Raw genomic sequence first — 66435 nt, forward strand, 5'->3', positions numbered from 1 at the left:
TCAACTCAGGATTTTGCCTGCCAATATGAGTTCTGTTAATCTCACAGACATAATTCAAACAGTTTTAGAAACTTTAGAATGTTTTCTATCCAATACTAATAATAATATGCAAATATTAGCAACTATGAATGAGGAGCAGGCCGTTTGATATGGGCACCTTTCATCCAAGCTACTCAATACTGCCCTGCAGCCATAAGAAGTTAATATAGCTTGAAGGTGCCTGGTGTGCCGTAATGTCAGTATTAGTGGTATCAATAGTAGAATCTACTGTCAGGTTCAAATCTTTCCCAAGAATAGTCACTGAGTATGGGAAGTGTAGCAATTTAAGCTTCCAAAACATTTGGCGCATAGATGGAAGACAGACATAATTTAGTATCATAGATAATAACACCGGGATAACAATGCTTCCATCAGTATACCCCAACCTTCGCATTAAGCTTCCTCTTAATTACAGCCTTATGTTTAATAACTAAGGATATGTGGTGTTTGCTTATGCCAATTAATTAGATGAACTAGACCAACAAATGTAGGATACTTTATCTTATGTTAAATCCTAAAAATTAAATATGTTGAATCCCGCCTACAGATCTCTGAGCAAAATAAAAAATAAATGACGTACCATGCAGACAGAGTGGACCTGGCTTAGGGCAAAGAATATGACCACAATGCCCATTAAAATAAATTACATTGTTCATGATAAACACTAAGTAGTTGATACATGCCATTCAAATAACTAAATTCCGGGGGAAACATTATGGGAGGGCTAAACCCCAACTAAGACATTTGTGTCCCTAAGGTTGTGAGCATAATTCATATTGTAATGTAAGAGGATATGTATTGTTACAGTACAATTGAATGTATATTGAAATGCATAGGGCATAAGAGTATATAACACATGTTCCTTTATTTCACATTTTAGGGACACATCATCAAAAATACAAGACACCATTGCAATAAGTACCCGTATCAATCCAGGACCTCCTGCAAGTTATCAGCTGGTAACAAAGAAAGAGAATCTAGATGATGAAGGCCTGCTCAGAAGATGTACATTTGGAGAGAGAGATCACAGTAAGCTCAACAAAACCTTTCTGATAGTGGGAGAGACAGGAACAGGGAAGTCAACTCTGATCAATGCCATGGTCAATCATGTTCTAGGAGTAGAGTGGAAAGATAAAGTCTGGTTTGAGATCATTGAAGGGGAAAAACGAAGTCAAAGTGAAAGTCAAACTACAGCTATCACTATATATGAAGTCTTCGGGTGTGAGGGCCTGAGAGTCCCCTTCTCTCTCACCATCATTGACACTCCTGGGTACGGAGACACCAGAGGGATCCAAGAAGACCAACTGATCTCTGGAAAACTGTTGGAGATGTTTAGGTCTACAGATGGAATTCATCAACTTGATGCTGTGGGTTTAGTGGTGAAGGCAACTGAGAATCGACTCAATGACAGACAGAAGTACATCTTCGATGCAGTTTTGTCTTTATTTGGCAAAGACATGGAGAAGAACATTGTGACCCTTATCACACACTCAGATGGGAGGCCCCCAAATAATGCCCTCGAAGCTATTACAAGAGCAAACGTTCCCTGTGCCAAGAATGACAGGAATCAACCTGTTCATTTTGCGTTCAACAACTGTCAATGTGAAGTCTTTGATGAGGATGATGAGTATTATAAAGATTATGTGTCTAGTCAGAAGACATCCTGGGACAAGGGAGCAAAGTCCATGGACAAGTTTTTCAACTATGAAATAGAACCAAAAAGTGTGAAGATGACTGAAGGAGTTCTGAAAGAACGCAAACAACTGGAGGCGTGTGTCAGCAACCTACACGAGCGGATCCACATGATTGATCTGAAGCAGGATGAAATCAAGCAGACTCAAGAAGCACTCTGTAAACACAAGAACGACATAAAGGAAAACAAGGACTTTACATATGCTGTTAAAGAGGCGTACAAAGAAAAGGTTCCTACAAAAGAGGGGAATGCAACTACCTGCACAGTGTGTGAGGAGAACTGTCACTATCCAGGCTGCTTTTGGGTCAGTGATCTCTCATGGTGCAGTGTGATGAAGAAGAACTACTGCACTGTGTGTACTGGCAAATGTCACTACACCGATCATGTCAAAGGATATAAAATGTATGTTTCAAAGACTAGGATGGTTACAAGGACATATGAGGATCTGAAAAAGAAGTATGAATTAGTTGAGCAAGAGAAAGGGAATGTGATCATCAGACTTCAGGCTGAGTTGGAGCAATTCACTCTCCAGAATGCCACACTGGTGGAGGAATCATACCAGCACCTCATCAAACTGGATGAGATCGCTTTGAAGTCCCTTTCTCTGTCCGTTGCTCTGCATCTTGGCTTCCTGATTGACAAGATGAAGGAGACAGGAGAAACAAAGAAGGTTCAGAAACTGGAGGAGATGAAGAAGAGAGCTGAGGAACACAAGGGAGCTTTAGATTACTTTAAAGCTGGTGTGAGTAAAGGGTGGAAGGATTTCTGGGGAAAATAAAACTGAGACATAGTAAAGCAAAGAAGATGTTGAAAAGAAAAAAAGGAGTGCTGATGTTATTCATGATTTTTCTATTCAATAAATATTTGACAGGAGTAGTAGGTTAAGGCCAAATTCTCTGTGACATTTTAGAGACACTCTCTTACACACCCCTACACACACATATGAAGAAGTTCCACTTCCACACACACACACACAGAGAACAAAGAAGAATGAACATTGAGAGAGAATTGATATTGAAAGAAAGTAAGAAAAAGTGAAACTGAGCTGAAAGTATGAGGAAACATACAGTGGGGGGATATTAAAGGGGGATTGAAGTAATGCAGTAAAATAGTTAATGTGACACTGTTGTTTAAGGTATGACGCATATAGACTATGTTTGTTATGCTTAGAGGAACAAGATCTTAGGAGGAGGTTGCTAATGAAAGGCTATAATGTTAAGATGTTGTAATGATGAAATGTTTGTGTTGTTGGACATTTAAGATGTAATGGGAGTAATACATTGAGTTGGAGTAAGATTATAATTGGGTGAAGTAGGGAATGTTAATGTTTAAAAATTTCTGTTTAGAAATGAATGGTTTAAAAGTTAATGATAATGGAGTGTACTAAGGGTGCTAGCTTGCATTGGAAATGACCTGGTCAGAGCGGCTAGGAGGAGACATCCTGTCAAGGCGGGCATCCTGTGTAAGCGAACGTCCTGCCTAGGCGGGGAAAGGAGCGATGTCCACATTAGGTGTTAACCACTGAATGTGTCATCGGGGGTTAGCAGAAAGGAAGATGGAGGGAATAAAGGAGGCATGATTTGGAGAAGGGGAGAACTCTATTTGAGCTTGCTGGAAGAACCTGTCGACTGCTGGAAGAAGATTTTTGCTCTAKCTTTTAATCAAAAAATATATTTCAATTTTTATTATACTCATATTTTGATTTTGATTATACTCAGTTAAGGTAAACTTCTATGGGGAACCCTTAAGGTTAGCCCATTGATATAAGTGTGTTAAAGTAGTGGTTAGTTTTTAGACTCCATCTGAGGGACTGATCATCCTGAGGGGGAGCCAAAACACTTTTGATAGAGTTGTAGAAGGTAAGAAACAGTTTTTCTTGTTATTAAATATTGTGCTTCTCATAAAATTGTAATATACCCAAAATATTTTATTTGCACACCCCAATAAGGGTTTATCAAYTTAATTTGATGTTTGACTATCATTGATTGGTGATATTGATTTGTGATTGTTCGATTGTTTTGGGAGTTTTTATGCCTGTAATTTTGAATAAACCTGCTTTACTGTTCTGAAACCCTGTGTCATCAAAGATTCATACAAGTGCGTGTCGTTTTACTTTCTGTCTCTGGAATAGACTTGACTAATTGAGGATTTTTTTCAGCATCTGGTTAGTTAGTCTATCAGGGACCCTAGTGGCTGGTATAAAGGAACCTAACCTGAGACCCAACTACAGGTACTGAGTGCATTGGTAGGAGTCATAGGGAGGGGTGTCTCTGGGCTAAAGCCAACACGGGGGAGGGCGACCCACTCATAGTGTGCTGAGGTTGAAATTATGGCCCGGACAATCTTGAGAAGGCGCTGGGTTTATAAGGTTCAGGGTGAGAGAGCATAGGCACTCGACTTCGGAGATAGCCCACTTTACTGTAAGGCCTTTACAGTTCAGTTTGAGGAACTAGTCCCTAGCTGTAGACTAGCTCAGTGGTAAGGCAGAATGGCATCTATTAGATATGTAGGGATTAATGAGGACTGACGACTGACCTGCCTTTGAGTAGCAGGGGCGAGTTGAATTGTTAAATTGTACATTTTATGTTACCAKATAATATGTTGTATGAGACTATATACAGTCTAAGGAGGACCATATTTTTGTTTCTGTAATGTTTTGTTTATTAATCTGAAAAGTGCTATTACATTATCATTGAGCTATATCCTTAGGTATTCTTTATCTGTCTAGTTATCTACTCTGGAAAGTTTTAAGTTCCTCAGCGTACACATCACGGACAAACTGAAATGGTCCACTCACACAGCATGGTGAAGAAGGCGCAGCAGCGCCTCTTCAACCTCAGGAGGCTGAAGAAATTTGGCTTGTCACCAAAAACACTCAAACTTTTACAGATGCACAATCGAGAGCATCATGTCGGGCTGTATCACCAACTGGTACGGCAGCTGCTCCACCCATAACTGTAAGGCTCTCCAGAGGGTAGTGAGGTCTGCACAACGCATCACCGTGTGCAAACTACCTGCCCTCCAGGACACCTACACCACCCAATGTCACAGGAAGGCCAAAAAGATCATCAAGGACAACAACCACCCGAGCCACTGCCTGTTCACCCCGCTATCATCCAGAAGGCGAGGTCAGTACAGGTGCATCAAAGCGGGGACAGAGAGACTGAAAAACAGCTTCTATCTCAAGGCCATCAGACTGTTAAACAGCCATCACTAACATTGAGTGGCTGCTGCCAACATACTGACTCAACTCAAACCACTTTAATAATGGAAAAATTGATGCCACTTTATATAATGCTTGCATACCCGACATTACTCATCTCATATGTATATACTGTACGCTATACCATCTACTGCATCTTGCCATCTTGATGTAATTAAATGTATCACTAGCCACTTTAAACAATGCCACTTCATATAATGTTTTCATACCCTACATTACTCATCTCATATGTATATACTGTACTCTATACCATCTACTGCATCTTGCCTATGCCGTTCAGGTATCACTCATTCATATATTTTTATGTACGTATTCATATTCATTCCTTTACACTTGTGTGTATAAGGTAGTTGTTGTGAAATTCTTAGGTTATATTACTTAGATATTACTGCATAGTCGGAAGTAGAAGCAAAAGCATTTCGCTACACTCACATTAACATCTGCTAACCAGATGTATGTGACAAATACATTTGATTTGCAAGTATATAAATGCCTACAATAATATCAAACTTTTGCCAATGTTGTTCATATGCATGTATACCCTTCTTTGTAAATTCATTTTTGGGGGGGAGGGGGGGGGGGTAGATATGCTTTAATAGTACAGATACAGTTGAAGTCGGACGTTTACATACACCTTAGCCAAAGTCATTTAAACACAGTTTTTCACACAATTCCTGACATTTAATCCTAGTAAAAATTCCCTGTTTTAGGATCACCACTTTATTTTAAGAATGTGAAATGTCAGAATAATAGTAGAGAGAATTATTTATTTCAGCTTTTATTTCTTTCATCACATTCCCAGTGGGTCAGAAGTTTACATACACTCAATTAGAATTGGGTGGCATTGCTTTTAAACTGTTTAATGTGGGTCAAACGTTTCAGGAAGCCTTCCACAAGCTTCCCACAATAATTTGGGTGAATTTTGGCCCATTCCTCCTGACAGAGCTAGTGTAACTGAGTCAGGTTTGTAAGCTCCCTTGCTCGCACACGCTTTTTCAGTTCTGCCCACAAATGTTCTATGGGATTGAGGTCAGGGCTTTGTGATGGCCACTCCAATACATTGACTTTGTTGTCTTAACTTCTTATGGCTGCAGGGGCAGTATTGAGTAGCTTGGATGAAAGGTGCACAGAGGTGCCCATATTAAACGGCCTGCTCCTTAGTTCCAGTTGCTAATATATGCATATTATTATTCATATTGGATAGAAAACACTCTGACGTTTCTAGAACTGTTTGAATTATGTCTGTGAGTATAACAGAACACATATGGCAGGCAAAAACCTGAGAAGTTCCACTTCCTGTTTGAATTGTTTCTGAGGTGTCAGATTTTCAACCAAGCTCTCAATTGAAATTACAGCGAGATATAGATGAGTTTTCAATTCCTACCGCTTCCACTAGATGTGTCAACATAACTTTGTCTGATGACCCTAATGTGAAGGGGGGGGGGCCGAAGGAGACAGGAATGAGTAATCACTTCCACAAGCTGATCACGCATTCACCATGCGCCTTCACATGAGTAGGACGTCCCGTTCCACCGCTCTTCTGAAGTCAATCTAATTTGGAACGTTGGAACGTTATTCAAGATGTATGTTAACAACATTCTAAAGATTGATTCAGTACATCGTTTGACATGTTTCTACTGACTGTCACGGAACTTTTGGATATTTCGTCACGTTATAGTGGAGGTGCTTTCTGACTTTGGAATCGTTTACCGAAGGCGCTAACCAAAGTAGCTAATTKGACATAAATAAGGGACATTATCGAACAAATCAAGCATTTATTGTGGACCTGGGATTCCTAGGACTGCATTCTGATGAAGTTCATCAAAGGTAAGGAAACATTTATCATGTATTTTCTGGTTTGTGTTGACCCCAACATGGCGGCTAATTTGGCTCCGTCTCAGATTATTGCATGATTTGCTTTTTCCGTAAAGTTTTTTTTAAATCTGACACAGCGGTTGCATTAAGGAGAGGTACAGTGGGACAAAAAAGTATTTAGTCAGCCACCAATTGTGCAAGTTCTCCCACTTAAAAAGATGAGAGAGGCCTGTAATTTTCATCATAGGTACACTTCAACTATGAACTTTATCAAACAAAACATGCAYGTATTGTGTAACATGAAGTCCTATGAGTGTCATCTGATGAAGATAATCAAAGGTTAGTGATTCATTTTATCTCTATTTCTGCTTTTTCTGACTGCTATCTTTCGCTGGAAAAATGGCTGTGCTTATTGTGGTTTGATGGTGACCTAACATAATCGTTTGTAGTGCTTTCGCTGAAAAGCRTATTTGCAATCGGACACTTTGGTGGGATTAACAACAGGAATACCTTTAAAATGATATAAGACACATGTATGTTTGAGGAATTTTAATTATGAGATTTCTGTTTTTTTAATTTGGCGCCCTGCACTTTATCTGGCTGCTTTCATATCGATCCCAGTAGCGGGATGCAGCCATAAGAAGTTAACCCTTTCATGCGTGAGTTCCAAATATCTCTAACGGTCGCCCCAGTGTGAGTTTTTTTATGCACGTGATGTTAGAATGTTCTCTCCATTCCAGAATGTTATTGATACGTAACAGTACATTTTATCCGCGCTGCCCTCAAACCAAAGCACGCAGCCTGTTTATATTTATAGGCTGTTTCAACTTCAATTTCAAATGATTTTCTAACAAGTTTTTATTTTCTAAAAACAGTTTGAATTTAGGTGTGTTCCGCCTCCTCATTCATTCACATAAAAATAGTCATTTTTACTTTTGCGGACAATTACATTTTTGGGACATTTCTGACACGGACAAAATTCCCCCAAGCACTTCCCAATTGTTTGTGCAGTTCACGTCTGCAGACATTTGCTCATCTCCCGTCAGAACATGATTTGCACACGTGTTCACATTTTCCATCTGTTGCCCTCATTGCAGTCATTGTTTTCGTTAATAATAATAACTTTGGAAATGTGTGCGTTTCTATCAAAGTAAGTGCATTATTACGTTGTAATAGTTTCTGTATGTCGTTTCTATTGTAGCATACTGTATGTATGGAGCATAATATATTTGTGTATATTCTTTATAACCGCGGACACGTGAGGTAACGTTACTCATTTTATAACCTTTATGGTGTTATAGTCAATCGTGCTTACATTCTTCTATTAGCTCTGTAAAACAATGCTAGTTGCGTCAGAGAAGTATTATCTTGTGTTGTATTTTGAAGCTACATGGCCTTATGACTCCCAAGTGGCGCAGCGGTCAAAGGCACAGCACATCAGTGCTAGAGGCGTCACTACAGACTCCCTGGTTCAAATCCAGGCTGCGTTTCTATCAAAGTAAGTGCTTTATTACGTTATAATAGTATGCCATTTCTGCTGTAGTTCACTGTATGTATGGATCATAATATAGTCCTTATAACCGCGGACACGTGAGGTAACGTTACACATTTTATAACCTTTATGGTGTTATAGTCAAGCTACCCTGGCTCTCTCTTCTCCTGTAGCTCCAAGGCATAGCGATTGGTCTCCTCTACTATGTTTCCCACCAGCTCCTCTGTCAGAAAGGCAAAACGAACTTGTAGCACTCTGCTCAGTTGGAAATGGCAAGGGGCGTTGCACTCCAGACTGGGACTCGTCAAAGCAAACAGCAGGGCCAGGGGGTGAAATGACTGGTGGCCTTCCAGCTACCACAGAACTCCTGTACTTCATCCACTGTCGGTCTGCCTCCATCACACCAGCATCTTCAAAGGGAACTGGTACTTTCGTCAGTGGACAAGGGAAATTCAGATTCAGGGTTCTCAATGGCTACAAGGTTGGGGGGCAGCTCCTCACTGTCACTGTCAGAATTTGATTCCTGACTTTCATACTCCACTCATTGTCAGAATTTAAAAAAATCTCCAGAATTTCCACATTTGTGAGTTGTCTCCTTTTGAAAGACATTGCTAATGCTACAGCTTAGCTCACTAGCTACATACATAAATAACAACACTGACTCAGAGTGAGAGGATACGTGGTTGACCGCCGCACGCGCCACTTGTATCAATAAATCAATATCAGAAAATGTTTTCGTGTGGCAATTATTTGTGTATTACGGTTTTATTCACATGTTTTCAATTCTAGGTGACAATCATGCATTCCGATTCTTGCACAGATTGTAATGGGCACATATTATGTGGTGTAAATACATAATTTTTACACCATAATACACAATTTTTGAAGGTTGTACTGATTATGATGAGCTAAGCTAATTCCAGCTGTGTAGCCAAGTTTGTTGACATACATGCATTCTGGGTTTCACGTAATCGTCTGTTTGACCAAAGATGTTATAACAAAATTAGGTGAGTAAGAGTTCACACATTTTTTGGAGGACTTCCGGAAATGAATGGTGGGATGTGAACGACGGTAGACGACACTCCCCTTCAACATGCATACTATAAAACAGACCAAACTCATCTCGTCTTCTCTGATTATCTTCGGTTTCTGTGAGGAAAAAATGCCATGGCTGCGCGCTGAAACTAATCATCGGATTACTTTCGATTTCTATAGTGTTTTTACCTAATTATTTAGATCAATGGTGAGCTCACCCGTGATGTGATTAATTATACATAGTAATTGCTATTAGCTAATTCATATTGTAGTTTATGTCAGCCGAGAGTTAGAAAATATGACTGCTTGTGTTAGGTCAATCTTTCCTCAGTTAGCGCTAGGACAAATTTAGCCTACATTTTTCCGGTTAGGATGATTGGGTTGTGCTATATATACTTCTGTGATACATTGAACATTGAATCCAAAAATAAACTGCTCACATTCTGGACATAACTTTGTAAGGACTGTGTTTGTGTAAAATAGTTTCTGAAAAAAGTGTGGACAGCTCAAACGCTGATTGTTGCATCATTCGAAACTGGCCGTTCTAAATGAGCGTTCTAAATGAGTGTTCTAATCACACGGGTGTGATCGTACGCTTCAGGGACCACTGTAGAATGATCACACCCGTGTGATGGTACGTGTGAAAGGGTTAATCCACCTATCGTGTCAGATTTTGAAAAGATGCCTTTACAGCGAAAGCAATCCAAGCTTTTGTGAGTGTATCAATCAATGCTAGAACAGCTAGCCCCAAATTAGCATGGTCACGAAAAGTCAGAAAAGCAATAAAATTAATCGCCACTTTGATAATCTTCGATGTTTGCACTCACAGGACTCCCAGTTAACAATATTTTTGTTCGATAAATATTACTTTTATAACAAAAAAACGCCATTTGGGTTGCGCGTTATGTTTAGAAACTACAGCCTCGTTCCGTTCGACGAAAATTCCAAAAAGTATTCGTAAYGTTCGTAGAAACATGTCAAATGTTTTTTATAATCAATCCTCAGGTTGTTTTTAACATAAATAATCGATAATATTTCAACCGGACCGTAACCTATTTAATAAAAGAGAGAAAGAAAATGGAGAGCTATCCCTCTCGCGCGCAGAAACTAATCAAAGGACACCTGACTAGTTTTGAAAAATCTCGCTCATTTTTCAAAATAAAGCCTGAAACTATGTCTAAAGCCTGGTCACAGCCTGAGGAAGCCATTGGAAAAGGAATCTGGTTGATACCCCTTTAAATGGAAGAAAGACGGGAAATGAAACAGATTTATTTTTTTTTTATAAAAAAATCACTTCCGGGTTAGATTTCCTCAGGTTTTCGCCTGCAAAATCTGTTTTGTTATACTCACAGACAAAACTTTGGAGTGTTTTCTATCCTAATCTGTAAATTATATGCATATTCTACGATCTGGACCTGAGAAATTATCCGTTTTCCTTAGGAACGTTATTTTAATTWAAAAAATGATAATCTGACCCCTAGCGTCAAGAAGTTAACTCTCTAACGAAGATTCCCTAACCCGCCCTATTCTCCCTGTGTGCATTCATTGAAGTGAAAGTATGGGTTGGCCTCTAACTGATGATATGTTCTCCGGGAAGGGGTGGGGCTTTACAGGAGTGCTGGTTGGTCTGAGCTGTTTGATTGTGGGAGCCATATTCCTAATACACCATGACCCACCCGAGAAGGCAGAAGGGGGTAACTTGACCCATAGTGTAGAAGATTAGGATTTTGTAATACCCAAGAATAAAAGGTCACTTGAACTGGATAGAAAGGAAGTGAGAGTGGAATCAGGGAAGGATGTCTCAGTTGAGTTATATGTAACCAAATGGGGTCCCTAACCTCTTGGCAGTCCAGAACTATGGGCCTTTATGGAAGATATCTGTGCAGATCCCCGTGTAATTCATGGAAGCAGGTCATAGCTCACACAGAGAGGGAGGGCTATGTAAACCAACACTCCCAATATGGAAGCAGATGGAGTATAGTAAAGGTGAGGGTTTTTGACTGTAATCCGGAACAAGGGAAGTATTGCATAAAGGTACGAATTACCATTAAAAACGAAAAGAAAGAGGATCTCGGGTTATGGTATGTTGGTTTTGACCAGGTTTTGGTTGACACTACGGTACCATTCCGGGTAGTGGAGATTAGAGCCGGTGATAGTTCTATGGCCAGTCAGAGTCCAAGCAGTTCCCCTGATAAAACGGATATTACCAGTGCAGTCATCCAGAGCCAACGACCGGTGCGGATAGTTCAGACAAAAGATCTTAAGGAAGTGATTGAGGTGGAGACTGGGTTTGGGGATTCCAACCTATGGTTGGAATGAATTCAGTATACAGCCAGATCAGTAGCTAAAGAAGAATGTTATGCCTGCGCCACAGCCAAACCTCAGTTGACAACCATCCCCTTTCGACTCGATGGAATTAATTCACCCAAGGGAATGGCCTGTATGGTAAAGCTGTTCATGAAGGGAGGGAAGCCAGACAATGACAGTTGCACTGATCTGCATTATCTGTATCCCTATGTGCTCATTACATACATGAAGGGAACATTTTGACATTTGCTGTATGGTTGATGARAAACTCCATATTGCAAATTTACGATCCCTTAAAACCTCTTATGGCTGAAGTCCCGGTAACGGGACCGTTATGACAACAGCCAATCGAAGTGCAGGGCGCCAAATAAAATAAAAAACAGAAATCTTATAATTAAAATTCCTCAGACATTCATGTGTCTTATATCATTTTAAAGGTAATCTTGTTGTTAATCCCACCAAAGTGTCCGATTTCAAATAGGCTTTTCAGCGAAAGCACTACAAACGATTATGTTAGGTCACGACAAAACCACAATAAGCATAGCCATTTTTTCCAGCTAAATATAGCTTCACAAAAAMCAGAATAGAGATAAAATTAATCACTAACCTTCGATTATTTTCATCAGATGACACTCATAGGACTTCATGTTACACAATACATGCATGTTTTGTTTGATTAAATTAATATTTATATCAAAAAATCTGAGTTTACATTGAGGCCCGGAAACTAGATTCACTAGTTGCAAAAACATCAAGTGACTGCATAGCACCATCGTATCAACAGAAATACTCATCAAAAATATACATGATAATACATATATACACATGGAATTATAGATAAACCTCTCCTTAATGCATCCGCTGTGTCAGATTTCAAAAAAACTTACGGAAATACACTGCTCAAAAAAATAAGGGAAACACTTAAAAAACACAATGTAACTCCAAGTCAATCACACTTCTGTGAATCAAACTGTCCACTTAGGAAGCAACACTGATTGACAATAAATTTCACATGCTGTTGTGCAAATGGAATAGACAACAGGTGGAAATTATAGGCAATAGCAAGACACCCCCAATAAAGGAGTGGTTCTGCAGGTGTGACCACAGACCACTTCTCAGTTCCTATGCTTCCTGGCTGATGTTTTGGTCACTTTTGAATGCTGGCGGGCTTTCACTCTAGTGGTAGCATGAGACGGAGTCTACAACCACACAAGTGGCTCAGGTAGTGCAGCTCATCCAGGATGGCACTCAATGCGAGCTGTGCAAAAGGTTTGCTGTGTCTGTCGACGTAGGTGTGCAGAGCATGAGGCGTACATGAGAACAGGCCAGTACATCAGGAGACATGAGGAGCCGTAGGAGGGCAACACCACAGCAGACCGCTACCTCCGCTTTGAGCAGGAGGAGCACTGCCAGAGCCCTGCAAAAATGACCTCCAGCAGGCCACAAATGTGCATGTGTCTGCTCAAACGGTCAGAAACAGACTCCATGAGGGTGGTATGAGGGCCCGACGTCCACAGGTAGGCGTTGTGCTTACAGCCCAACACCGTGCAGGATGTTTCGATTTGCTAGAGAACACCAAGATTGGCAAATTTGCCACTGGCGCCCTGTGCTCTTCACAGATGAAAGCAGGTTCACACTGAGCACGTGACAGACGGACAGAGTCTGGAGACGCCGTGGAGAATGTTCTGCTGCCTGAAACATCCTCCAGCATGACCGTTGTGGTGTGGGTCAGGCATTGGTGTGGGGGTGGCATTTCTTTGGGGGGCCGCACACCCTCCATGTGCTCTCCAGAGGTAGCCTGACTGCCAATAGGTACCGAGATGAGATCCTCAGACCCTTGTGAGACCATATATGCTGGTGCGGTTGGCCTGGGTTCCTCCCTAATGCAAACAATGCTAGACCGCATGTGGCTGGGAGTGTGTCAGCAGTTCCTGCAAGAGGAAGGCATTGATGCTATGGACTGGCCCGTCTTCCTCAGGAGACCATCCGCACCCTCATCAGGGCATGCCACGCGTTGTAGGGGGTCATACAGGCATGTGGAGCCACACACACTACTGAGCCTCATTTGACTTGTTTTAAGGACATTACATCAAAGTTGGATCAGCCTGTAGGGTGGTTCTCCACTTTAATTTTTAGTGTGACTCCAAATCCAAGACCTCCATGGGTTGATAAATTTGATTTCCATTGATAATTTTTGTGTGATTTTGTTGTCATCACATTCAACTATGTAAAGAAAAAAGTATTTAATAAGAATATTTCATTCATTCAGATCTAGGATGTGTATTTTAGTGTTCCCTTTATTTTTTGAGCAGTGTATAAACCATGCAATAATCTGAGAGGGAGCTCAGGTAATTAGCCACCATGTTGGACTCAACAGAAACCAGAAAATACATGATAAATGTTTCATTACCTTTGATGAACTTCATCAGAATGTAGTCCTATGAATCCCAGGTCCACAATAAATGCTTGATTTGTTCGTTCATGTCCGTTATTTATGTCAAATTAGCTACTTTCGAATTGTTTACCAAAACCCTAACCAAAGTCTCAAAGCGCGACCACTATACGTAACGAAATGTCCAAACATTCCGTTATAGTCAGTAGAAACATGGCAAACGATGTACTGAATCAATCTTTAGAATGTAGTTAACATACATCTTGAATAACGTTCCAACCGGAGAACTATAACGACTTCAATTGAGAGATGGAACACAGCTGCCTATCACGTGAACGCGCGTGGTGAATGCATGGTCACCTCATGGGACCTGATACTAAATTCTGTCTAATTCGACCCCCCTTCACATTTGTCATCAGACTTAGTTGTGTTGATTGCTGACATCTAGTGGAAGCCGTAGGAAGTGCAAACCCATCCACAAGTCTCTGTATTTTGAATCAGCCCTTGATTGAAAATATGGCACCCCTAGAAGAAATACAAACAGGAAGTGGAACTTCTCAGGTTTTTGCCTACCATATGAGTTCTGTTAATCTCACAGACTTAATTCAAACAGTTTTAGATACTTTAGAGTGTTTTCTAATAATAATATGCATATATTAGCAACTGAGACTGAGGAGCTGGCCGTTTACAATGGGCACCTTTCATCCAAGCTACTCAATACTGCCCCTTCAGCCATAAGAAGTTAATAGACGTCCGCGCCTGGCGGCGGGCCGTGCAGCAGGGCCAGATCTTCCAGGAAGTCATCGAACTAAGTCTCTCGGCCATTCGGTGTCCTTTTTGTAAAATTTTCAAATTTTGGTACATTTTCCGCTGTCCCGGTAAATCCCACCAGAGGGCGAATGGAATCATATTGCAAATGTACAAAACATCATCAATCACGACGTGGCCTTTTCTCCTAAACGGGAAAGTTTTCGAAGATGAAACTTGGTGAGCATAGGTTTGGCATAATGGGCAGTTGGCCCCGAACAAGATGGTGTCGAGGCCTCAACGCTTTTTGAGTTATGGCMATTTTTCTGGGATTAAAGGTCAAAAACGAAAATAGAGCGCTAATTTGACCGCTTCATGTCAAAGTACATGAACCTACGGTGTCAGGAAAAAAGAACCAGACATTTATCTATCAAAATTTAAGAGAAATCGTACAATGTACAATTGGTGATGTTCAAAAAGATGAGTTTCTATTTTAAAAAAATTACAGATCCAGTGACAGCGTGTTCAGACGAATCTTTTTTAAGTACGTCTCGGAGCTCTGCGAGATTTCTGTGATTTTCTGAAATAACACTCACTCCTTCAACCCTCTGTAAATACAGTGGGGAGAACAAGTATTTGATACACTGCCGATTTTGCAGGTTTTCCTACTTACAAAGCATGTAGAGGTCTGTAATTTTTATCATAGGTACACTTCAACTGTGAGAGACGGAATCTAAAACAAAAATACAGAAAATCACATTGTATGATTTTTAAGTAATTAATTTGCATTTTATTGCATGACATAAGTATTTGATACATCAGAAAAGCAGAACTTAATATTTGGTAGCAGAACACACCGCCAATTACGCAATAATCAGCTTTCCGATAGTTCTGTTAGCACCAGGCTGTTGCAAACACAATCTCAGCTTATGGGATTATATGCGGCGTTGAATCCACGAGCCGTCGCATAGCGAGGGACCTCTCTCCAGAATCCTTCAGGTTGTTCGGGCATGTCGCCGTGGGCAATAAGGACTTTTCAAGCTTCCCTCAAGAAGATGTTGTCTAATTGGGTTCAGGTCTGGAGACGGCTTAGGCCACTCCAGGACTTGAGATGCTTCGTTACGGAGCCACTGCCTAGTTTGCGCCTGGCTGAGTGATTGAGCGTTGTCAGGCTATGAGATAGGAGCCAGCCACGACCCATGCTGTACCGAATGCTCTTACTGACGGAAGGAGGTTATTTGTTGGCCAAGATCTCAGCGATCCATTGGCCCCATCCATCCTCCCTCAATACGGTGCACGTCGTCCTGTCCCCTTTGCCAAGAAAGCATCCCCAAAGAATGATGTTTCCACCTCCAGTGCTCACGGTTGGGATGGTGTTTCTTGGGGTCTGTACTCATCCTTCTTCTTCCTCCAAACACGGCGAAGTGGAGGTTTAGACCAAAAAGCTCTATTTTGTCTATCAGACCACAATGACGCCTTCTTCCATTCCTCTCTGGATCATCCCAGATGGTCATTGCAAACTTTCAGACGGGCCTGGACATGCGCTGGCTTGAGCAGGGGACCTTGCGTTGCGTCTGCAGGATTTTAATCCATGACGGCGTAGTGTGGTTACTAATTGGTTTTCCTTTGAGACTATCGGTCCCCAGCTCTCTTCAGGTCATGACCAGGTCCTGCGTGTAGTTCTGGGCTGATCCCTCACCTTCCCCATGATCATTGATGCCCCCGAGGTGAGATCTTGCATGGAGCCCCAGACCGAGGGTGATGACCGTCATCTTCAACTTCTTCCATTTTCTAATAATTGCCGCCAACAGTTGTTGCCTTTCTCACCAAGCTGCTTGCCCTATTGTCCTGTAGCCCAATCCCAGCCTTGTGCCAGGTCCTATACAACATTTACCCTGATGTCCTTACCAGCATCTCTGGTCTTGCCATTCGGGTGGGCACGATTGTGAGGCTGTGAGGTGTGAGAGTGTAGTGTGACGGGAGGGTAGTGGAGTCGAGAGCACGAATTTCAAACAAGGTGTCAAGTGTAATTACAAGAACCGGTAGAGGGTGGGCTATGAGTAGGTTATTTTGGGGTTGGGGGGGGCACGGGCAGGTGGTGTAGCCGACCGAGCGTCTGGAGGAAGTTATTCCTGACGCCAATGAGAGGCACGGAAGAGGGGTCGGTAGAGGCAGAGCGACAGGTGATGGCTAGCCGTCAGTAACGGTGAGCTGTAATTCGCCAAGCCCAAGAAAAGGTAGCGTATATCAAGGACCTGGCCTAAGAGCACTCCAACTACCAGCTGATTACGCTCGACCGACTTTATGCTCTGAGACTCAGGTGCTTACGGACGTTCGGTAGGCAACTGTGTGTGCGAGACGGCGGGGATATAAGCACAAAAGACGCAAGTGAAGGTGTGTGCGAAAGTGATTTTCGGTGTTGGAACTCTCGCATAGGGGAGGGAGTGGTTCAAAGAGAGGCGGCCTGGCGCAGTTCGGTTTACAAAAAAACCCCGAGGTGGCAATGACATTGAAAGATGGTATCGGCGGAGGGAACTTTCAAGGGCTACGGCACAAGTCATGCACCGAGTAGGGCTATATGGACACAGGAGTTCCATTTCACAGCGCTGGGGGCCAGTCGGGACTTAGTGGAGCGGTCGGGAATTAGAGGACGGAAAGCGTGTCGTGCCCATTAGTTCTAACTACGCACGGTCGAGGTCGGTATGAACCTCTGCCTACGAAATCAACCGGGACAGGTGAAAGTGAACCTCGGAGGCCTAGGCGTCCACCGTGAGTGCCTACCGAGGATGTAAGTAAGTATGAGACCAACGTTCAGCATGGACCCCGCATCCGAATAGGTTCCAAGACCTTCGACGCCATCTCATTTACGAAAGGACGCAGGCCTAGATTGCCCACGAGAACATAAGTTGAGAAACGCCACGGCTAAGGGGGGAAGTAAGCTATAGCATGCTGCAGGAGAGAGGGGCATCCAGCCGTGTTGGACCGGCAGCACCTCATGTGCCGAGACTGTAGTACCATTAGCTCTAGCTAGGGAACAAATTACAGCTTGAGAATACTCCAGAAAGCACCATCAACGCTGAGAAAACCCAAGTCGAGCCGGACCTGAGAAAGGAAGGGGCAGGCGAAGAGCCGGATAAACACCTGTAAATCAGAGAAAAGGGGAAGTAGAGATAGCGACACGGTGGAATCTGGGAGAACAGAACGCTACCGTAGCAGCTTAGACGCGAATATTAACGTGCGACAATAGACTTAGGCGAAGTCGGTTAGAGAGGGCGGGGAAAGGGAAGAGTAGAAACTCCAGGGGTGAGGGGACAATATGTGCCGCAGAACAGGGTCCAGGACGTTAAACGAGGGGGAAAGCTCGTCAATGGCGTCCACGTCGATAGATGTGTTCATGATGCGCGGATGGTATATCTTCTAGCCTTGCTAGTCCGCGAGCGTAGTGCGGCGCGAGAGAAGGCCCGTCTATCCACGGGAAAGTGTGTCACGAGTATATAGCCGAATCCATTTCAACAGCGACTAATCGGTAGTGCCTACGAGCTAGTACTGGACGAACATAGTTACCAGGGTTGAGAGAAAAGAAAAGAGAAGAGCTGTCTTTCCACAAGGACATAGAGGAGGGACCAACACTGCTCCCACAAAAGCCCCTGTATTGCCACTATCTTATAGACCACTTTAATACCTTGACACATGACAACTAATGTCTGCAATCGCCACTTCGCCTCAGAGTCAACCGGCCCGCATCGCTTCTAACACGCCACGCATTGTCGGAGTAGCGAGAGTCTCGGATGGCAAGAGAGCGTTTTGGCCACACGAGCGTGCTGTGTCTTCATATATCTTGTGCCTTGTCGGCCGCCAGCGCACCATAGTTAGTTGGATTTGACAAAGCGGATGCGTTGTGATCTATAAGAAACGGACACACTAAATGACGTCGTGTAAACGCTGGAGTCTAATTACAAACTGGCCGATGCACCGGTGGTAAGCACACTTATGGGAGGTAAAATGACAACAGTGCTTGGAATGTATTCAGAACCACCTTTGGTCCTTTTTCAATTTTGTACGTTATAGCCTTTTTTTAAAAAATTGATTCAAGTAATGCTTTACCCATCACCGCCTCAGCACACCTGCCGCGTACGCAAAAGCTAATTAAGCCGATGAAGACGATTCTCTATAAATGACCTACAACGGCGAGAGAGAAGCAGGATTTTTTTAAGAAGAGAGGTCTGCCTGGAATTGTATAGGAAGCAGCAAATTGAAAAAACTGAAAATTAATCAACCATTGACAATGTAAAGTCATATTTTTTTTGCAGAAACTTTACTCAGTATACTAGTTTAAGTATGAACCGCGCCCTTCGTGGGCAGGCAGATTACAGCCTCGCTTGCGAGGATCGTAACAAACCGATGCAATACTTGTATGTATGGGGGGTTCCTCGCACCAATTCTTACTTCTCGTGCAAGATCACCGAGTCTTCAAGCTCCTGTCAGGTTTGGAGTAGCTGTTGACTGACAGAGTTGTGAGTCGACTGAAATTAGGCACACACGTCCTCCACACAGATGGTTCGTATCAGGGCCTCGTTGTTCAAGTCTGGGCTCTGGCTGGGAGACACACTCAAGGCATTTCTATATATCAGTGTGTTTCCGAAAGCCACTCCTGCCGGGCGGTTGTCGTTGGTGTGGTGCTTAGGTGTCATTCTCCTGTTGGAAGAGTGAACCTTACACGAACAGTCACTGAAGGTCGATCAGCGAGTATCTCTGCTCGCTGTGTGAGACAGGATCGTATCAAGGGAGATTCTTCTTGCGTGTGCCATTTACAGCATTCATCTTTGCCTCAGAAGGCCCGGATATATCTCTGCCTCCCACAGGCTGATAGAAAACACACCTCACAACCATGATGAATAGCGCCACCACGGCTTCACCGTAACGTGATGAGTGCCAGGTTCCTCACAAGAGACGCCGCGGGGCGGCCTCTTAGCACAGTGCGGATCTCACAAGTACTATCAAATTCATGATGGTGTCTCGCACATCAAGACCAAGGAGACTCGTGGCTAGCTCAAGGGCTGAGTAGTCTAAGGGACGCCGTCTTTCTGAGCAAACTCAGACAAGCTGGCGCTGTACATGTTGCCTTTTTCTTACTAAGCGAGAGGAGGAGGTATCGGCTTTTCCGTCTGCCGCTCTAATTCCATTTAAGACCATATGATAGGTCGAGTGTGCTGTTGTCCCTATTTTTGAGATCTCACCATCTTACACACATAAACACAAAACAGAGGAATCTTCCTTGGTAGGCGTGTCACTGTGACCGATCTAATTCTTTCTCAACTCCCTGAACCAATAGGGCCCCTTCCCCGATTGCTCAGTTTGTGGCATGGGCGGAGACCGAGCGCGTAAGGAGGGAATCGTCTAGCGTGAGCAATACCAAGCACTGTCTTCATTAAGAATAGGAATGGTTCTTAGGGACACACATCTTTCAATGTTGCACTGAAATGTTTTGGTAACCTTCCCACAGATCTGTGCGCTGCGCGACCACCATCCTGTCATCGGAAGGTGCTAACAGGAAAAACATACGAACCACACCAGATGGCTATGTTGTTGGCTGCTGACATGTGCACATGTCAACTGTGGACCTTATATAGAGTTGGAGGTAAACAGGGATAGTTAGACCTTTTCATCAGAATATAGTCCACTCAACTTGAATTTAACCACAGGTGGACCCTCCAATTTACTTGTAGAAAATACTAGGAGATCGATGCAATGAGAAACACGGTATGCACGCGAGTCAGATAGAGTCGAAGATCTCATAGCAAAGCCCGCTGTGCAAAGCGTACTGAAATATGATTCCATGGTTATTTTTTTTTTCTATTTACATTTGCCAAAAAAAAACCTGTTTTTGCTTTATGCAAGTTATGAGAGTAATTAGTTTTACCGTCTGATGCGAGAGAAGATACGGGTCCCGTCAGCGGGAGAGGGAGAGTATATTAGTCATATTTCCAGAAAATGATCATGGCGCTCAGTGTACAGGTTAATATAACGGTATGTTACGTGGAAAAAGTTGAAGAATGTTCGATGGAAGTATTCTCTATGTATGTATCATTAACAAATAAAATATACAATCACGTAATAGTAACTGAGGCTGTCATATAAAACTTACGAAGGCCCGAGATACCTCCTGATTAGAGTGAGTAGAGATAGTTTATTTTATGTGATTAAAATATAGTCCAAATGTATGTACATGTATATACCCAGGGGTACACGAACCTCATACCTAACGAGTGATCCCGCAGAAGCCTGCTGGTTTTCTGTTCTTAACCTAATTATGAATTGCACACTACCTGGTCTACCAGGTCTAAATCAGTCCCTGGTTAGAGGGAGAGAATAAACAATTATAAATGCCAAAGATGCGAGGCTGCGAGGTCCAGGTTGAGTTCACCACAAGGGATATATATATATAAATTAACCTGACTCTGAAGTAAATTTAATGAGAATACATAGCGATTTGAGTCTCAGCTGAGAGTGTTTGTCCGGTTTGTTCAGTATGTGTTCTGCGCGAAAGACTAGGTTTCCAAGCTGGGGTACAGATGAAGCAGGGCCCCATTGTAAGGGAGAGGTGAATGCCCCTCTCTGCCCGTAACCGAACCTCTAAGAGACCTAGCGCACACGGACACCGCTAGAGTTCAACCCAGAGCGAAACACCCATCCTTCCTTTCATTTATCATCCATTCATTTAATCATCATTATTTGAATTATACATTCTCTTCGTTTATTACCATTCACACTCATTTGAAAACTCTCCTTGGCTATGGGACTATTTTCTGGACATTGTAATACCCATGTTCATATAGTTATATCATAACGCGTCATGCGTGCAATCAGACGAAAATGTGTGTAATTCCAAATGAGAAACACAAATGATCTTGCCCCGTCAGTGTTATACAGTGCACTTCTCATGGCATAGCGCTTAACTCTTCTTTTGACACCCAGTGGTCTTATGATCCAGTGGTTTGGCCTTTCCCGTCCTCTTGCTCGTCCTTCTGATAGCCCAGTTGTCAGGGAAGCGAGCGATCCTCACAGTCACTGGCGGTGGCCCCAGGCCCTGGCCGACGACGTGGACTTCCACGTCCTTCTCTTTCCGGGACTTTTGGCAAGGGCAGATCAGAAGTGCGCGTCAGTCCTGAACGCTACATCCAGCTGGCCTTCAGCTGGCCTACTACAGGGCTGAGGGGACAGCTCGAAGACGGACATGACATTTGATACACTACACACGATGTTGGTTCGCGAACTGACTGTGTTAACTTCTATTTTGTTTCACATGTGGGGGAGGGGAGGGGGATGCTGGAGCACGAAATACTGCTATGCATAGACTATCATAGTACAGCGCCTGAATGCTAGCAACGAATCGGGCAAGCCAAGCAAATGATGTTGTATCACTTGGCAGATCTTAAACCAGAGAGAGATATGAAACGAATACCAAATGCTTCCCCCCCAAAAGTACGGTGCGCAGGGAATTGAGTTCCTGACTCAACATGATCAATTCTGTTGCCCTCTGTACACTGTTACATCTCGCTAAACCGCGAGAGCCTATCCTCTCCGCCAAACAATCCGTACCCCCTCTCGACAAGGGGAGGTAATGTGCGAACAATCTACAACGGCCGAGCCAAAGACCTGTACGGAACCGGTTGTGAGGGATCGCGTGACATGAGACCGATGAACGGTTGCGCTCCCTGTCAACATGAAAGCCTGTGCCTATCATCAGAGGCCCGAGGTAGAAGGGTAGAGGAGAGGGGTAGGCCGAGGAGCATGAGCACGATCTGTATCTCGGAATACTTTTCTCATACGTACTCATTACTCTCCCTCATCTCCTCGCTCTGCTCTTTATCCCTTTTCTCTTTCTGTGCCTCTTCGCTCACGCCCTAACACATAGGGCGCTCGCTCTCCTACCCCTCTAATGTCCACAGAGGGAGCGTCGACGGTGTGTCTATGAGGCTTTCTCCCGCCAAGCCTCAGCGAGAAGCCACCAACTGTACAAACATCACATGACCCGCGCCGGCAAGGCGACAGGCCCGCTCTTCGTCTCTAACGTGGTTCCAAATACTGGCGGTGGACTCTCCCTTCCCTGAAAGAGGTTTGTTTTATTTTTGGCGGGCGCGTTGCTTTTTTCTGTAGTTGGAAATTGTGATTCCGTACGACTGACTCATGCTCTGTCTTTTTTAAGTAGTTCAGATTGTTTCTACAAAAAAATAAATAATATATTATAATTCCATGATAATATATAAAAATCTGCGCCTGATATATTAATTTAATGGTAAGTAAAGTCGCAGAAAAAACACTTTTTGTGCAACCGCCTTCCGTACAACAACGTTGTAATACACTTTATAAAAGGGTTAGTGTGGTTCCTGAACGCTGATAGCTAAAAGCATTTCAGCAGTGTGTATAACGGACAATTACACAGTCGTAATGAACCCAAAAATCTTATTAAACTGTTATATTATGTTGAAACAACCAGTTTATAATAGCCATACAGGCACCTCTCAGGGTTTGCGTTGGTGCCTAAGAACAGCCCCCATGGTATAGTTGGCGATCATACCACCTCAAGCCTTATTACTACATTATAACCTCAGCCCATGTTTGATAATGCTCTGTGGTGACTTGTCTAGCTAGTGGTAGTAACAACACTGTCTGCCTTGTGTTAGTGTTGTCGAGCCATGATCTCTAAGTCAGACTCTGTCCAGTCAGTTGGAGCGTTTTGACATGGCGTCAGCACCGCAGAGTACAACTCTCCTGTGGCGGAGGCTTTGGCGCCGTCAGTTGAAGTACCTAGTTATTTCACTTCTCTATCTTGCTCCAAACTTTAATTGGCATACTTTGGTGGAATAATCGAATAGCTTGAGCGAGAGCAATAAGTACAAATATTTGGTCAACAGAGCTTATCATCTCAACATGGAAGAAAGAATTGTGTTCCGTGCAGAAGTCTTCCATATTGCAAGACATCAGTATGGCAGTAGGCCACCTAGCTCCATGGTAATGGCCGGTTATACTCGTAGCTTGTTGTGCCTGCAAAGCTGTGCTTCAAGAGAAGCGACGTATGTAGACTGTGACTTCTAGGTGCAGACATGGTTACGGGTGTCAATACACTCATCAATGGGACGAGAACATGAATGAACTTTCACATCTCCCTGCAAGCACTCCTGCCCACAGACTGTGAGTACCTACTGATCGGTCACAGGGAGGTTCTTCGCACATGTCCACACCTAAAAATGCCCGCCGTTATTTCATTCCTAAGCTAATTGAGAAATATTTGTTTTGAGGTTGATTAACGGGGATAACATATTTTGGTCCAAGCAAACAATTCTTTAGGGACTAGTCTTTCTCTTGCCCTCATTTATCTGTTCTTCAGCATTTCGCACAAGGATGAGACGGTCAGATCAGATGCAAGGCGCCTGCTGGACAAGCGTTCAGAGGCGTGCGTCTGCAGACCAACGAGACCTAGCCTAGTAACAAGACCAGAACCCAGACCAGAAGGACCATGTATGATTGGAGGCAGGACGAATGAAAGAGGGTGGAGAGGGTTAAAAAGAGGGGGGGAGGGGACGAGACAAAAAGAAGAACCGAAAGGGGTTCGTGAATAAGTTGATGGAGTGACGGGAAGAACGTTAGGAATGCATCGCATGAGCGTTGAGAACGGGGACACGACTGCCGTTTTTAGTGTTGTGGTTTAAGGTGGATGGGGTTTAGGTGATCTGACGGATCAAGTAAAATCTATGGAGGAAAACTATTGGATGAAAACCTAAAACTTTCTTTTTTCTGAACATGAATTTTATAAAATAGTGAAGGAGGGATAGGATATATTAGTTTAAATCCTTAAACCTTTTGGTATTTGCGACTGGAAGATTTCTGGTCCTTAAAAAACTTTACAATAGTGTCGCCTAATAGTGTAGTAAACATACAAAAACAGTGTAATAAAAATGACCGTAGGTACAATGGTTAGTGACTATTCCAATTTAAAAGTATTTACAGTATCTTCAAAAATAATTTCATGAGAGATTTAGCCACAAATTTAATTTGAGTTTCGTGTAATCACAAGAAATATTGTAGGTATGAAACAGACCTAGCAGAAACAGACCTGACTTTTGAAAGTACTTCGGAACAATACAATGTACATAGGCCCTGCACTGTAATATACATTGTACCATGCCTAAACTACAGGTAGTCATTAGAGACACTTATTGTAAAGTGGGACTTAAACTTGCTAAAAGCATTTAATAAAGTGAGCTTGAATTTGCAGTCCCGGGAGACCTTGACCGTGTACTTTGGAACACAAATTTAGAAACCACATTGAACCAAATTATAAGGCCCCATGTTTTTGCGTCAAATCATGTGTCATAGCAAGATTTGAAACCTGTATTTTAAGCCTTAATCCAGAATGAGAATTGCACCAAAAATGAAAGCTATTGTTTGAAGATGGTGCTGGATCAATCTGACATAAAAGGAAAAAAGTGACAGTTTGATGTTAAAAGCTTTAAATAAAAGGCTGAAAAAAATCCAAGCATGCCCACGTTTTTGCAACAGGGCCCTCACAGAATAAAACAATAATTATGACTTGCGGACTATGGTCAATTGTAAAAAATTAAATACAAAACAGAAACAAAAATCTGCATCTAAAGATTGAGGTAACTAATTCGTGAAGTGTATCTTCACTAAGATGTGCAATGTATTCATTTTTATTGCAGTTAGTCTGTTTCCTAGTACAACAGTCAGAAGTTCACTTTGGATTTGTTTTTTTGCTCCAATTGGTCAAAGGCACAAACAATGCAATAAAAATGGAAATTTGTTTTTTACAATTTTTACTCATTCCATGTTGATGGTAGAGTTCTCCTCAGGTTAACAGAAATGTCAATATGTTAATAAAAGGGTGAAATGCAAAGTTCCTCACGCTACGGGACTGGCGCATTTAAAAGCACAGACACAAGTTAGTCGGCATCATCATTAGTGCAAGTATTGTTTATTCAATGGGAACTTGCTTCTCGCAAGAATACGACGTCATTTGGGCTGTTGAAGGCAACTGCTTCGCGAAATTCAACCATCCAATTTGGAAACGAAACCAAACAAAACACACACTCCTGATGATGACCCGGAAAACACCACAGGTTTCCTAGCTAAATCTTTGCTTATTAACTCTGGTTTTGAGATAACCACATGATTTGTACTAATGGTTAATTGTCTAGAAATCGAGCTTACTGGCACTGTCCAGCGAGGCTTTTAAACTTTAATCGGTGGTGAAATGACCTAGGTTTATTGTCTGCTCCTTCACCCAATGACTCCTAACCCTTTTATTATAGCATTTATAAAGAAATAATCCCACTTCGACCCCTGTTCTCTTTCTTTTACAGTAGGAATCTTATCCTCTTCAAGAAATCAAACTAGTTTGAGTATCCATTTGAATGATACGTCCATGCAATGTTGGATTTGTTTGACAACCCCTAATGTTGTTTTTTATATATTCAATATTTGACAGTATTACTTTCCATGATAGGGAGGGTGTATTACAGTACGGTGCTCTTTTCTGAGTTCCCAAGTCATTTCACTAAACTACCATGTAAAAACCTCTACTGGGTAAATAGAACGCTTTTTTTCTTTGTACATTCTCTTAAGTTATGATTTCAGCAAGCCGATAAAATTTTTTTGAAGATTTGCGTTTGTGCGTCTTTATCCTCTTTCTGTCCCATCGGGCCTGATTTAAATAGAATGATTTCAAAGGCCATACATTTTACCAGGCCACAGATTCTGGTACAAAATTTATTTTTTTTGTTGTTGCATTCATAATGTATTGCAGTGTACATATACATATGTACTGCGTTTCCTTGTCTTTGCTAGTTCTTTCTCACCCAGATCAATACCACTGAACAGCTGAGCGTGTGACGATATTCTTAAAGCATTTAAATGTTAAATGGGAAAAACAAAAACGTATGATTTCTATTTTATTAAAAAGAGATTCAGTCACGACTTCTTTGTGTCAGTTTCTGTCACAGTTATGCGTGTGTTTCCTTCCTCCTTCCTATTGGGTTATGAAATGTAATAAATCGTTGATGTCATCACTGCCTGTATAATACCTTAGTAATTTAATGGCTATTATGAAGCTGAATCCTAATTTTGAAGATCTGGGGTATGCTCAATTAACATTTAATGGATTTTGTATGAAAAAATCGAACCACATTTCTTGTAAATGGCATGGTTATAGAAGCTTCCAGACAAACTTTTTGGTGAGTTTCCAGTTGCTTTTGAGAAACTACCCACCACCAATAGACTTCCTAGTACAATGGGAACACGAGAAAGCACGATGCAATGGAATTACAGGATCCTCTTTACTCTCCACAGGAGTCTTAGTGGGGGAAAGAGCTGTAACCACTAAATCTTTACCTATTGGCAACACAACGGTAACACCGTCATGTGCTATCATGGGCTATTATCCCGACAGTACCTTGTGACTTATTTAGTTTGCCTTGCTGAAAGCAAAAACCACTTAAACTGTTATTTGCCAAAGTATGGTAGTTGGGTTTATTTAAATCTTTTGGTTTGACCGCTGGCACTACAGGTAAAACTAAAACCTCCTATAATTCCAAATTGGTTCTAAGTAAGCACAAAAGGTTTCCTACTTAGAAAAACCCCTCTGTGATGGGTCTATAAAACCTGAAACAGAGCCCCAACTTCGGTGTGGTTGCAGTTGACTCTAGCGTCCTTCAGTCCGTGGCCCAGTTGGGGCTGTCCCCCCACTTGAGTGAGGGCATTTGTGAGATATACCTCAACTGCTCTTGCAAAAACAGCACGTTGTCTAGAAAAGGAAAGGGGGTCGAAAACTAGGCCTGAGGTCTGGTCGAGGAGGGGGTCAAACAGCCCAGCTCGCTCACCACGGGTGGTGAAGGTTCCCAGCATGTAATTTTGACGGTGTTGGAAGTGGCACTCAATCGAGATTATGGCATTGTCACTTTAGGTATAATGCCCGGGAAGCCGCTTGTTGGATTGAACAGCTCTACTTGCGTGATCAACGCCTCCCCACCGTCAAATTCATCAGCTTGTGGAATCTGTAATGAAATCAGGGCCCACAGGTATTGTGAGAAGGGTATATGGGTGCAATAATGGCTTAAAACCTGAATTCTCACCTTTGCATGAGAAATATCAGACACTCGTAGCAATGAAGAAAAAGCTATGAGGTATGCCAAATTATGAAATTGTAAGTTTCAACAGATGCCCACTTTACTGCTGATAAATTTGTGCAAAGTTTTGTCCCTGTCTTTCTCAATCGTTACTTCTTCTCACCAAGTGAACTGGCCACACCTTACAGTTGAAGTCAGTTTAAACATAAACCGTTAGCCAAATAGATTTAAAAACCAGTTTTTCACACATATCCTAGACATTTAATCCACGAGTAAGATTCTGCTGCAGGGTCATATATCTAGGATCACCGACTTTTATTTAAGAAATGTGAAAATGTCAGAATAATTAGTAGAGAATAAAAATGTATTTCAGCTTTTATCTGTCATCACATTCCCAGGGGTTCAAAGGAAGTTACATAGGGGAACCTGAAAAGAAGAAAGAACGTCAATGAAGCTTGGATATAAGAATGAACTGAGGAAGTGGAGAACAGGAGGTCTTCTTAAAGAAAAACGAACAGGTCTGTGAGAGCCGAATTCTTACTGGTTGGTAAGGTGATCAAATACTTATGTCAATGCATATAGAATGCAAAGTTAATCTCCTTAAAAAATCATACAATGTGATTTTCTGGATTTTTGTTTTAGATTCCGTCTCTCACAGTTGAAGTGTACCTATGATAAAAAGTACAGACCTCTACATGCTTTGTAAGTAGGAAAACCTGCAAAATCGGCAGTGTATCAAATACTTGTTCTCCCCACTGTAAGTCAGTTCTTAACATAAATACGTAAAACTCAAAATTCTATGAGAACCTACCCCAAGGAGGATATTTGTTCACTTTCAGCTTCCTGTGTCAACCAGAAGTACCTTAAGCTCGAGACCCTGGGTCTCGACCCCGACCTGTGCAACTGGGTCCTGGACTTTCTGACGGGCTGCCCCCAGGTGGTGAGGGTAGGAAACAACATCTCCACCCCGCTGATCCTCAACACTGGGGCCCCACAAGGGTGCGTTCTCAGCCCTCTCCTGTACTCCCTGTTTACCCACGACTGCGTGGCCATGCACGTCTCCATCATTAAGTTGGCAGACGACACYACAGTGGGAGGCTTGATTACCAACAACGATGAGATGGCCTACAGGGAGGAGGTGAGGGCCCTCAGAGTGTGGTGTCAGGAAAATAACCTCACACACAACGTCAACAAAACAAAGGAGATGATTGTGGACTTCAGGAAACAGCAGAGGGAGCACCCCCCTATCCACATCGACGGGACAGTAGTGGAGAAGGTGGAAGGTTTTAAGTTCCTCGGCGTACACATCACGGACAAACTGAAATGGCCCACCCACACAGACAGCGTGGTGAAGAAGGCGCAACTGCGTCTCTTCAACCTCAGGAGGCTGAAGAAATTTGGCTTGTCACCAAAAACACTCACAAACTTTTACAGATGCACAATCGAGAACATCCTGTCGAGCTGTATCACCGCCGGGTACGGCAACTGCTCCGCCCACAACCGCAAGGCTCTCCAGAGGGTAGTGAGGTCTGCACAACGCATCACCGGGGGCAAACTACCTGCCTTCCAAGACACCTACACCACCTGATGTCACAGGAAGGCCAAAAAGATCGTCAAGGACAACAACCACCCGAGCCACTGCCTGTTCACCCCACTATAATCCAGAAGGCGAGGTCAGTACAGGTGTATCAAAGCTGGGACCAAGAGACTGAAAAATAGCTTCTATCTCAAGGCCATCAGACTGTTAAACAGCCAACATTAACATTGAGTAGCTGCTGCCAGAATACTGACTTAAATCGCATGCCACTTTAATAATTAAAAATTGGATGTAATAAATGTATCACTAGTCACTTTAAACAATGCCACTTTATGTAATGTTTACATACCCTACATTACTCATCTCATATGTATATACTGTACTCTATACCATCTACTGCATCTTGCCTATGCCGTTCATCCATCGCTCATCCATATATTTATATGATAATATTCTTATTCRTTCCTTTACACTTGTGTGTGTAAGGTAGTTGTTGTGAAATTGTTAGATTACTTGTTAAATATTACTGCATCGTCGGAACTAGAAGCACAAGCATTTCGCTACACTCGCATTAACATCTGCTAACCATGTGTATGTGACCAATAMAATTTTATTTTATTTTATTCTTAACTGACTTGCCTTGTTAAATAAAGGTTAAACAAAATAAATAAATTAAAAAGAACATTACGTTCATCATTGAGGACATGTAAGAGATCAGAGATTCTTTATGATCATTTATTTCCTGAAGAAGGTATCACAGGGGCATCATTTCAGCTAAACCTAGGGTATGGCAAAGGATATAAAAGTTAATTAAGGTAATTTACTGCATTTCTACACTATTTAAAAACTCTAAAATGAAATTTGCAGAACTGCAAAAACAAGCAAAATTGACTCCAGCCATTATCACCTTCTTGTTGTAGCTTCATTCACCTCGGTCAATAGGTGACATTCTACAAAAACATGTCATAATGTCATACAATAATTAGCTGCCTGCTACACACTTTTTGGATCTTTTTTTTGGACCTAAATTTGTCGCCTATCTTCCCGCCTTTTGGACCACTCCCTTTGTTAGGGCGACATGAGCATCTCATCATTATATATAGAGCTCTGCTCTCAATAAAGCCAGGCAGCAGTACAAACAGCCTTCCTTTCCGCTCCCAGGCATCCGCATGGTCCTCAAGTCAGTATATGTATCACAGCTAAACTGCATTTGCCTTCTAATAGCGAATGGAATGACTTTAGTTATTTTTGTGGCCACAAATGTTTGTATATAGGCCTACTGGTAATTAAGTAAACAGGGCCCGGTTTCCCTAGAGCATCTTAAGGCTAAGTTCATCGTTAGAATCTTCGTAGGAGCATTGTTAAATCTCCGAGCTGTTTCCCAAAACCATCGTTATTAACGTTGCACTTGAAAATGCTCATAATCTAGCACCTGCCTCAGGCGACTTGTAGAACAGTTAAGTGGGTAGGTAGATGCTGTTTTGCCCTCCCGCGCCACGTTATACACAGATAATCTCCGCTAAACATAGAATCACATGATTTGTCCATCTCTCTGTGACCCCTGATAACTTGTGAACAAAGTTGACAACAAATACAAAGTTGCCAATGTCTTTTCAATTGATACAAACAAGCAACGTATAAAAACATGCTTCAAATGAAAACCGAGACGACTGCTTTAAAATATAAACTGTAGGCTATAGGCCTATTTCAATCATATTTGGCGGTGCACAAGTGGCCCAGCGTCGTCCGGGTTGGARGAGGGTTTGACCGGGGTAGGCCGTCATTGTAATTAAGAATTTGTTCTTAACTGACTTGCCTAGTTAAAATAAAATATTGAAATAGCTACATTTCATGTTCAAACAATTTAGTTATATTTTGCTAATAGTAATCTACTGTCTGTAATTTGTCTAAATATATTTAATGCAGAGCACATGCTCATTTGTACTTCTAGTCTCCAAAGTGCTCTTTAATTTCCCCGAAAATGTAGGTATTTTTTTGTATACATTAGGCCTATTTTTCAGATTTTCTGAACCCACTGCCCGCAAATCTCATCTATGCTTCAGAACCAAAAAGTTGTGGGTCTTGATTGTTGACCAATGACCAGTCATCAGCATTGGCAAGCCTAGGCGGACGCATATTCAGATTAGTGACCAGAAATAATTTAATTTAATCCAGTTTTGCCTGCAAAAACAGAGCAGACCTACGTTTATCATTCATATAAAATACAGTTCAGCAATCTACTACTGTCTCATCTTTGCCAGAATTTTCATTTTTCAGAAAGGCCTATTTGACTATCTACTGGCTATATGTCTAAAGATAGGCAGCTGTAACATCGCACTGCCATCAATATTATGGGATGAGGATGTAACATATGTTGTCAAATGTATTATGTTATTTGTGAGGAAGAACAGGGAGGCTGCCCTCAAAGTGATGGGGAGGTGCAGACAGAATATGCTTTCCATCCGATCCTGCAACCTCAGCTACAAGTAGGCTGTATGATTTTTCTTTCTCTGGACGCCAGAGAAGTGATAGCCTATATCCCTAGTTGATATTGGCTACTAACATGAATGACTTTCAGATCCAAATGCAGGTGTAAAACGCAGTATTTCTGTAGACTTTTGAAAAGAATGCATCACCATTTATGGCGTTTATGACCGACTACATTTGCACAGCGATTGTGCGCATGTGTGCCCAGGGTTGCACGTTTGGTACCACACATTTTTGGGGTCCATGGGTCAAAAAAGTTTCAAAACCACTGAGATACATGATAGTGGCAACAAATGGTGTTGGGTTCGATATAATAATGGAAGGCTACAGTATTTCTTACAATCTTCTATTTTGACTGGAATTGTGTTGGTCATTGTTAGTAAGTAGGTAATTTCTTCAAGCTGAAAATAGTTTAGCAAAATACTTTACTCATCAGGTTTTGCTGCATTCCCCTSTTCTTGTAATAATTTCTCAATGTCACGCTCAATGCCAGCTCCCCCTCCCTGGCGCTCGATGGCGTCAGGCTACCCTTCTTTACACGCACCTGTCATCATCATTACGCGCAGCAGCGCTCATTGGACTCACCTGGACTCCTCCACGTTGTTGATTAGCCCTGTATATCTGTCTGTTCCTCTGTGGTGTTCCCTGTGTCCTCATGAATTGTTGTTATGTGTTCCTGTCCAGACGCTGGTCCGTTTCATGGTCAGCTATTAAACCTTCACTCCCTGTACCTTTTTTTTTTGTTGGGGGGGGTGCCCTTTGTTTTGTTTGGGCAAATGCTCCCCCAAAAGGTCTGTGCAAGGCCCTGCTAACATTGGCACAAGGATGTGATAAATCTGTGATTTAGGCCTTGTGCATTTTCATTGGGTAAACATTATAATAAGCCTTAGCCGCTGTAATATTTGCAGCCATAGGTGGTAATATCTGTCTAGGAGCTGATCCATTATCAGTATTGTGAAATAATTCTAATAGTAAGGTAAGATTTGAATAGAGAAAGCTGATCAGAGCAGCGCTGCCTTTCTTTCGGTTGGAAAACACATGTTACATCTTCGTCCATTGTAGGAAATGGTGAGGGGGTGTAGCTCCATTTTAAGGTGTGAGCATAGAGATGAATAGAAAACGCAAAGTTGTATCCGTCCCATTCCGACGCCATGTCTGTGAGCGCACGGGCAGCACCAGTGAGGCCATCTCCATTTTGAAGTAGTCCATTTTCTACCTCTGAGTTGATAAATAAACTGAAATGGTGTATAGTGCTACCTGGAATGTGTAAGAACAGGTACAAAGCCAAGTTTTTAAATGTACTGCCACCTGCAGTTATGGAATGTTTGATCATGAGTATAATGCATTGGCTGATCCTACCTGATGTAGTTATGTGATCTTTCCTTAACACATAGGAAGTATCACCCAGTTGACTACTTCCAAATGGTGAAAGTCCTCAATGGCGCTGCCCATGCTAAAACTGGCATTTTGGGAACTAGAGTCCTCTATACATCTCCGTGTGTGAGCGGGACTGTGACAAGAAACTGAAAACCACTTCCTGTTGACTGAGTTCTGTGCTGAGAATAAGTGTTTGAAATTCTCAAGTGTGAAGGTGCTCTGTATATGTATCACGGTTTCCATGGCAAGAATGAATTAACTTTTTTAGGCCCACATTTAAAATAACATGGAAATGGAACTGAATCATGTCCAAGTTGATAGCAACTCATTCGATTTTGCAACTAAAGKTTTTTTTTGTGTCTCAGGTAGATTTTTTTTAAATTATAAAAATAATAATATATATATATTTATATATAGTCGTTTAAAAAATGTATTACCTAATTTTCATTATCTCCAGCACAATACCAAAACCATACTTTTAACCTTGTTTTACTAGGCAAGTCAGTTTCAAATAAAACGGCATTGTTGGTTAGGGGCTTGTAAGTAAGCATTTCACTGTTGTATTCGACTCATGGGACTAACAACATTTGATTTGATTTGAATTTGTCTCCAACTGCCTCTAATGAAGAAATCTCCTTTATTTGTTTGGAATCCTGCCAACTATCCTGCACCTTCTACTGAAGAAATGATCTCTCTTCTCTGAAATCAGCTGACTTGGTGAGAGGAGGAGTACAGTACTGGAGTTGTGAGGTTAGGTGGGAGGAGAATGCTGGGCTGTTCCACTATAAGACCTGCAACACACATCACCCCCATTCCTCTGACTGCATAACTGAAACAAACCATCTCCAAGAGCAGAGGTAAGGTGAAAGGGATGAAAAGATGCTAAGATTTTATTTTGTCTGAATCTCAAACTGAACACTGAGCACTCAATCACTCGATATGCTTGTTCACGAGTCAAACTTTAATGCTAGTTGTCGAGTCACCGAATGGCGCAGTGGAAGCATCCTTTATCGAGTGGGCAACCTGTGCATGTGGTGGAGAGTCAACTCTAAAATAATACATTCCTCGACTCGTTGCCAGTTGACTCCCATTTCTGGGAGTCAAGTTGTGGAATCGACTCCTAGACTCTTAAGATTCAGTATTTGTGCAAAGGATGAGACTGAGTAGCTGCCATAGGCTACTTCAGAGAACACAAACTCGCATCTACCATGCAGAGTCCGAACCGTGCATCCAGTAATCAGAAGCTGTATCTCGCAATGCTTTATTTCACAATTTCTTGGCTTGCAATGTCTCGCAAGATAACTAAAGTAGGGGAAATCAATGAGTAGGCTATTCTACACGCAAACGACTGAAGACTGAACACACATATTTCATAGAGAAGAGATTGAGAAAGGGCAGGCGAGCCAGCGAGGAGGAGAGAGGAGGGGCAGGCAGACAGTCGGAACCAAGCGCATAAGCTATTTTGGCAATCCGTATCTCGCAATGTCTTGTCTTGCAATGCCTCATACATTCATCAAACGTATATTAAAGTATAGATTAGGTTATCAATGAGTATGGCTAAGCTATTCCATAGCTTTTCTTTAGCTAATGGATAAAAGTGTATTGGTAGGCTTATTTGGTCTCAAGCCTAACATTTCATGAAGCTATACRAGGTGTCTGTCCGCTGGCTAGTGGCAATAATGTAATTCTTCTACTTGTTCAGTAATTCAAGTTGGAAATTTAAACATTGCAGATTGTAAAATACATTTTCGATCCGAAAGCATATTAATCAGCTACCAATATATTTTTGTTTGAATATACGACTGTCTTAGCCTACCTGAACCTGCATGAACATGAGCCTTCCTCGCGCTCTCGCCCAGCTTGGATAGAAAGTTGTGCATAAAACCAGTCTATTAATGCCAAATAATACAGCCTAGTCTCAGAGCATTTCGTATTATTCCGCATGTAAATCTTAGAATCTCAATTTAGTATGATATGTTACGTTTGGTATGGTTACTTAAGGCAAAAGCGAAAGTAGGGTGGCTGGTCGGTGTGGATCAGTAGGCATATAACACAAATGTCTAGCAACCCAGAGTTGCAAGTTCCAATCTCATGGACAACAAGTTTAGGAACCCAAATGTTCATCAAAAAGTTTGAATCTCATCATAAACAACATTTGCTATTTAGCAACTCTTCAACTTCTTACTACTTTTTATGTACTTTGTACCAACTTAGCATGTTAGCTAACCATAACCATAACCCTAACCTTAACCCTTTCAGTTAACCCTTCCCGTAACCTTAACCCTTTTAGCTAACCCTAACCGTAACACTTTTAACTAACCTTAAAACCCTTTAACGTAACTCCTAAACTTAACCTTAACCCCTGACTCCACTGAATTGGTCCACACACACAGACAGCGTTGTGAAGAAGGCGCATTTTGATTTGACTCTAAACCCTAGCCTAGCTAATGTTAGCGAGCTAGCTAACATTTGCCAACTAGCTAGAATTCGTAACATGTCATACGTTTTACAAATTCGTAACACATAATACAAATTGTAATTCGTAACATATCATACAAATGGGTGATGGACATCCACAAATTAATACATACCATATGAAACATAACATATTATACTGAATGGAGTGATTCGGATTTAAATCCTTAATTATATAAAATGCACTCAGACAAGGTGTCACGCTCGTCGGAAGGATGAGACCAAGGTGCAGCGTGGTACGTGTTCATGCTTCTTTATTAAATCCGAACACCAAACAAAACAACAAAAGAACAACGAACGTCACGTTCTGAAGGCTACACAGAGCTAACAAAAAACAACATCCCACAACCTAAGGTGGCAAAACAGGCTGACAAAGTATGATTCCTAATCAGAGACAATGATAGACAGCTGTCCCTGATTGAGAACCATACCCAGCCAAAACATAGAAATACAAAACMTAGAAATAAAGAACATAGAATGCCCACCCAAATCACACCCTGACCAAACCAAATAGAGATATAAAAAGGCTCTCTGAGGTCAGGGCGTGACACAAGGTCAAATAATACAGTCAGAGACCAGTTGAATACTACAGTCAGTAGTAGTATCCACTCTCAAAACACTATCTTACTAGAGATTGTTTCATTATGCAGTGTAGACTACAATCTACAGCCACATACCATATTTAGCTGCTATTTATTACACATCAAATAATCAAAATAGACTAACAATAATGAAAAAGTAGTTGGCTTGTGTAACGGTTTTTGTTGGTGGAAGAAGGTGAGGACCAAGGTGCAGCGTGGTACATGTTCGGCATTTTATTAAATATAACTGAACACCAGATAACAAAGTAACAAAAGGCACAACCGAAACAGCTCCGTCAGGTGCAACACACACTAAACAGAAAATAACTACCGACAGCCTATAGTGGGAAAACAGGCTGCCTAAGTATGGCTCTCAGAGACAACGATAGACAGCTGCCTCTGATTGAGAACCATATCAGGCCAAACACAGAAGTACAAAAACTAGACAAACACAGAATGCCCACCCCAACTCACGCCCTGACCAAACAAAAAGGAGACATAAAAAAGGAACTAAGGTCAGAACGTGACAGTACCCCCCCCAAAGGTGCGGACTCCGGCCGCAAAACCTAAACCCATAGGGAAGGGTCTGGGTGGGCATCTGTCCGCGGTGGCGGCTCTGGCGCGGGACGTGGACCCCACTCCACCATAGTCTTGGCCCACTTAAGTGGCGTCTTTGGAGCGGCGACCCTCGCCGCCGACCTCGGACTGGGGATCCTTTCATCGGGCCCTAAAGAACGAGCGGCTCTGCAGCGCCGTGATGAAGGGTGGCTGTGGCAGCTCCTGACTGACGGGCGGCTCTGGCAGCTCCTGACTGACGGCGGCTCTGGCAGCTCCTGACCAGACGGGCGGCTCTGGCAGCTCCTGACAGACGGGCGGCTCTGGCAGCCCTGACAGACGGGCGGCTCTGGCAGCTCAGGACAGATGGGCGGCTCTGGCAGCTCAGGACAGATGGGCGGCTCTGGCAGCTCGGACAGACGGGCGGCTCTGGCAGCTCCTGACTGACGGCGTCTGGCAGCTCCTGCTGCAGGCGCTCTGGCAGCTCCTGACTGACGGCGGCTCTGGCAGCTCTCTGACTGACGGGCGGCTCTGGCAGCTCCTGACTGACGGCGGCTCTGGCAGTTCCTTAAGAAGCCGCCCGCCAGCCAGATCTGCCGGAGCCGCCCGCCGCCAGGATCTGCCGGGCCCGCCAGCCAGGATCTGCCGAGCCGTCTGCCAGTCATGAGCTGCCCTTCAGTCCGGAGCTGCCCTTCAGTCCGGAGCTGCCCCTCAGTCCGGAGCTGCCCCTCAGTCCGGAGCTGCCCTCAGTCGGAGCTGCCCCTCCATCCAGTGGTGCCCTCTAGGATGGTATTCAGTCCGGGACTCGCCGTTCCAGAGGCGCCACCAAAGCAGGAATTGACTATGGTGAAGTGGGGGTCACGTCCCGCACCGAGCCGCCGCCATAAGAAGGCCCACCGGACCCTCCCCTTCTGTGTCAGGTTTGCGCCGGAGTCCGCACCTTTGGGGGGGGGGTACTGTCACGCCCTGGCCTTAGTTATCTTTGTTTTTCTTTATTATTTTAGTTAGGTCAGGGTGTGACATGGGGGATGTTGTGTGTTTTTGTCTAGTCGAGGGTGTTTGTAGTGTCTAGGGGGTTTTGGTAGAGTTTATGGGGTTGTGTTCAGTGTAGTGTGTCTAGGTATGTCTATGGTTGCCTGAGTGGTTCTCAATCAGAGACAGCTGTCTATCGTTGTCTCTGATTGGGAGCCATATTTTAGGCAGCCATAGGCATTAGACAGTTGTGGGTAATTGTCTATGTCTATGTTGCATTGTGCACGTAGGTTTGTAGCTTCATGGTCGTTTTTTTTTTTTTGTATATTGTAAAAGTGTTTGTTTCGTCTTCGTTTATATTAAAAGAAGATGTATTCGTATCACGCTGCGCCTTGTCCTCTCTTTCACAGAAAGACGATCGTGACAATAAAAATAAAAGCTAACAAGTAATCAAAGAGCAGTAGAAAAATAACAATAGTGAGACTATATACAGAGGGTACCTGTACAGAGTCAATGTGCGGGGCACGGTTAGTTGAGGTAATATGTACTGTAGGTAGAGTTATTAAGTGAATATGCATAGATGATAACAACAGAGAGTAGCTGCGGGTGTAAAAGATGGGGGGGGGGGGCAATGCAAATAGTCTGGGTAGCCATTTGATTAGATGTTCATGTGTCTTATGGCTTGGGGGTAGAATCTGTTTAGAAGCGTCTTGGACCTAGACATGGCGCTCCGGTACCGCTTGCTGTGCGGTAGCAGAGAGAACAGTCTATGACTAGGGTGGCTGGAGTCTTTGACAATTTTTAGGGCTTTTCTCTGACACCATCTGGTATAGAGGTGCTGGATGGCAGGAAGCTTGGCCCCAGTGATGTACTGGGCCGTACGCATTACCATCTGCCGAGCAGTTGCCATACCAGGCAGTGATGCAACCCGTCAGGATGGTGCAGCCGTAGAACCTTTTGAGGATCTGAGGACCCATGCCAAATATTTTCAGTCTCCTAAGGGGGAAATAGATTTTGTCGTGCTACAGAACTGCTGTATTTGAAACACCACTCCCTTCTGCCCATTTTCCCTGATGTTGCTATGGCAATCAAGCTATTTTGATCATCTCTGTAACTGTTGCTTCTGAAGCTAAATCGTTTTCTTAGATAAAACTCATAAAAAGCAATAGAAGCATTAGGCTCTTGGTCTGAAATGTGCCTTTGAACACCTGAGTAAGCTAGACTCTGACTTTTTTGAGGCTTACTGTGTGCCAGTGAATTGGAAGTTCAACAAATTGCCAAATGTGTCAGTTTAATTAGGTCTAAATGTGCAATGTAAAGTATTTTGTCTATAGCTTATTTTAATGAAACCCTGGATGTTGACTTCCTAGGCAATAGATCACAAAGCAGGGCATCCCCGATTCCCCACTGAGCTAAACTTTTTCTCATCCATAAATGCATCTCAAGTGCAAATACTGTTCAACAGCTCAAATCATCAGGACGTTTTTATTAGGAGGGACGTCTGCCATGGATCGCTAAAATAATGATTATGATCACACTTTCTCGATTTAAATCTTATTAGGACACGTGTACATTTGACAGCAAAGCACGAGTTATCAGTGTAGCCTATCGTCTAGACCAGTGGTTCTCAAACCTCTCCTCGGGACCCACAGACTTTTCACTGCTATGCCAAGATGGCGTGGTTTGTCTTCCTCTTGTTTACTTTTTGMATTTTTTTGTCTTTTTTGTATATATTTCAATTTTTTTCAATCTCTTTTCTTTTTTTAAATTAAATGTACCTTCCTGTAACCCGCCTCACTCAATGTGACACAGATCCGCTTTTTTTAAGACCTTATAGCCAGAACCTCCATCATAAGCTAGCCATCAGAAGCTAACCAGCTAATTAGCTACTAGCTATTTAGTCATTGTTAGCGACTGCTAGCGGCCTTTACCTTCTGCACAGGCACCAACCGTTTTTTTTTTTACTGGATAAAACCTACCAGCCTCGGACTGTTTTTCTCCACTACAACACCGGATTCCTGCCGTAAACCCTGGACCATTACTCCTGATCATCACAGCTAGCTAGCTGCCACCGAGTGACCCAGCCCCGAAGCTAGCCCTGAGCTAGGTCCACCTACCGTCCTACTCTGTGATCACCCGACTACCCAGCCGATGCCTTCCGGACACGGCTAGAATCCACTACTCCGCCGTATACTTGCCATAAGCTCTGGACCTTTGCAGCGGATCATCGCTGCTAGATAGCTGCTACCGAGTGGCTATAGTGGCTAACGCCCCTGCCCTGAAGCTGGCACCAGTGTGCCGGGAGCCAGGCCCATCTCCCGGCTAGCAAACTAAATTACTACAACTACAATACCTCTTTCGCCATCTTGGCCAGGACCCTTTGTCGACACGACGCCCTGCCGTACCACCACGACTGGTCCGCAGATGTAATTCCATCCGCTGTGCCCTCAACCRGCCGTCGCCGGACGTCGGAGCAGACGCTTCTACTTTCCCCGGCCTGCTAACTTTAAAAGCCGTGTCTCCCGCGTGCTAGCGTAGTAACGACTACGCCGCGGCTTCCTTGCTTCATCTATTGCTGTTCACTGGACCCTATGATCACTTGGCTACATAGCTGATTCCTGCTGGACTGTTCATTTATCACGGTACTCCATTTTGTTTATTTTTTTGTTTATCTGTCGGCCCTAGCCCCGAACTCAGGCCCTGTGTGTAGTTAACAGACCCTCTCTGCCCATTCATTGCCATTTTACCTGTTGTTGTTGTCTTAGCTGATTAGCTGTTGTTGTCTTACCCGTYGTTGTCTTAGCTAGCTCACCCATCAACACGTGTGATTGCTTTATGCCTCGCTTTATGTCTCTCTCAAATGTCAATATGCCTTGTATACTGTTGTTTAGGATAGTTATCATTGTTTTCGTTTACAGTGGAGCCCCTAGTACCACGTCCGCTGCCCACACCCGCCCGCTCGACTAGCATCACTATCCTGGACGGTTTTGACCTAGAACACGTGGACAACTACAAATACCTAGGTGTCTGGCTAGACTGTAAACTCTCATTCCAGACTCATATTAAAAATCTCCAATCCAAATCAAATTTAGAATCGGCTTTCTATTTTGCAAACAAAGCATCCTTCACTCACGCCGCCAAACTTACCCTAGTAAAACTGACTATCCTACCGATCCTCGACTTCGGCGATGTCATCTACAAAATAGCTCCCAATACTCTACTCAGAAAACTGGATGCAGTCTATCACAGTGCCATCCGTTTTGTTACCAAAGCCCCTTATACCACCCACCACTGCGACCTGTATGCTCTAGTCGGCTGGCCCTTGCTACATATTCGTCGCCAGACCCACTGGTTCCAGGTCATCTATAAGTCTTTGCTAGATAAAGCTCTGCCTTATTTCAGCTCACTGGTCACGATAACAACACCCACCTGTAGCACGCGCTCCAGCAGGTATATCTCACTGGTCATCCCCAAAGCCAACACCTCCTTTGGCCGCCTTTCCTTCCAGTACTTTACTGCCAGTGACTGGAACGAATTGCAAAAATCGCTRAAGCTGGAGACTTATAGTTCCCTCACTAACTTTAAACATCAGCTATCTGAGCAGCTAACCGATCGCTGCAGCTGTACATAGTCCATCTGTAAATAGTCCACCCAATCTACCTACCTCATCCCCATATTGTTTTTATTTACTTTTCTGCTCTTTTGCACACCAGTATCTCTACTTGCACATCATCATCTGCTCATTTATCACTCCAGTGTTAATCTCCTAAATTGTAATTACTTCGCTACTATAGCCTATTTATTGCCTACCTCCTCACGCCATTTGCACACACTGTATATAGACTTTCTTTTTTTATTGTGTTATTGATTGTACGCTTGTTTATTCTATGTGTAACTCTGTGTTGTTGTTTGTGTCGCACTGCTTTGCTTTATCTTGGCCAGGTCGCAGTTGTAAGTGAGAACTTGTTCTTAACTAGCTTACCTGGTTAAATAAAGGTGAAATTAAAATAAATAAAAAACAATGTTGTTGTAGCCGTAAACTAACTCAACGATTCAACTAGTCAAGGGCTTGATGATTATTTGACAAGTTGAATCAGGTGTACTAGCTCTGGAATAGATCAAATACATGGAATGGCTGGTTGGACCTGAGGAGAGGTTTAGAACCACTGGTCTAGACATGATGTTAAAATATCTTCATGTCTAGAATAAAAACCTCCACTCCAGGCGTCAGTCATAAGAGTAGATTGAATGAAAAAAACTGGGGAATACTGAAAGCAATTTGGAAAATCTAATCCCGTGAGAATGATCCTCTGGAATAACACACATGCTTGGCACAAAGGGGTGTGGTATATGGCCAATATACCACGGCTAATGGAGGTTCTTAAGCACGACGCAATGCGAGTGCCTGGATACAGCCCTTAGCCGTGATATATTGGACGTATACCACAAACCCAAGAGGTGCCTTATTGCTATTACAAACTGGTTACCAACGTAATTAGAGCAGAAAAATAAATGTTTTGTCATACACGTGGTATACGGTCTGATATACCACGGCTGTCAGCCAATCAGCATTCAGGTCTCGAACCACCCAGTTTATAATAATTATATAATCAATGTCTCTAGTAATACTTGTCCTGTCTGAATAGGGCTATATAGCAAAGAATAGCCTTACTGGCGTATGCCTGTAGCTTTGGGACACAACATCGGGAGTCTGTGTATTGGTTGGACTCCCTGAGTTGTGTATCGTTCTGGTGGGTGGCGACGGAAAATAACCCTACCACGATATAGCCAGCTTTCACAGACTCCTTATTTTGTTTCCCAAAGTAGCCAGCAGATCTGATCCACTTGCTCAAAGATGTACTAGGGTCAGACAGCATTCCTGTGTAGATTAAGACACCGCAGACCCGACCTGGGATATAGGTCGTAAAACATACCTCAATCCAGGAATGAGAAATATGTACTCAAAATTGTCCCATTAGCCCAACTGTTACACAGATGATGTTGTATTTATTTCATTTAACCTTTATTTAACCAGTATCAGGTTATAATTTTCAGAGTAAAAACTCAACGGACACTATGAAAGCTTAAACCAAGTTTATTCTTCCCACAAGCACTGATATTTAACCCTTTCTCCTAGGCTGAGTCTCCTACACATTTGAACAGCCAAATCATCTCTGTTGCTAGACAGAACCTTACTGATATCTGTTCTTCCTCACTTCATCTGACCTGACCTCTACCCCAAACAAGAATCCACCCCAAATTGTATTTAGAAGTAATAACTAGTGATTACAGGCTATTGTGAAATGGTAGAACCTGCTGTAGCTAACTAACTAGACATGTGCTTTTTTCTCGGTGACCAAAACATTATGAAATTCATTATGTTTGTCGCTTTTGAGACACCGTAGCCAGTATACTTCCTCAAAACAGTCTGAATTCATCTGATAATGGAAGAAATCTGTAATAAATGTTGATGTTTTGGTAAAGTATTTCTCAAGTGAAAAATGTGCATGAAAATGATATGTCTATCATTGAATGACAACAAAAACTTTATTGCAGAATCCGTATTGTTGACCAATCACCGACAATTTTTTTTTGTATTCACGAACAGCTGAAGACACCCTTGGTGAAGACCAATACAAACAAAAAGGTCACAAAACTCCACCATAATATATACACAAACTGTTTCGGATTGGGAAGCATGTGGACACCTTTAGGGGCCAAGTGTTCGGTTTGAGATTCAGTCTTAAAATGCTTTTCCGGTGAGAGTTTGTTGAGTTCTCACCTTACTGAGATTGTTGATTAGTTTTATTGTTTCATATACAGCATAACATTCCTCAGTTGAAATGGCATGTTCTCTTTCTACAGAGATAACTCACCTGTCAACCGTATCATCCTTGGGTGGATTACACAACTAAAGACCATCATGGCATGCAAGTAAGTGTCAACAGATTTCATTGTCATTTCAAATGTTATTGAATGTTTAAGATTATTGACAGACACAATTATAAATATATGGGATGGTTTCCTGGGCCCAAATTAAGCCTACTCCCAGAGTAAAAACATTCCCAATGAAGAATAGCTCAGACTTAATCTGAATCAGGGAAACCAGCCCTTAGTCCACTTAAAATCAATTTAATCCCATCGGTCACAATAGTGAGAAGAACATTTTTGGGGAGACTTTACAGTCTTTAGACAAGTTAAAGTTAATAAGTAATATTATGCATTATTAAGGTCTTAGAAGAAGATATAGTATTTAAAGGCCGGGGTTCCTCTAGCGCCACTCCTCCCACATTCCACTGAAAAGGCAGAGCGCGAAATTCAAAAAWTWTTTTTTAGAAATATTTAACTTTCACACATTAACAAGTCCAATACAGCAAATGAAAGATACACATCTTGTGAATCCAGTCAACATGTCCGATTTTTAAAATGTTTTACAGTGAAAACACCACGTATATTTATGTTAGCTCACCACCAAATACAAAAAAGCACAGACATTTTTCACAGCACAGGTAGCTTGCACATAACCAACCAAACTAACCAAGAACCAACCAAACTAACCAAGAAACAACTTCATCAGATGACAGTCTTATAACATGTTATACAATAAATCTATGTTTTGTTCAAAAAATGTGCATATTTGAGGTATAAATCAGTTTTACATCGCAGCTACCATCAGAAATAGCACCGAAGCAGCCAGAGTAATTATAGAGACCAACGTGAAATACCTAAATACTCATCATAAAACATTTCTGAAAAACACATGGTGKACAGCAAATGAAAGACAAACATCTTGTGAATCCAGCCAATATTTCATATTTTTTAAGTGTTTTACAGCAAAAACACAATATAGCATTATATTAGCTTACTACAATAGCCTACCACACAACCCCATTCATTCAACGCAACGTTAGCGATGGCGAATAAACCAGCAAAAGATATATAATTTTTTCACTAACCTTCATAAACTTCATCAGATGACAGTCCTATAACATCATATTACACAATACATATATGGTTTGTTCGAAAATGTGCATATTTAGAGCTGAAATCCGTGGTTATACATTGTGAAAACTTAGCATCTTTTTCCCAGAATGTCCGGATATATTCCTGACACTCACCTATTCTGACCAAATAACTATTCATAAACTTTACTAAAAAATASATGTTGTATAGGAAATGATAGATACACTAGTTCTTAATGSAATCGCCRTGTTAGAATTCTAAAMATAACTTCAGTAYGACATGCAGCTTACRTTATAGCGAGAGAGYGCCCAAAATCTGGGCGCAAACTAATAGWAAACATGTTCGACAGATATATGAAATAACATCATAAATGGGTCCTACTTTTGATGATCTTCCATCAGAATGTTGTACAAGGGGTCCTTTGTCCAGAACAATCGTTGTTTGGTTTTAGAATGGCCTTTTTCCCTCTCGAATTAGCAAGCAAATCTAGCCAAGTGGCGCTAAGCTCTCCTTCGTGAACAAACGCAGAGAACGCAACACGCCTAAACTCCCGAAAAAATTTCAATAATCTGATAAAACTATATTGAAAAAACATACTTTACGATGATATTATCACATTTATCAAATAAAATCAAAGCCGGAGATAATTGACGTCTATAGCGAATGCTTTTCAGAAGCCAATACTGATGACCTTTATGCGCTTCCTGAACAAAGGAATTCGGGGGTCATGTCATTCCAAGCTCTCTCTTTTGACCATAGAAATACCTAGAAACCCCATTTCACCTCTCACAGCCTATTGACATCTAGTGGAAGGCGTATGAAGTGCATGTATACTAATAGATTTCAAGCAAATTTATAGGCAGGCCCTGGAACAGAGCCTCGATTTCAGATTTTTCACTTTCTGACAGGAAGTTTGCTGCAAAATTAGTTCTGTTTTACTCAAAGATATAATTCAAACGGTTTTAGAAACTTGAGAGTGTTTTCTATCCAATAGTAATAATAAAATGCATATTGTACGAGCAAGAATAGAGTACGAGGCCGTTTAAATTGGGCACAATTTTTTCCCAAAGTGAAAATAGCGCCCTCTATCCTCAACAGGTTTTAAAAGGTCTACACTGAGTATACCAAACATTAGKAAAACCTTCCTAATATCCAGTTATTAAGTTACAGGGATGCTGGCCCATGTTGACTCCAACGCTTCCCACAGTTGTGTCAAGTTGGCTGGATGTCCTTTGGGTGGTGGACCATTCTTGATACACACAGGGAATTGTTGAGCGTGAAAAAAGCAGCAGCATTGCAGTTCTTGACACAAACCGGTGCACCTGACACCTACAACCACACCCTGTTTAAATGCACTTACATATTTTGTCTTGCCAATTCACACTCTGAATGGCACACATACACAATCCATGTCTCAATTGTCTCAAGGCTTAAAAATCCTTCTCTAACCTGTCTCCACCCCTTCATCTACAGTGATTAAAGTGGATTTAACAAGTGACATCAATAAGGGATCATATATTTCACCTGGATTCACCTGGTCAGTCTATGTCATGGAAAGAGCAGGTGTCCATAATGTTTTGTACACTCAGTGTATATAATATGATGAGTTCAATAAGAGGGACCAGAATGGACACACAGACAAACAATTAGACAAAACAAATATAAATGATAAAAGACAAAACAACTTCAAGAAAAACCACAACAACCAAAATCATTGCAACATATGTTGCATTATTTGCCAGTGAAGTTGTGATTGATTTCAATAAATAGAGACATAGACAATTCATATTAATATCAAGGGCCAGCAAACAAGAGCCACATAGGAAAGACATTCAGCTGGACAATGCTATCTCCCATTTGCAAGAACAAACACTGTTTAATAAGTTCCTGCGAATTGGAAATAGCATGTGACCGTTGGCCAGAGTTTCGGGTTTGGCCACATACAAACTGTCAGTGGACCTCTTAAACTGGGCATTATCAAAGAACACAAGTTCCCAAATTCTACACAGGACAATATTTGGTTCGAACCAGCTCCTCAGAATTTGTTTTGCCTGCTGTTATAGCAGCCATAGCAATTTTCCTCACTTGATAAGTCAACGAAAATGCTCGGACTGTAACCCAATAGGAGAAGGGATGGGCAAACAGAGAGGCTCTTGCCTGGAATGACAATATGTCCTGGGTGGTAATTGGTGAAATAAACTGAAAAATCCACATAACATCATGCATTGTCTCATAACACTACCTGTGATCTGGTTGTAAGTGTTTGAAGCGTCTGAAATGCATCTGAGAGATAAAGGAATACATCATGGACGACCACAATGTGATTATTGTGTATGATCTTCTATATTGAAAAACACCCATTCACTTCCATTCATTTTGCCACAGTCATATTATGCAGAGTTGGGAAGTGGCTAACCTTACCTTCTAACGAGTCCTGTGTGGCATGTGAGAGTCATAGAGCAAAACAGGCGGCATGTCTGTGTAAGTGAGAATTGGGTCGTAAGCGTTTCAGAATGGGGTCATAATAGTTTGTAGTTCAAACCGTTCAGACTTCACAGATGTTTTCGTGAGAATAACTGTTTTCAGGGATCTTCCCTTGTCACAAACACCGCTCTAGCTCATGCCCCATCCACTGCACAGGCTCATTGTGTGTGTTGGCGTTCGGTTCCTTGTTCCTTGTCAATCATTGGCTCATTGGTGAAATTAGCATTATGACAATATCTTTAATTAAATCATTCAAAAACCGTTATTAATGCAATTGCAGACAGAAGTTGACCATCAGGAAYATAGCATGCATGTTTACGAGTAAGTTCTGCATCAAAGAAAAGGTCCCATGTTATTTTATCAAATCCGAAGTCCAGCCCTAGTGATGTCACTGCCTACGTCATTATCTTTTGCTCATGAGACCAAAACCAGCTATATAAACAAGGCTTTTAGTGTGTTATCTAAATGCTTAGCAGTAAATGTCCAAGTTGATTTATAGTGGAATGTCTGACTAGTCTTATCTCCTACACTCCCCTGCAGAGTTCTGTCTCAGTCACACATTTCTCAGAGGGGTCTCTTTATAAGAGGCAGAGAGAGAGAATTAGAAAACAACTGTGAAACAATACTAGAAAACAACTGTGGAACAATATCAAAATTCATAATGTATATATATTGTTAATCTGTAGTCTAGGACCCTATAAATGTAAGGTGGGAGGGGTCTTATAACCCCTTCTATTAATACAACATAAGTATAATCAATTATTCTAATACATCAATCATTTGGTACAGCACCAATCATGACCCCTAGGTGAACTCCTGACATGGGTATCAATGGACCTTGGGCGGGCACTTTTAATGTACCTCTATGGCAGCAGCCAAGGGGTCTACAGCTGCCTGGAACTCCTAGTAAGTGCTGTATCCCTTAAGCACACGGCAATCACGTGCAGCCAATGACGTTCAACCAGAGAAAACCGAGGGCTGACCCCTGGCAAGCCCCTCCGCAACAGAACACTGAAGTCAGACTGAAACAGCTGCATTTGGGAGCTGGCTTACTCAAAGAAAATGAACAAAAACAACAATAAAACAGATAACTGATCACAAATGCTTTATCAGCTAAAACAATTCATTTTTGTAATAGTTTGCTAACTGATATTGAAAGATTACTGGAATCTGTGTGGGTAGCTGGACAGATGGGATGACTGACACTGAAGGTGAACAGGTGGTGACGGGTCAGGTGACTGAGGAATGGATGAGACTGAGGCAAGGATTCCTTTAACCATAAAATGGTATATTTACTGGAAAGTGTGGATTCATGGACGCCCAGAACTTCTGGATTAGACTGAGTTAACTTCTTTGGGGTAGGGGTCAGTATTTTCACATCCGGATGAAAAGGGTGCCCAGAGTAAACTGCCTGCTACTCAGCCATAAAAGCTAGAATATGCATATTATTAGTAGATTTGGTTAGAAAACACTCTGAAGTTTATAAAACTGTTTGAATGATGTCTGTGAGTATAACAGAACTCATATGGCAGGCAAAAACCTGAGAGAAAATCCAACCAGGAAGTAGGAAATCTGAGGTTGTTTCGTTTTTCAACTCATTCCATATTGAAGATACAGTGGGATATTGGTCATGTTGCACTTCCTAAGGCTTCCACTAGATGTCAACAGTCTTTAGAGCCTTGTCTGATGCTTCTACTGTGAAGTGGGGCCGAATGAGAGGGGATTGAGTAGGGTCTACCATGAGCTGAACATGCGCGTTCATGTGAGAGCGAGCTCTGTTCCTTCGCATTTCTGAAGACAAAGGAATTCTCCAGGTGGAACAATATTGAAGATTTATGTTAAAAACATCCTAAAGGTTGATTCAATACTTCGTTTGTCATGTTTCTACGGTCTGTAATATAACTTTTTTAACTTTTCGGCTGGACTTGCACGTGAGTTTGGAAAGTGTACTGAACGCGAGAACAACAAGGAGGAATTTGGACATAAATGATGGACATTATCGAACAAAACAAACATTTATTGTGGAACTGGGATTCCTGGGAGTGCATTCTGATGAAGATCATCAAAGGTAAGTGAATATTTATAATGCTATTTCTGACTAATGTTGACTCCAACATGGCGGATATCTGTTTGGCTTGATTTGTCGTCTGAGCGCCCTACTCAGATTATTGCATGGTATGCTTTTTCCGTAATTTAAAAAAATAATCTGACACAGCGTTTGCATTAAGGAAGAGAAAGCAGCGAGATCGGGCGATGGCGATTTCCTCCTTTTAATGAGTGGAGATCTGTCAGACATTTCCACCTGACCTAATTAAAGCGCCCCTGGCCCAGCTGAGCAAGTGGCCATGAATTAAAGGATTATTCCACCAACTCCATGGGCCTTTTCTACAGCCACCCTGGAAATGTGTTAAATTCCACACTCCTCAAAAAGGCTCATTGCTCCCCGTCCTCTATCATCTCAGGGAGAGGAATTAGTGGGGCAACTGGCCTAATATATGTCCTGTCCGGATATATGTCCGGTTCTTTACCTGGATCTCCACTGATCTAACACGACCATCGGTCCCAGGCATGGTCTTAGTGATATGGCCCACCGGCCTTGAGGCTCGAAGCAGCTGAGGGTCCACTATCATTACTACTTGGCCAGTTACCAGGCTGGCCGTTTCTCTCCGCCATTTCCCTCTGTGCTGTAGGCTTGGTAGGTAATCCCGAATGAATCGGGCCCAGAAATGGTCAGCCAAGATCTGGCTGTGTCGCCCCCGGCGACTGCTAACGAGGTTGGTATCAGCATATATGGCTTGAGGAAGTGACGCATCTCGGCGTCACATCAAGAGCATATTCGGTGTAACCGGATCGGGGTCAGCGATCCGGTTACAGCGGTCATATTCTGGGGCAAGAGAGAGAAGGTGGCTGTCCTTGGCCACTTCCCTACCGGCTTTCAGAGCTTTTAGCTGGAGGAGTAGTGTTTCTGCCGCGAGGGAGGTGGGTATGGAAGCCACCCCATGTGAGGTCTGGTTTGTGGCGGCGATCAGATCCGGCAGTGTTTGGGATTGTGCTAGGTCAGGGAGAGCTGTTGTTGATTCCGTAGAGATGCTGTAGCATTGGGCGGACTTCCTTAACCTCTCTGGGATAGCGGGACGCCACCCCATCTGAGGTCTGGTTTGTGGCGGCGATCAGATCCGGCAGTGTTTGGGATTGTGCTAGGTCAGGGAGAGCTGTWGTTGATTCCGTAGAGATGCTGTAGCATTGGGCGGACTTCCTTAACTCCTGAGCTTGGGGGCTGTCGGCCACTCGTTCTCTGGTTGGGACAAGAATGGTGGTCATAAGCTCCAGCGATGGGGTTGAGCCAGTTCCTTAAGGGTTTTACCACGAGTAACGTCATCAGCAGGATTGTTTACGCTGTCAACATACCTCCAGTCCTGGACGTCTGTTAGGTCTTGGATTTCCGCAATGAGAGTATACCTGCAGTACTCCGACTTGAGCCAGGTCAATACAGTGGTCGAATCACTCCAGGAGATGACCCTTTGGATTGGCAAGGTGAGTTCGGCTCGCAAGGTACAGGTCAACTTATCTATAGAAAGGGCAGCACTGAGTTCCAGCCTAGGCATTGACAACTGCTTCTTGAGTGCGACCCTGGACCTGGCCATGACAAAGGAGACATGGGTGTGGCCGGCCTTATCCTCCACTCTTAGATTGGAAACAGCCCCATAAGCCCGCTCTGAAGCGTCACAGAACACATGCAGTTCCAGGCATGATCCCAGTTGGTCAGCACAGGGTGGCATTTGGACTGTTTCCCAACAGATCCATCGTTCCACTAAGTCAGCCGGGTGGATCGGTTCAACCCAGTCCCTCTTGATCTGCAACAGGTCCTGTACTAAGACTTTGGCAAGGTTTGTGTATGGCAGGATATACCCAAGGGGATCGTATTCTTCCACGAACTCTATGGGCCTTTTCTACAGATATGATATAATGTTGTGGCTAGAATGAACATCAGAATTACACGCAAAACAGCACCATCTCTTGGATAATGGTGGTGCCCCACTTCACCACTGGATCCAGGCACATTTAAAACATTTATATTTTAGTCATTTAGCAGATGCTCTTATCCAGAGTGACTTACAGCAGTGAGTACATACATTTTCTAACCCCCTCCCCCTTACTGTTTCCCGGTGGGAATCGAACCCACAGCCCTGACGTTGCAAGTTCCATGCTGTACCATATACAGTCAGCATCTTATACACATTTTTTTATGTGATAAATTATCTGCCTGTGTTCTGTATAATTAGCCTTTTGCATCAACTCTAGATAGCAATTTCTCTCTATTAAATAAATCTGAAGGTTTCATTCTCTGTTCTGATATGATGAGAAATAAGTAAAAGTAGTCCTCTTTTACAACACTTCCTTACTCCCCTTAATGTATGTGGGGAAATGCAAGCGGGACTAGGAAACTCAGAAATTGCTAACTTGTCGAACAAGGTACATGTATAAATCTCGACTGGTATCAAGGACTTCATACAGGTTAATGTACAACCTGGGGTAATGCCGGAACTAAGCAACTCAGTAAATTCCCGACTTGCTAACTATACTGAACAAAAATATGAACACAACATGCAAAGGGTTGGTCCCATGTTTCATGAGCTGAAATTTTAAAAAATTCATACGCACAAAAAAAGCATATTTCTCTCAAATGTTGTGCACAAATTTGGTTACATCCCTGTTAGTGAACATTTCTCCTTTGCCAAGATAATCCATACACCTGACAGGTGTGATATATCAAGAAGCTGATTAAAATAACATGATCATTACACAGGTGCCCCTTATGCACAAGGACAATAAAAGGCCCCTATAAAATGTGCAGTTTTGTCACAACACAATGCCACAGATGTCTCAAGTTTTGAGCGACCGTGCAATTGGCATGCTGACTGCAGGAATGTCCACCAGAACTGTTGCCAGAATTTAATTGAAGGTTCATATCCCAACCATAAGCCGCCTACAACGTCGTTTTAGAGAATTTGACAATACGTCCAACCGGCCTCACAACCACAGACCACGTGTATGGCGTCGTGTGGGCAAGCTGTTTGCTGATGTCAACATTGTGAACAGTGCCCCATGGTGGCGGTGGGGTTATGGTATGGGCAGGCATAAGCTATGGACAATTAAGACAATTACATTTTATCAATGGCAATTTGAATGCACAGACGAGATCCTGGGCCAGTTGTCATGCCTCCGCCATCACCAATTGTTTCGGCATGATAATGCATGGCCCCATGTCATAAGGATCGGTACACAATTCCTGGAAGCTGAAAATGTTCCACTTCTTCCATGGCCTGCATACTCTCCAGACATGTCACCCATTGAGCATGTTTGGGATGCTCTGGATTGACGTGTACGACAGTCTCTGCTTCCAACCTCGGCTCCGCCGACCGTCCCGTGTGCCCCGCCCCAAATTTTTGGGGTGGCTGCTTCTCCTGGCTACACTGCTTGGTCATTTGGTGGTGGGTGGTTCTGTCACGATCCTCTTCCTGGAAATGACTGGACCAAAGCGCAGCGTCGTGAGTGTACATTTTATTTTATTATTGTTATTGTCGCCAACAAAACAAGAAACGAAGAAACAACCGTGAAGCTTAACAGGGCTATAGTGCCACTAACTAAGATAACTACCAACAAATGCCAAAGGAAAAAAGGCTGCATAAGTATGATTCCCAATCAGAAACAACGACAGACAGCTGCCTCTGAATGAGAACCACACCCGGCCAAACATAAAGAAACAGAAAACATAGAAATAAAGAAACTAGAATGCCCAACCTAGTCACAATAGAGATTTTTATTTTGATAATTAAAGCCTCTCTATGGCCAGGGCGTGACAGTTAAAATGTTCCAAAAAGGTCTTAACCTTTCTCGCCCCGGGGTTCCGCTAGCGGAACACCCACAACATTCCGCTGCCTTCGCAGAGCGCGAAATTCAAAAATATTTTTTTGAAATATTTAAGTCCATTACAGCAAATGAAAGATAAACATCTTGTGAATCCAGCCAACATGTCCGATTTTTAAAATGTTTTACAGCTTAAACACAATATATATTTATGTTAGCTCACCACAATAGCCAAACACACAACGCCATGTTTTCACCGCCAACATAGCTTTCACAAAACCCACAAATAGAGATAAAATGAATGACTAACCTTTGAAAACTTCATCAGATGACAGTCTTATAACATCATGTTATACAATACATTTATGTTTTGTTCGAAAATGTGCATATTTAGAGGTATAAATCGTAGTTTTACATTGCAGCCACCGTCACAAATAGCACCAAAACAGCCAGAATAATTACAGAGAGCAACGTGAAATATATAAATACTCATCATAAAACATTTATGAAAAATACATGTTGTAAAGCAAATGAAAGATAAACATCTTGTGAATCCAGCCAATATTTCAGATKTTTTAAGTGTTTTACAGCGAAAACACAATATATATTTATATTAGCTCACCACAATAGCCAAACACACAACGCCATTTATTCACCGTAAAGATAGCTTTCACAAAACCCACAAATAGAGATAAAATTCATCACTAACCTTTGGACAACATCAGATGACAGTCTTATAACATCATGTTATACAATACATTTTTGTTTTGTTCGAAAATTTSCATATTTAGAGCTACAAATCCTGGTTTTACATTGTGAATACGTAGCCATAATGCACAAAATTGTCCGGAGATATTTTGGACAGTCACGTTATCTAACCAAAGAACTCATCATAAACTTTACAAAAAAATACATGTTGTGCAGCAAATGAAAGATACACTGGTTCTTAATGCAACTGCTGTGTTAGATTTWAAAAAATTACTTTAGTACAACATACAGCATGCAATATTGTGAGACAGCGCTCACATATTCTCCGCCTTGTTGGAGCCAACATTTACCACAAAAATACGAAATAACATCATAAATATTATCTTACTTTTGATGATCTTCCATCAGAATGTTGTGCAAGGAGTCCTAGTTCCAGAATAAATCGTTGTTTGGTTTTAGAATGTCCATTTCTTCTGTCGAATTAGCAACTTTGGCTAGCCATGTGGAGGGCACATGTCCAAAAATCGTTGCGCCATGTCCAAAAATTCCCAATAAACGTTGAATAAACTGGTCAAACTCGGTTGAAATCCTACTTTATGATGTTTTTCTCGTATGTATCCAATAAAATCAAAGCCGGAGCATTTCGTCGTGTATACGTAACGCATTTCAGAAGACAATGTGGAGTTCCCCTGTGCGCAGTTGAAAACTGACAAAAGAGCGGACCTGTCACTCCAAAAGCTCTCATTCGGCCTCACATCAAGCTAGACACCCCATTCAACCTTCTACTGCCTGTTGACATCTAGTGGAAGGCGTATGAAGTGCATACAAATCCATAAATCTAAGCCATTTGAATAGGCAGGCCCTGACACAGAGCCTCATTTTCAGAATTTTCACTTCCTATATGGAAGTTTGCTGCCAAATGAGTTCTGTTTTACTCACAGATATAATTCAAACAGTTTTAGAAACTTCAGAGTGTTTTCTATCCAATAGTAATAATAATATGCATATTGTATGATCTAGAACAGAGTACGAGGCTGTTTAATTTGGGCACTATTTTTTCCCAAAGTGAAAATAGCGCCCCCTATTCACTAACAGGTTAATTGCAGTTGAAGTCGGAAGTTTACATACACCTTAGCCAAATACATTTAAACTCAGTTTTTCACAATTCCTGACATTTAAACCTAGTAATAATTCCCTGTCTTAGGTCAGTTAGGATCACCAATTTATTTTAAGAATGTGAAATGTCAGAATAATAGTAGAGAGAATGATTTATTTCAGCTTTTATTTTGTTTCATCACATTCCCAGTGGGTCAGAAGTTTACATACACTCAATTAGTATTTGGTAGCATTGCCTTTAAATTGTTTAACTTGGGTCAAACGTTTTACGTAGCCTTCCACAAGCTTCCCACAATAAGTTGGGTGAATTTTGGCCCATTCCTCCTAGGAGAGCTGGTGTAACGGAGTCAGGTTTGTAGGACTCCTTGCTCACACAAGCTTTTTCAGTTCTGCCCACAAATGTTCTATAGGATTGAGGTCAGGGCTTTGTGATGGCCACTCCAATACCTTGACTTTGTTCTTCTTAAGCCATTTTGCCACAACTTTGGAAGTATGCTTGGGGTCATTGTCCATTTGGAAGACCCATTTGCGACCAAGCTTTAACTTCCTGACTGATGTCTTGAGATGTTGCTTCAAAACATCCACATAATTTTCCTTCCTTATGAAGCCATCTATTTTGTGAAGTGCACCAGTCCCTCCTGCAGCAAAGCACACCCACAACATGATAGTGCCACCCTCGTGATTCACGGTTGGGATGGTGTTCTTCGGCTTGCAAGCCTCCCCTTTTTCCTCCAAACATAACGATGGTCATTATGGCCAAACAGTTCTATTTTTGTTTCATCAGACCAGAGGACATCTCTCCAAAAAGTACGATATTTATCCCCATGTGCAGTTGCAAACCGTAGTCTGGCTTTTTTATGGCRGTTTTGGAGCAGTGGCTTCTTCCTAGCTGAGCGGCCTTTCAGGTTATGTCGATATAGGACTCGTTTTACTGTGGATATAGACACTTTTGTACGTGTTTCTCCAGCATCTTCACAAGGTCCTTTGCTGTTGTTCTGGGATTGATTTGCACTTTTCGCACCAAAGTATGTTCATCTCTAGGAGACGGAACGTGTCTCCTTCTTGAGYGGTATGACGGCTGCGTGGTCCCATGGTGTTTATACTTGCGTATTATTGTATGTACAGATTAACGTGGTACATTCAGGCATTTGGAAATTGCTCCCAAGGATGAACCARACTTGTGGAGGTCTAAAATGTTATTTCTGAGGTCTTGGCTGATTTCTTTWGATTTTTCAATGATGTCAAGCAAAGAGACACTGAGTTTGAAAGTAGGCCTTGAAATACATCCAGAGGTACACCTCCAATTGACTCAAATTGTGTAAATTAGCCTATCAGAAGCTTCTAAATCCATGACATCATTTTCTGAAATGTTCCAAGCAGTTTAATGGCACAGTCAACTTAGTGTATGTAAACCTCTCACCCACTGGAGTTGTGATACAGTGAATTATAACTGAAATAATCTGTCTGTAAACAATTGTTGGAAAAATGCACAAAGTAGATGTATGTAAACTTCCGACTTCAACTGTAGCTTGAAGGTGCCCGGCATGCCTTAACTTCTCTTGGGTAGGGGGCAGCATTCGGAATTTTGGATGAAATGCATGCCCAAATTAAACTGCCAGCTACTCATCTCCAGAAGATAAGATATGCATATTATTAGTAGATTTGGATAGAAAACACTCTGAAGTTTCTAAAACAGTTTGAATCATGTCTGGGTGTATAACAGAACATATTTAGCAGGCGAAACCCAGAGGAAAAACCATTCCGATTTTTTTTTGTTTTGAGGTCACTCTCTTTTCAATGAGGTTTCATTGGGAAACCAGATTTCTCAGGGACTTTCTTGCAGTTCCTACCGCTTCCACTGGATTTCAACAGTCTTTAGAAATTGGTTGAGGTTATTCCTTTGTGTAATGAAGAAGTACGGCCATGTTGAAGGAGAGTCACTTGAAGTGTCCTGTTAGATAGAAGTGCATGACCAGAAAGCTAGCTACAGTTGGTTTTAATCCTGTATTGAACACAGATCATCCGTCTTCAATTTTATCGCTTATTTACGTAAAAAAAATACCTAAAGTTGTATTACAAAAGTAGTTTGACATTTTTTGGTAAAGTTTACAGGTAACCTTTGAGATATTTTGTAGTCACGTTTCACAATTTGGAACCGGTGTTTTTCTGGATCAAACGTGCCAAATAAATTAACATTTTGGATATATATCGACGGAATAAATCGAACAAAAGGACCATTTGTGATGTTTATGGGACATATTGGAGTGCCAACAACAGAAGCTCGTCAAAGGTAAGGCATGAATTATATTTTTATTTCTGCGTTTAGTGTCGCGCCTGCAGGGTTGAAATATGCTTCTCTCTCTTTGTTTACTCTGTTGCTATCCTCAGATAATAGCATCGTTTGCTTTCGCCGAAAAGCCTATTTGAATTCTGACATGTTGGCTGGATTCACAACAAGTGTAGCTTTAATTTGGTATCTTTCATGTGTGATTTAATGAAAGTTTGATTGTTATAGTAATTTTTATAGTAATTAATTTGAATTTGGCGCTCTGCATTTTCTCAGGCTTTTTGCCAAGTGAGACAGTAGCGTCCCGCCTAAACTCAGATTTTTTTATATAAATATGAACTTTACCGAACAAAACATACCTGTATTGTGTAACATGAAGGCCTATGAGTGTCATCTGATGAAGATTATCATAGGTTAGTGATTAATTTTATCTCTATTTCTGCTTTTTGTTACTCCTCTCTTTGGCTGGAAAAATGGCTGTCTTTTTCTGTGACTTGGCTCTAACCTAACATAATCGTTTGGTGTGCTTTCGTCGTAAAATCTTTTTAAAATCGGACACTTTGGCTGGATTTACAACAAGTGTATATTTAAAATGGTGTAAAATACTTGTATGTTTGAGGAATTTAAATTATGGGATTTCTGTTGTTTTGAATATGGCGCCCTGCAGTTTCACTGGCTGTTGACGAGGTGCGACGCTACCGTCCCACATACCCTAGTGAGGTTAAGGTCAGTATTAGTGGTATCAATAGTAGAATCTACTGTCAGGTTAAAATCTCTCCCAGGAAAGGTCACTGAGTCTGGGACGCATTTTGAGCTGAGCTTCAAAAACATTTGCCACATAATGGAAGACAGGCATCATTTAGTACCATAGATAATAACAGAGGGATAACAATACCTGATTATACCCCAACCTTCGCATTAAGCTTCCTCATAATTACAACCTCATGTTTAATAACTAAGAATAGCTGGTGTTTGCTGATGCCAACCCTTCCATTAAATCTTTTTGTAGTTAATATTCATTCATTATCATGGAGGACTGAAATGGCAGAGAGAGTTGGTTGACTAATCAAACCATCGACTAAGTCAGTCAGGTAGAATGCTATTAAATCGGTGTCAAACATAAACATGTTCCACTGCAGAGTATAACTGCTACAGTCATAATATGACCCAGTCTGTGCAAATCAAGACTCCAAGGAAAAGAGCCAGGGAAGAAGCAAAAATGTAAATACATTAAAATCTAATGTGTTATTTATTTAGATTAAATAGAACAAGAGATTTAGGATACTTTATCTTATGCTACAGCCTCAAAATTAAAGATGTTGAATCACCCCCTATACCACCCTTAAGATCTCTGAGTAAAAGGACAATAAATTACTTCCCATACAGACAGAGTGGATCTGGCTTAGGGCAAAGAATATGACCACAATGCCCATTAAAATAAATGACATTGTTCACGATAAACATGAAGTAGTTGATCCATGCCATGTGAATAACTAAACTTAGACATTTGTGTACCTAAGGTTGTGGACATCATTCATATTGTAGAATAAGAGGATATTCATTGTTACAGTACAATTTAATGTAAAATTAAATGCATAGGGGTTAAGAGTATAACACATGTTCATTTATTTCACATTTTAGGGACACACCATCAAAAATACAAGACACCATTGCAATAAGTACCTGTATCAATCAAGGACCTCCTGCAAGGTATCAGCTGGTAACAAAGAAACATAGTCTAGATGATGATGAACAACTCAGAAGATGTACCTTTGGAGAGAGAGATCACAATAAGCTCAACAAAACCATTCTGATAGTGGGAGAGACAGGAACAGGGAAGTCAACTCTGATCAATGGCATGGTCAATCATGTCCTAGGAGTAGAGTGGGAGGACAAAGTCTGGTTTCAGATCGTTGAGGAGGAAAAAGGAAGTCGAGGTGAAAGTCAAACTACAGCAGTCACTATATATGAAGTCTTCGGGTGTGAGGGCCTGAGAGTCCCCTTCTCTCTCACCATCATTGACACTCCTGGGTACGGAGACACCAGAGGGATCCAAGAAGACCAACTGATCTCTGGAAAACTGTTGGAGATGTTTAGGTCTACMAATGGGATTCATCAACTTGATGCTGTGGGTTTAGTGGTGAAGGCAACTGAGAATCGACTCAGTGACAGACAGAAGTACATCTTCGATTCAGTTCTGTCTTTATTTGGCAAAGCCATGGAGAAGAACATTGTGGCCCTTATCACAGACTCACTAGGGAGGTCCCCAAAGAATGCCATTGAAGCTATTACAAGAGCAAACCTTCCTTGTGCCAAAAATGACAGGAATCAGCCTGTTCATTTTGTGTTCAACAACTGTCAATGTGAAGTCTTTGATGAAGAAAATGAGGATTATGAAGAATATGTGTTTAGTCAGAAGACAGCGTGGGACAAGGAAGCAAAGTCCATGGGCAAGTTTTTTGACTATAAAATGGAACCAAAAAGCATGAAGATGACTGAAGGAGTTCTGAGAGAACGCAAACAACTGGAGGCGTGTGTCAGCAACCTACACGAGCGGATCCACATGGTTGATCTGAAGGAGGTTGAAGTCAAGCAGACTAAAGAAGCCCAGGAGAAACACAAGAAAGAGAGGTACACTAACTCTGTTTCTGATAATGTAAGGTCTTACATAGAAAGGATACCTACACCGGAATGGTTCGCAACCACCTGTGAAGTGTGTGAGGAAAACTGTCACTATCCATGCAGGCAAGAAAAAGATCCCTCAGCGTGTAAAATGATGAAAAAGAACCATTGCACTGTGTGTAAAAACAAATGTCACAGCAGTAAACATGTCAGTGAAGCCACAATGTATTTAAAGTTAAAGTAGTGGTTAGAGACTGATCATCCTGAGGGGGGAGCCAAAAAACTGTTGGTAGAGTTGTAGTAGGTAAGAAACTGTTTTTCTTGTTATTAAATATTGTGCTTCTCATAATATTKTAATAGACAAAAAATATTTTATTGGCATACCCCAATAAGGTTTTAGTTAAGGGCGCTGATGAGGTCTATCAATTTAATTTACTGTTGATGTTTGCCTATCATTGATTGGTGATATTGATTTGTGATTGATTAATTGGTCTGGGATTTTTTTTGTATGCCTGTTTCTGGAATTTTGAATAAACTTGTGTTATTGTTCTGAAACCCTGTGTCATCAAAGAGTCATACAAGTGTGTGTCATTTTACTTTCTGTCTCCGGAATAGACTTGATTCATTGAGGATTTTTTTTAGCATCTGGTTAGTTAGTCTATCAGGGACCCTAGTGGCTGGTATAAAGGAACCTAACCTGAGACCCAACTATAGTTAGTGAGTGCATTGGTAGGAGTCGTAGGGAGGGGTGTCTCTAGGCTAAAGCCAACCCAGAGGAGGTCGACCTGCTCATAGTGTGCTGAGGTTGAAACTCTGGCCCAGACGATCCCGAGAAGGTACTGGGATTATAAGGTTCAGGGTGAGGGAGCGTAGGCACTCGACTTCCGGGATTTACTTTACTGTAAGGCCCTTAATGTTGAGTTTGAGGAACAAGTCCCTAGCTGTAGAATAGCTCAGTGGTAAGGCAGAGCGGCATCTATCAGATATGTAGGGATTAATGAGGACTGATAACTGACCTGCCATTGGGTAGGCAGGGGCGAGTTGAATTGCTATTCTGTACATTTTATGTTACCAGATAATATGCTGGGAGACGAGAAGCAAGTACAGGGAGTGAACATTTAATGGCTAAAAGGACATATAACAAAAAAAGAACATCGTCTGGAGAGGGGGAACAAAACAACATTACGACAACAATACTGACACGGGGAACCAACTGACGAACAGTTGATATAGAGGGGCAATCAACAAAGAGCTGAAAAATCTGGACCCCTACATATCAGCAGGGCTAGACAATCTGGACCCTCTCTAAAATTATCAGCCGAAATTGTTTCAACCCCTATTACTAGCCTGTTCAACCTCTCTTTCATATCGTCTGAGATTCCCAAAGATTGGAAAGCTTCCGTGGTCATCCCCCTCTTCAAGGGGGAGACACTCTAGACCCAAACTGCTACAGACCTATATCTATCCTACCCTGCTTTTCCAAGGTCTTCGAAAGCCAAGGTAACAAACAGATCACCGACCATTTCGAATCTCGCCACACCTTCTCCGCTATACAATCTGGTTTCCGAGCTGGTCAAGGGTGCACCTCAGCCACGCTCAAGGTCCTAAATGATATCATAACTTCCATCAATAAGAGACAATGCTGTGCAGCTGTATACATAAACCTGGCCAAGGCTTTCGACTCTGTCAATCACCACATTCTTATCGGCAGACTCAACAGCCTTGGTATCTCAAATGACTGCCTCGCTTGGTTCACCAACTCCTTCTCAGACAGAATTCAGTGTGTCAAATCAGAGGGCCTGTTGTCCGGACCTCTGGCAGTCTCTATGAGGGTGCCACAGGGTTCAATTCTCGGGCCGACTCTTTTCTCTGTRTACATCAATGATCTCGCTTTTGCTGCTGGTGATTATCTGATCCACCTCTACGCAGACGATACCATTCTGTATACTTCTTGCCCTTGTATACTTCTGGCCCACACTGTGTTAACTTCTTTGGGATAGGGGGCGGTATTTTGACGTCCGGATGAAAAGCGTGCCCAAAGTAAACTGCCTGCTACTCAGGCTCAGAAGCTAGGATATGCATATTGGTAGATTTGGATAGAAAACACTCTAAAGTTTCTAAAAATGTTAAAATACTGTCTGTAAGTATAACAGAACTGAAATGGCAGGCGAAACCCCGATGACAAACCATCGCAAAAAAATTAATAATCATCCTACCACTGATTTCAATGGCTAGCAMTTTTATAATAGGGCGAAATCGTGCCCGATTGCAGTTCCTAGGGCTTCCACTAGATGTCGACAGTCTTTAGAAAAAGTTTCAGGCWATTTTTTTGAAAAATTAGCCAGAAATTATAGTTTCCTAGGTGGCTCCCATTTTGACTGTAGTGTTTCCAAGTGCGTGAATGAGAGCGTGTTCTTTGGTATTTTTCTCCTGTAAAGACAATAACGGTTCTCCGTCTTAAATTGTATAATTTATTTGCATATTAGGGTACCTATTGTTTGATTATAAACGTTGATTGACTTGTTTGGATAAGTTTATTGGTAACGTTTGGGATTAATTTTGTATGCATTTTGAAGGAGGGAAACCGAGTGGATTATTGACTGAAGCGCGCAAGCTAAACAGAGTTTTTATGGATATAAAGAAGGACATTATCGAACAAAAGGACCATTTGTAATGTAACTGGGACCTTTTGGAGTGCCAGCATAAGAAGATCTTCAAAGGTAAGGCATATATTATATCGCTATTCTGACTTTCGTGTCGCAACTCCCTGGTTGAAAATGAGTTGTTATGCATTTGTGTGCTGGACTCTGTCCTCAGATAATCGCATGGTTTGCTTTCGCCGTATAGCCTTTTTGAAATCTGAGACGGCGTGTCACGGTCGTGTGTAGAGACAGACCAAGGCGCAAGGCACAGGACATACCGCACTGGGGAGTTGAACTGGAGGCCTGATGCGTGGGGCCGAGTGCAAGGAGCAGGCACATGACGTACAGGAATGTGGAGGCGTACTGGGGGTCTGGTGCGTAGAGCTGGCACAAATTGTCCTGGACTGATGACACACTCCGCACGGCGAGTGCGGGGAGCTTGCACAGGACGTACTGGACTGTGGAGGCGCACTGGAGATCTGGTGCGTAGAACTGGCACAAATTGTACCTGAACGGTGACACACACTTCAGGGCGAGTGCGTGGAGGAGACACAGGACGTACCGGACTGGGGAGGCGCACTGGAGGCCAGATGCGTGAAATCCGTGCAGATGACACCGGACTGGTGTCACGCTCCTCAGCACACCCGCTCTGCAGCACTCTCATCGCCACCACCTCTCTCCGGAATCTCTCATCGAGTTCCTCCTTTGATTCCCTGACTGGCTCTGGTTCACCCCCCAACTCCGCCGACCACCCCGTGTGCCCTCCCAAAAATAAATTAGGGCTGTCTTTTGGGCTTTCCTTGTGGCCGCGATCCCCGGCGTCGTCGCTGTCCTCCCTTCTCTCCCTGCGTCTGCCGCCAAGGAAGGCAATCCTGTCCTGCCAGGATTTCCTCCCAAGTCCAGGATCCCTTCCCATCCAAAATCTCCCAAGTCCAGGATAAACTCTCCTCCTGGGCACGCTGCTTGGTCCTGGTGTGGTGGGATCATCTGTCACGGTTGTGTCTAGAGACGGACCAAGGCGCTGCGTGCTCTGAGTTCCACATCTTTATTTGTGAAACTTACAAAACAAAAAGGAAACAAACAACGAACCGTAACAAAAGACGTGCTACATGCACTAACTCAAAACAAGATCCCACAAAACACAGTGGGGCTGCCTAAATATGATCCCCAATCAGAGACAACGATAAACAGCTGCCTCTGATTGGGAACCATACCAGGCCAACATAGACATACAACAACCCAAATAACCCACCCTAGTCACACCTCGACCTAACCAACATGGTCAGGGCGTGCCACGGCGGCTAGATTAACAACAAGTTAAGTTTATTTTGATGTATTGCACTTGAGATTTCATGAAAGTTTAATATTTATAGTAATTTAAAACTTCTTATGGCTGCAGTCCCGTTAACGGGACCGATATGACAACAGCCAGTCCAAGTGCAGGGCGCCAAATTCAAAACAACAGAAATCTCATAATTAAAATTCCTCAGACATTCATGTGTTTTATATCATTTTAAAGGTAATCTTGTTGTTAATCCCACCAAAGTGTCCGATTTCAAATAGGCTTTTCAGCGAAAGCACTACAAACGATTATGTTAGGTCACCACAAAACCAAAAATAATCACAGCCATTTTTCCCAGCTAAAGATAGCTTCACAAAAACCAGAATAGAGATAAAATGAATCACTAACCTTCGATTATTTTCATCAGATGACACTCATAGGACTTCATGTTACACAATACATGCATGTTTTGTTTGATTAAATTCATATTTATATAAAAAAATCTGAGTTTACATTGAGGCGACTAGATTCACTAAATGCAAAAACATCAAGTGACTTTGCATAGCACATCGTTTCAACATAAATACTCATCATAAATATAGATGATAATACAAGTTATACACATTGAATCATAGATATACCTCTCCTTAATGCAACCGCTGTGTCAAATTTTAAAAAAACTTTACGGAAAAAGAAATGCACGCTATAATCTGAGACGGCGCTCAAAAATAGCATACCACAGCTGCAAAGATGGCGTCACTATAAACAATAAAATACATGATAAATATTCCATTACCTTTGATGATCTAGATCAGAAAGCACACCAGGTATCCCAGGTCCACAATAAATGTTTGTTTTGTTCGGAAAAATTCGTTATTTATGTCCAAATACCTTCTTTTGTTAGCGCGTCTGGTTTACATATCCAAACGCTAATTCTGGTCAGCGTTATATCGGACAGAAACTTCAAATGTGATATTACCGGTCGAAGAAACATTTCAAACTAAGTACTGAATCAATCATTAGGATGTTTTTAACATATAGCTTCAATAAAGTTCCAACCGGAGTATTCTTTGTTCTCTTCGGGAGCAATGGAACGTCAGTGGCTTGCATGAAGAAAAAGCATGATCAGGAAATGGCTGCTTGATGGACACCTGACTGATTCTGCTCTCATTCTCTCCCACAACATCATAGAGGTCTCATTAAATTTCTATTGATGGTTGACATCTAGTGGAACCCCTAGGCAGTGCAACATCATTAATAGCTCAAGTTGATTTCTTTAGGGACTTTGGGGACTGTGTGAATACACACAGGCTCAGATTTCTGACTTCCTGTTTTGATTTCAACTCAGGATTTTGCCTGCCAATATGAGTTCTGTTAATCTCACAGACATAATTCAAACAGTTTTAGAAACTTTAGAGTGTTTTCTATCCAATACTAATAATAATATGCAAATATTAGGAACTATGACTGAGGAGCAGGCCGTTTGATATGGGCACCTTTCATCCAAGCTACTCAATACTGCCCCTTCAGCCATAAGAAGTTAATTTGAATCGTCTTAGTTCTTATCGTCTTAGTTCTTCATGAGTATCTCTCCCTCTAGAAACCCCCAGACCCAGAGCACCAACCAGGACCCCCATCAGGACCAAGGATCTACCCAGGGTCAGGCTCCTGGTGCAGGGGATACACATCAGCAGCATGGTCAGTTTCTCAACCCAGACCTATATCACTCCTCTCTCTTTAACCTCATACACTGACTCATCAACATCCACTTTGTATAACAACATGTTACTGTACTCTCTGTCCCTTGACAAGCTGAGGGAGAACCAACCTAACTAACCTGTCTCTCTCTTCTTTGACCAACAGGTGACACTAACATCTATGATACGATCAATCACTCAGACAACAATGATAATGGTACTGCTGCTGTACTTCATGTGTTTAATATGAATACAGTATAGAGTTACTGCTGCTGTTCTTCCGGAATTGAACCACAACCTGGCGTTGCAAGGCCCATGCTCTACCAACTGAGCCACACGGGACCATAATGTGTTTGTCATATTAAACACATGAAGAACAGCAGCAGTAACTCTATACTGTATTCATACTAAACACATGAAGAACAGCAGCAGTAACTCTATACTGTATTCATATTAAACACATGAAGAACAGCAGCAGTAACTATATACTGTATTCATATTAAACACATGAAGTACAGCAGTAACTCTATACTGTATTCATGTTAAAACATGAAGTACAGCAGTAACTCTATACTGTATTCATACTAAACACATGAAGTACAGCACAGTAACTCTATACTGTATTCATACTAAACACATGAAGACAGCACAGTAACTCTATACTGTATTCATATTAACCTTTCACGAGCCCTACCCCGGATCCGGGAGCACCCCCCACACCCCCACACATAATTAGCATACCTAGCATAGCTTCAAAAGTAGATAGTAGCATCTAAATATCATTAAATCACAAGTCCAAGACACCAGATGAAAGATCACATCTTGTGAATAAAGCCACCATTTCAGATTTTTAAAATGTTTTACAGGGAAGACAAAAATATGTAAATCTATTAGCTA

General features: G+C 42.1%; 2 protein-coding genes across 2 annotated transcripts in view; both read left to right on the forward strand.

The window, feature by feature from the left end:
* LOC112070411 (uncharacterized) overlaps positions 1–3783 on the forward strand; it is a 23430-nt gene extending 19647 nt beyond the window's left edge. The window contains exon 3 of the mRNA XM_024137821.1: positions 920–3783. Within this exon, the coding sequence (XP_023993589.1) occupies positions 920–2510 (1591 nt within the window). The 3' untranslated portion in view covers positions 2511–3783. The remainder of the gene's footprint in view (positions 1–919) is intronic.
* Positions 3784–34081: 30298 nt separating this feature from the next.
* LOC112070412 (uncharacterized) lies at positions 34082–60435 on the forward strand. Its single transcript, XM_024137822.1, has 3 exons — positions 34082–34143; positions 43735–43803; positions 58937–60435. The coding sequence occupies exons 2-3, from the start codon at positions 43793–43795 to the stop codon at positions 60159–60161; spliced, it is 1236 nt and encodes a 411-aa protein (XP_023993590.1). The 5' UTR covers positions 34082–34143; positions 43735–43792; the 3' UTR covers positions 60162–60435.
* Positions 60436–66435: the final 6000 nt, after the last annotated feature.

This window comes from Salvelinus sp. IW2-2015, unplaced genomic scaffold (assembly GCF_002910315.2).
Source record: "Salvelinus sp. IW2-2015 unplaced genomic scaffold, ASM291031v2 Un_scaffold1316, whole genome shotgun sequence".
Taxonomy (NCBI): Eukaryota; Metazoa; Chordata; class Actinopteri; order Salmoniformes; family Salmonidae; genus Salvelinus; species Salvelinus sp. IW2-2015.